Genomic DNA, 71,670 nt, shown 5'->3' on the forward strand with positions numbered 1-71,670 from the left:
CTAAAAATGGGGTTGCTTCCAGTTTTTAAAAATCGAGCCTTTTTGATGCCAGGAGAAGAAAACGCTTTACTCCGCGGTCAGGAAAAATGCCGCCCAGGAACCAAAAATGTTTTTTAAATAGAATTTTTTTTTTTTGAAACCAAATGCAAAAACGGACACCAGGATGAGTTTCACGATGAAATTCCATGTCTAAAAATGGTGTTGCTTCTACTTTTTAAAAATCAAGCCTTTTTGGTGCCAGGAGAAGAAAACGCTTTACTCCGCGGTCAGGAAAAATCCTGCCCAGGAACCAAAATGTTTTTTGAAGCCAAATTTTTTTTTTTGAAACCAAATGCAAAAACGGACACCAGGATGAGTTTCACGATGAAATTCCATGTATAAAATGGTGTTGTTTCCACTTTTTAAAAAGCGAGCCTTTTTGGTGCCAGGAGAAGAAAACGCTTTACTCCGCGGTCAGGAAAAATGCTGCCCAGGAACCAAAATGTTTTTTGAAGCCAATTTTTTTTTTTTAAACCAAATGCAAAAACGGACGCCAGGATGAGTTTCACGATGAAATTCCATGTCTAAAAATGGTGTTGCGTCTACTTTTTAAAAATCGAGCCTTTTTGGTGCCAGGAGAAGAAAACGCTTTACTCCGCGGTCAGGAAAAATCCTGCCCAGGAACCAAAATGTTTTTTGAAGCCAAATTTTTTTTTTTGAAACCAAATGCAAAAACGGACACCAGGATGAGTTTCACGATGAAATTCCATGTCTAAAAATGGTGTTGCTTCCACTTTTTAAAAATCGAGCCTTTTTGGTGCCAGGAGAAGAAAACGCTTTACTCCGCGGTCAGGAAAAATCCTGCCCAGGAACCAAAATGTTTTTTGAAGCCAAAATTTGTTTCTTTAAACCAAATGCAAAAACGGACACCAGGATGAGTTTCACGATGAAATTCCATGTGTAAAAATGGTGTTGCTTCAACTTTTTAAAAATCAAGCCTTTTTGGTGCCAGGAGAAGAAAACGCTTTACTCCGCGGTCAGGAAAAATCCTGCCCAGGAACCAAAATGTTTTTTGAAGCCAAAATTTTTTTTTGAAACCAAATGCAAAAACGTACACCAGGATGAGTTTCACGATGAAATTCCATGTCTAAAAATGGTGTTGCTTCCACTTTTTATAAATCAAGCCTTTTTGGTGCCAGGTTAAGAAAACGCTTTATTCCGCGGTCAGGAAAAATCCTGCCCAGGAACCAAAATGTTTTTTGAAGCCAAAATTTGTTTCTTTAAACCAAATGCAAAAACGGACACCAGGATGTGTTTCACGATGAAATTCCATGTCTAAAAATGGTTTTGCTTCTACTTTTTAAAAATCAAGCCTTTTTGGTGCCAGGAGAAGAAAACGCTTTACTCCGCGGTCAGGAAAAATGCCGCCCAGGAACCAAAAATGTTTTTTAAAGAGAATTTTCTTTTTAAACCAAATGCAAAAACGGACTCCAGGATGAGTTTCAGGATGAAATTCCATGTCTAAAAATGGTGTTGCTTCCACTTTTTAAAAATCGAGCCTTTTTGGTGCCAGGAGAAGAAAAGGCTTTACTCCGCGGTCAGGAAAAATGCTGCCCAGGAACCAAAATGTTTTTTGAAGCCAAATTTTTTTTTTGAAACCAGATGCAAAAACGGACACCAGGATGAGTTTCACGATGAAATTCCATGTCTACAAATGGTGTTGCTTCCACTTTTTAAAAGTCAAGCCTTTTTGGTGCCAGGAGAAGAAAACGCTTTACTCCGCGGTCAGGAAAAATCCTGTCCAGGAACCAAAATGTTTTTTGAAGCCAAATTTTTTTTTTTGAAACCAAATGCAAAAACGGACACCAGGATGAGTTTCACGATGAAATTCCATGTCTAAAAATGGTTTGTTGCTTCCACTTTTTAAAAATTAAGCCTTTTTGGTGCCAGGTTAAGAAAACGCTTTATTCCGCGGTCAGGAAAAATCCTGCCCAGGAACCAAAATGTTTTTTGAAGCCAAAATTTGTTTCTTTAAACCAAATGCAAAAACGGACACCAGGATGTGTTTCACGATGAAATTCCATGTCTAAAAATGGTTTTGCTTCCACTTTTTAAAAATCGAGCCTTTTTGGTGCCAGGAGAAGAAAACGCTTTACTCCGCGGTCAGGAAAAATCCTGCCCAGGAACCAAAATGTTTTTTGAAGCCAAATTTTTTTTTTTGAAACCAAATGCAAAAACGGACAGCAGGATGAGTTTCACGATGAAATTCCATGTCTAAAAATGGTGTTGCTTCCACTTTTTAAAAATCGAGCCTTTTTGGTGCCAGGAGAAGAAAACGCTTTACTCCGCGGTCAGGAAAAATCCTGCCCAGGAACCAAAATGTTTTTTGAAGCCAAAATTTGTTTCTTTAAACCAAATGCAAAAACGGACACCAGGATGTGTTTCACGATGAAATTCCATGTCTAAAAATGGTTTTGCTTCCACTTTTTAAAAATCGAGCCTTTTTGGTGCCAGGAGAAGAAAACGCTTTACTCCGCGGTCAGGAAAAATCCTGCCCAGGAACCAAAATGTTTTTTGAAGCCAAATTTTTTTTTTGAAACCAAATGCAAAAACGGACACCAGGATGAGTTTCACGATGAAATTCCATGTCTAAAAATGGTGTTGCTTCCACTTTTTAAAAATCGAGCCTTTTTGGTGCCAGGAGAAGAAAACGCTTTACTCCGCGGTCAGGAAAAATCCTGCCCAGGAACCAAAATGTTTTTTGAAGCCAAAATTTGTTTCTTTAAACCAAATGCAAAAACGGACACCAGGATGAGTTTCAGGATGAAATTCCATGTGTAAAAATGGTGTTGCTTCAACTTTTTAAAAATCAAGCCTTTTTGGTGCCAGGAGAAGAAAACGCTTTACTCCGCGGTCAGGAAAAATCCTGCCCAGGAACCAAAATGTTTTTTGAAGCCAAATTTTTTTTTTTGAAACCAAATGCAAAAACGGACACCAGGATGAGTTTCACGATGAAATTCCATGTCTAAAAATGGTGTTGCTTCCACTTTTTAAAAATCAAGCCTTTTTGGTGCGAGGTTAAGAAAACGCTTTATTCCGCGGTCAGGAAAAATCCTGCCCAGGAACCAAAATGTTTTTTGAAGCCAAAATTTGTTTCTTTAAACCAAATGCAAAAACGGACACCAGGATGTGTTTCACGATGAAATTCCATGTCTAAAAATGGTTTTGCTTCTACTTTTTAAAAATCAAGCCTTTTTGGTGCCAGGAGAAGAAAACGCTTTACTCCGCGGTCAGGAAAAATGCCGCCCAGGAACCAAAAATGTTTTTTAAAGAGAATTTTCTTTTTAAACCAAATGCAAAAACGGACTCCAGGATGAGTTTCAGGATGAAATTCCATGTCTAAAAATGGTGTTGCTTCAACTTTTTAAAAATCGAGCCTTTTTGGTGCCAGGAGAAGAAAAGGCTTTACTCCGCGGTCAGGAAAAATGCTGCCCAGGAACCAAAATGTTTTTTGAAGCCAAATTTTTTTTTTTGAAACCAGATGCAAAAACGGACACCAGGATGAGTTTCACGATGAAATTCCATGTCTAAAAATGGTGTTGCTTCCACTTTTTAAAAGTCAAGCCTTTTTGGTGCCAGGAGAAGAAAACGCTTTACTCCGCGGTCAGGAAAAATCCTGCCCAGGAACCAAAATGTTTTTTGAAGCCAATTTTTTTTTTTAAACCAAATGCAAAAACGGACACCAGGATGAGTTTCAGGATGAAATTCCTTGTCTAAAAATGGGGTTGCTTCCACTTTTTAAAAATCAAGCCTTTTTGGTGCCAGGAGAAGAAAACGCTTTACTCGGCGGTCAGGAAAAATGCAGCCCAGGAACCCATAATGTTTTTTAAAGAGAATTTTTTTTTGAAACCAAATGCAAAAACGGACACCAGGATGAGTTTCAGGATGAAATTCCATGTGTAAAAATGGTGTTGCTTCAACTTTTTAAAAATCAAGCCTTTTTGGTGCCAGGAGAAGAAAACGCTTTACTCCGCGGTCAGGAAAAATCCTGCCCAGGAACCAAAATGTTTTTTGAAGCCAAATTTTTTTTTTTGAAACCAAATGCAAAAACGGAAACCAGGATGAGTTTCACGATGAAATTCCATGTCTAAAAATGGTTTGTTGCTTCCACTTTTTAAAAATTAAGCCTTTTTGGTGCCAGGTTAAGAAAACGCTTTATTCCGCGGTCAGGAAAAATCCTGCCCAGGAACCAAAATGTTTTTTGAAGCCAAAATTTGTTTCTTTAAACCAAATGCAAAAACGGACACCAGGATGTGTTTCACGATGAAATTCCATGTCTAAAAATGGTTTTGCTTCCACTTTTTAAAAATCGAGCCTTTTTGGTGCCAGGAGAAGAAAACGCTTTACTCCGCGGTCAGGAAAAATCCTGCCCAGGAACCAAAATGTTTTTTGAAGCCAAATTTTTTTTTTTGAAACCAAATGCAAAAACAGACAGCAGGATGAGTTTCACGATGAAATTCCATGTCTAAAAATGGTGTTGCTTCCACTTTTTAAAAATCGAGCCTTTTTGGTGCCAGGAGAAGAAAACGCTTTACTCCGCGGTCAGGAAAAATCCTGCCCAGGAACCAAAATGTTTTTTGAAGCCAAAATTTGTTTCTTTAAACCAAATGCAAAAACGGACACCAGGATGTGTTTCACGATGAAATTCCATGTCTAAAAATGGTTTTGCTTCCACTTTTTAAAAATCGACCCTTTTTGGTGCCAGGAGAAGAAAACGCTTTACTCCGCGGTCAGGAAAAATCCTGCCCAGGAACCAAAATGTTTTTTGAAGCCAAATTTTTTTTTTGAAACCAAATGCAAAAACGGACACCAGGATGAGTTTCACGATGAAATTCCATGTCTAAAAATGGTGTTGCTTCCACTTTTTAAAAATCGAGCCTTTTTGGTGCCAGGAGAAGAAAACGCTTTACTCCGCGGTCAGGAAAAATCCTGCCCAGGAACCAAAATGTTTTTTGAAGCCAAATTTTTTTTTTTGAAACCAAATGCAAAAACAGACAGCAGGATGAGTTTCACGATGAAATTCCATGTCTAAAAATGGTGTTGCTTCCACTTTTTAAAAATCGAGCCTTTTTGGTGCCAGGAGAAGAAAACGCTTTACTCCGCGGTCAGGAAAAATCCTGCCCAGGAACCAAAATGTTTTTTGAAGCCAAAATTTGTTTCTTTAAACCAAATGCAAAAACGGACACCAGGATGTGTTTCACGATGAAATTCCATGTCTAAAAATGGTTTTGCTTCCACTTTTTAAAAATCGACCCTTTTTGGTGCCAGGAGAAGAAAACGCTTTACTCCGCGGTCAGGAAAAATCCTGCCCAGGAACCAAAATGTTTTTTGAAGCCAAATTTTTTTTTTGAAACCAAATGCAAAAACGGACACCAGGATGAGTTTCACGATGAAATTCCATGTCTAAAAATGGTGTTGCTTCCACTTTTTAAAAATCGAGCCTTTTTGGTGCCAGGAGAAGAAAACGCTTTACTCCGCGGTCAGGAAAAATCCTGCCCAGGAACCAAAATGTTTTTTGAAGCCAAAATTTGTTTCTTTAAACCAAATGCAAAAACGGACACCAGGATGAGTTTCAGGATGAAATTCCATGTGTAAAAATGGTGTTGCTTCAACTTTTTAAAAATCAAGCCTTTTTGGTGCCAGGAGAAGAAAACGCTTTACTCCGCGGTCAGGAAAAATCCTGCCCAGGAACCAAAATGTTTTTTGAAGCCAAATTTTTTTTTTTGAAACCAAATGCAAAAACGGACACCAGGATGAGTTTCACGATGAAATTCCATGTCTAAAAATGGTGTTGCTTCCACTTTTTAAAAATCAAGCCTTTTTGGTGCCAGGTTAAGAAAACGCTTTATTCCGCGGTCAGGAAAAATCCTGCCCAGGAACCAAAATGTTTTTTGAAGCCAAAATTTGTTTCTTTAAACCAAATGCAAAAACGGACACCAGGATGTGTTTCACGATGAAATTCCATGTCTAAAAATGGTTTTGCTTCTACTTTTTAAAAATCAAGACTTTTTGGTGCCAGGAGAAGAAAACGCTTTACTCCGCGGTCAGGAAAAATCCTGCCCAGGAACCAAAATGTTTTTTGAAGCCAAATTTTTTTTTTTGAAACCAAATGCAAAAACGGACACCAGGATGAGTTTCACGATGAAATTCCATGTCTAAAAATGGTGTTGCTTCCACTTTTTAAAAATCAAGCCTTTTTGGTGCCAGGTTAAGAAAACGCTTTATTCCGCGGTCAGGAAAAATCCTGCCCAGGAACCAAAATGTTTTTTGAAGCCAAAATTTGTTTCTTTAAACCAAATGCAAAAACGGACACCAGGATGTGTTTCACGATGAAATTCCATGTCTAAAAATGGTTTTGCTTCTACTTTTTAAAAATCAAGACTTTTTGGTGCCAGGAGAAGAAAACGCTTTACTCCGCGGTCAGGAAAAATGCCGGCCAGGAACCAAAAATGTTTTTTAAAGAGAATTTTCTTTTTAAACCAAATGCAAAAACGGACTCCAGGATGAGTTTCAGGATGAAATTCCATGTCTAAAAATGGTGTTGCTTCAACTTTTTAAAAATCGAGCCTTTTTGGTGCCAGGAGAAGAAAACGCTTTACTCCGCGGTCAGGAAAAATGCTGCCCAGGAACCAAAATGTTTTTTGAAGCCAAAATTTGTTTCTTTAAACCAAATGCAAAAACGGACACCAGGATGTGTTTCACGATGAAATTCCATGTCTAAAAATGGTGTTGCTTCCACTTTTTAAAAATCAAGCCTTTTTGGTGCCAGGTTAAGAAAACGGTTTATTCCGCGGTCAGGAAAAATCCTGCCCAGGAACCAAAATGTTTTTTGAAGCCAAATTTTTTTTTTTGAAACCAAATGCAAAAACGGACACCAGGATGAGTTTCACGATGAAATTCCATGTCTAAAAATGGTGTTGCTTCCACTTTTTAAAAATCAAGCCTTTTTGGTGCCAGGTTAAGAAAACGCTTTACTCCGCGGTCAGGAAAAATCCTGCCCAGGAACCAAAATGTTTTTTGAAGCCAATTTTTTTTTTAAAACCAAATGCAAAAACGGACACCAGGATGAGTTTCAGGATGAAATTCCTTGTCTAAAAATGGGGTTGCTTCCACTTTTTAAAAATCAAGCCTTTTTGGTGCCAGGAGAAGAAAACGCTTTACTCGGCGGTCAGGAAAAATGCAGCCCAGGAACCCATAATGTTTTTTAAAGAGAATTTTTTTTTGAAACCAAATGCAAAAACGGACACCAGGATGAGTTTCAGGATGAAATTCCATGTGTAAAAATGGTGTTGCTTCAACTTTTTAAAAATCAAGCCTTTTTGGTGCCAGGAGAAGAAAACGCTTTACTCCGCGGTCAGGAAAAATCCTGCCCAGGAACCAAAATGTTTTTTGAAGCCAAATTTTTTTTTTTGAAACGAAATGCAAAAACGGACACCAGGATGAGTTTCACGATGAAATTCCATGTCTAAAAATGGTTTGTTGCTTCCACTTTTTAAAAATTAACCCTTTTTGGTGCCAGGTTAAGAAAACGCTTTATTCCGCGGTCAGGAAAAATCCTGCCCAGGAACCAAAATGTTTTTTGAAGCCAAAATTTGTTTCTTTAAACCAAATGCAAAAACGGACACCAGGATGTGTTTCACGATGAAAATCCATGTCTAAAAATGGTTTTGCTTCCACTTTTTAAAAATCGAGCCTTTTTGGTGCCAGGAGAAGAAAACGCTTTACTCCGCGGTCAGGAAAAATCCTGCCCAGGAACCAAAATGTTTTTTGAAGCCAAATTTTTTTTTTGAAACCAAATGCAAAAACGGACACCAGGATGAGTTTCACGATGAAATTCCATGTGTAAAAATGGTGTTGCTTCCACTTTTTAAAAATCAAGCCTTTTTGGTGCCAGGAGAAGAAAACGCTTTACTCCGCGGTCAGGAAAAATCCTGCCCAGGAACCAAAATGTTTTTTGAAGCCAAAATTTGTTTCTTTAAACCAAATGCAAAAACGGACACCAGGATGTGTTTCACGATGAAATTCCATGTCTAAAAATGGTTTTGCTTCTACTTTTTAAAAATCAAGCCTTTTTGGTGCCAGGAGAAGAAAACGCTTTACTCCGCGGTCAGGAAAAATGCCGCCCAGGAACCAAAAATGTTTTTTAAAGAGAATTTTCTTTTTAAACCAAATGCAAAAACGGACTCCAGGATGAGTTTCAGGATGAAATTCCATGTCTAAAAATGGTGTTGCTTCAACTTTTTAAAAATCGAGCCTTTTTGGTGCCAGGAGAAGAAAACGCTTTACTCCGCGGTCAGGAAAAATCCTGCCCAGGAACCAAAATGTTTTTTGAAGCCAAAATTTGTTTCTTTAAACCAAATGCAAAAACGGACACCAGGATGTGTTTCACGATGAAATTCCATGTCTAAAAATGGTTTTGCTTCTACTTTTTAAAAATCAAGCCTTTTTGGTGCCAGGAGAAGAAAACGCTTTACTCCGCGGTCAGGAAAAATGCCGCCCAGGAACCAAAAATGTTTTTTAAAGAGAATTTTCTTTTTAAACCAAATGCAAAAACGGACTCCAGGATGAGTTTCAGGATGAAATTCCATGTCTAAAAATGGTGTTGCTTCAACTTTTTAAAAATCGAGCCTTTTTGGTGCCAGGAGAAGAAAAGGCTTTACTCCGCGGTCAGGAAAAATGCTGCCCAGGAACCAAAATGTTTTTTGAAGCCAAATTTTTTTTTTTGAAACCAAATGCAAAAACGGACACCAGGATGAGTTTCACGATGAAATTCCATGTCTAAAAATGGTGTTGCTTCCACTTTTTAAAAATCAAGCCTTTTTGGTGCCAGGTTAAGAAAACGCTTTATTCCGCGGTCAGGAAAAATCCTGCCCAGGAACCAAAATGTTTTTTGAAGCCAAAATTTGTTTCTTTAAACCAAATGCAAAAACGGACACCAGGATGTGTTTCACGATGAAATTCCATGTCTAAAAATGGTTTTGCTTCTACTTTTTAAAAATCAAGCCTTTTTGGTGCCAGGAGAAGAAAACGCTTTACTCCGCGGTCAGGAAAAATGCCGCCCAGGAACCAAAAATGTTTTTTAAAGAGAATTTTCTTTTTAAACCAAATGCAAAAACGGACACCAGGATGAGTTTCACGATGAAATTCCATGTCTAAAAATGGTGTTGCTTCAACTTTTTAAAAATCGAGCCTTTTTGGTGCCAGGAGAAGAAAACGCTTTACTCCGCGGTCAGGAAAAATGCTGCCCAGGAACCAAAATGTTTTTTGAAGCCAAATTTTTTTTTTGAAACCAGATGCAAAAACGGACACCAGGATGAGTTTCACGATGAAATTCCATGTCTACAAATGGTGTTGCTTCCACTTTTTAAAAGTCAAGCCTTTTTGGTGCCAGGAGAAGAAAACGCTTTACTCCGCGGTCAGGAAAAATGCCGCCCAGGAACCAAAAATGTTTTTTAAAGAGAATTTTTTTTTTTTAAACCAAATGCAAAAACGGACACCAGGATGAGTTTCAGGATGAAATTCCATGTCTAAAAATGGTGTTGCTTCCACTTTTTAAAAGTCAAGCCTTTTTGGTGCCAGGAGAAGAAAACGCTTTACTCCGCGGTCAGGAAAAATCCTGCCCAGGAACCAAAATGTTTTTTGAAGCCAAAATTTGTTTCTTTAAACCAAATGCAAAAACGGACACCAGGATGAGTTTCACGATGAAATTCCATGTCTAAAAATGGTTTTGCTTCTACTTTTTAAAAATCGAGCCTTTTTGGTGCCAGGAGAAGAAAACGCTTTACTCCGCGGTCAGGAAAAATGCCGCCCAGGAACCAAAAATGTTTTTTAAAGAGAATTTTCTTTTTAAACCAAATGCAAAAACGGACACCAGGATGAGTTTCACGATGAAATTCCATGTCTAAAAATGGTGTTGCTTCCACTTTTTAAAAATCAAGCCTTTTTGGTGCCAGGTTAAGAAAACGCTTTATTCCGCGGTCAGGAAAAATCCTGCCCAGGAACCAAAATGTTTTTTGAAGCCAAAATTTGTTTCTTTAAACCAAATGCAAAAACGGACACCAGGATGTGTTTCACGATGAAATTCCATGTCTAAAAATGGTTTTGCTTCTACTTTTTAAAAATCAAGACTTTTTGGTGCCAGGAGAAGAAAACGCTTTACTCCGCGGTCAGGAAAAATGCCGGCCAGGAACCAAAAATGTTTTTTAAAGAGAATTTTCTTTTTAAACCAAATGCAAAAACGGACTCCAGGATGAGTTTCAGGATGAAATTCCATGTCTAAAAATGGTGTTGCTTCAACTTTTTAAAAATCGAGCCTTTTTGGTGCCAGGAGAAGAAAACGCTTTACTCCGCGGTCAGGAAAAATGCTGCCCAGGAACCAAAATGTTTTTTGAAGCCAAAATTTGTTTCTTTAAACCAAATGCAAAAACGGACACCAGGATGTGTTTCACGATGAAATTCCATGTCTAAAAATGGTGTTGCTTCCACTTTTTAAAAATCAAGCCTTTTTGGTGCCAGGTTAAGAAAACGCTTTATTCCGCGGTCAGGAAAAATCCTGCCCAGGAACCAAAATGTTTTTTGAAGCCAAATTTTTTTTTTTGAAACCAAATGCAAAAACGGACACCAGGATGAGTTTCACGATGAAATTCCATGTCTAAAAATGGTGTTGCTTCCACTTTTTAAAAATCAAGCCTTTTTGGTGCCAGGTTAAGAAAACGCTTTACTCCGCGGTCAGGAAAAATCCTGCCCAGGAACCAAAATGTTTTTTGAAGCCAATTTTTTTTTTAAAACCAAATGCAAAAACGGACACCAGGATGAGTTTCAGGATGAAATTCCTTGTCTAAAAATGGGGTTGCTTCCACTTTTTAAAAATCAAGCCTTTTTGGTGCCAGGAGAAGAAAACGCTTTACTCGGCGGTCAGGAAAAATGCAGCCCAGGAACCCATAATGTTTTTTAAAGAGAATTTTTTTTTGAAACCAAATGCAAAAACGGACACCAGGATGAGTTTCAGGATGAAATTCCATGTGTAAAAATGGTGTTGCTTCAACTTTTTAAAAATCAAGCCTTTTTGGTGCCAGGAGAAGAAAACGCTTTACTCCGCGGTCAGGAAAAATCCTGCCCAGGAACCAAAATGTTTTTTGAAGCCAAATTTTTTTTTTTGAAACCAAATGCAAAAACGGACACCAGGATGAGTTTCACGATGAAATTCCATGTCTAAAAATGGTTTGTTGCTTCCACTTTTTAAAAATTAACCCTTTTTGGTGCCAGGTTAAGAAAACGCTTTATTCCGCGGTCAGGAAAAATCCTGCCCAGGAACCAAAATGTTTTTTGAAGCCAAAATTTGTTTCTTTAAACCAAATGCAAAAACGGACACCAGGATGTGTTTCACGATGAAAATCCATGTCTAAAAATGGTTTTGCTTCCACTTTTTAAAAATCGAGCCTTTTTGGTGCCAGGAGAAGAAAACGCTTTACTCCGCGGTCAGGAAAAATCCTGCCCAGGAACCAAAATGTTTTTTGAAGCCAAATTTTTTTTTTGAAACCAAATGCAAAAACGGACACCAGGATGAGTTTCACGATGAAATTCCATGTGTAAAAATGGTGTTGCTTCCACTTTTTAAAAATCAAGCCTTTTTGGTGCCAGGAGAAGAAAACGCTTTACTCCGCGGTCAGGAAAAATCCTGCCCAGGAACCAAAATGTTTTTTGAAGCCAAAATTTGTTTCTTTAAACCAAATGCAAAAACGGACACCAGGATGTGTTTCACGATGAAATTCCATGTCTAAAAATGGTTTTGCTTCTACTTTTTAAAAATCAAGCCTTTTTGGTGCCAGGAGAAGAAAACGCTTTACTCCGCGGTCAGGAAAAATCCTGCCCAGGAACCAAAATGTTTTTTGAAGCCAAAATTTGTTTCTTTAAACCAAATGCAAAAACGGACACCAGGATGTGTTTCACGATGAAATTCCATGTCTAAAAATGGTTTTGCTTCTACTTTTTAAAAATCAAGCCTTTTTGGTGCCAGGAGAAGAAAACGCTTTACTCCGCGGTCAGGAAAAATGCCGCCCAGGAACCAAAAATGTTTTTTAAAGAGAATTTTCTTTTTAAACCAAATGCAAAAACGGACTCCAGGATGAGTTTCAGGATGAAATTCCATGTCTAAAAATGGTGTTGCTTCAACTTTTTAAAAATCGAGCCTTTTTGGTGCCAGGAGAAGAAAAGGCTTTACTCCGCGGTCAGGAAAAATGCTGCCCAGGAACCAAAATGTTTTTTGAAGCCAAATTTTTTTTTTTGAAACCAAATGCAAAAACGGACACCAGGATGAGTTTCACGATGAAATTCCATGTCTAAAAATGGTGTTGCTTCCACTTTTTAAAAATCAAGCCTTTTTGGTGCCAGGTTAAGAAAACGCTTTATTCCGCGGTCAGGAAAAATCCTGCCCAGGAACCAAAATGTTTTTTGAAGCCAAAATTTGTTTCTTTAAACCAAATGCAAAAACGGACACCAGGATGTGTTTCACGATGAAATTCCATGTCTAAAAATGGTTTTGCTTCTACTTTTTAAAAATCAAGCCTTTTTGGTGCCAGGAGAAGAAAACGCTTTACTCCGCGGTCAGGAAAAATGCCGCCCAGGAACCAAAAATGTTTTTTAAAGAGAATTTTCTTTTTAAACCAAATGCAAAAACGGACACCAGGATGAGTTTCACGATGAAATTCCATGTCTAAAAATGGTGTTGCTTCAACTTTTTAAAAATCGAGCCTTTTTGGTGCCAGGAGAAGAAAACGCTTTACTCCGCGGTCAGGAAAAATGCTGCCCAGGAACCAAAATGTTTTTTGAAGCCAAATTTTTTTTTTGAAACCAGATGCAAAAACGGACACCAGGATGAGTTTCACGATGAAATTCCATGTCTACAAATGGTGTTGCTTCCACTTTTTAAAAGTCAAGCCTTTTTGGTGCCAGGAGAAGAAAACGCTTTACTCCGCGGTCAGGAAAAATGCCGCCCAGGAACCAAAAATGTTTTTTAAAGAGAATTTTTTTTTTTTAAACCAAATGCAAAAACGGACACCAGGATGAGTTTCAGGATGAAATTCCATGTCTAAAAATGGTGTTGCTTCCACTTTTTAAAAGTCAAGCCTTTTTGGTGCCAGGAGAAGAAAACGCTTTACTCCGCGGTCAGGAAAAATCCTGCCCAGGAACCAATAATGTTTTTTGAAGCCAAAATTTGTTTCTTTAAACCAAATGCAAAAACGGACACCAGGATGAGTTTCACGATGAAATTCCATGTCTAAAAATGGTTTTGCTTCTACTTTTTAAAAATCGAGCCTTTTTGGTGCCAGGAGAAGAAAACGCTTTACTCCGCGGTCAGGAAAAATGCCGCCCAGGAACCAAAAATGTTTTTTAAAGAGAATTTTCTTTTTAAACCAAATGCAAAAACGGACACCAGGATGAGTTTCACGATGAAATTCCATGTCTAAAAATGGTGTTGCTTCAACTTTTTAAAAATCGAGCCTTTTTGGTGCCAGGAGAAGAAAACGCTTTACTCCGCGGTCAGGAAAAATCCTGCCCAGGAACCAAAATGTTTTTTGAAGCCAAAATTTGTTTCTTTAAACCAAATGCAAAAACGGACACCAGGATGAGTTTCACGATGAAATTCCATGTCTAAAAATGGTTTTGCTTCTACTTTTTAAAAATCGAGCCTTTTTGGTGCCAGGAGAAGAAAACGCTTTACTCCGCGGTCAGGAAAAATGCCGCCCAGGAACCAAAAATGTTTTTTAAAGAGAATTTTCTTTTTAAACCAAATGCAAAAACGGACACCAGGATGAGTTTCACGATGAAATTCCATGTCTAAAAATGGTGTTGCTTCAACTTTTTAAAAATCGAGCCTTTTTGGTGCCAGGAGAAGAAAACGCTTTATTCCGCGGTCAGGAAAAATCCTGCCCAGGAACCAAAATGTTTTTTGAAGCCAAATTTTTTTTTTTAAACCAAATGCAAAAACGGACACCAGGATGAGTTTCACGATGAAATTCCATGTCTAAAAATGGTGTTGCTTCCACTTTTTAAAAATCAAGCCTTTTTGGTGCCAGGTTAAGAAAACGCTTTACTCCGCGGCCAGGAAAAATGCCGCCCAGGAACCAAAAATGTTTTTTAAAGAGAATTTTCTTTTTAAACCAAATTCAAAAACGGACACCAGGATGTGTTTCACGATGAAATTCCATGTCTAAAAATGGTTTTGCTTCTACTTTTTAAAAATCGAGCCTTTTTGGTGCCAGGAGAAGAAAACGCTTTACTCCGCGGTCAGGAAAAATGCAGCCCAGGAACCCATAATATTTTTTAAAGAGAATTTTTTTTTTAAACCAAATGCAAAAACAGACACCAGAATGTGTTTCACGATGAAATTCCATGTCTAAAAATGGTTTTGCTTCTACTTTTTAAAAATCGAGCCTTTTTGGTGCCAGGAGAAGAAAACGCTTTACTCCGCGGTCAGGAAAAATGCAGCCCAGGAACCCATAATGTTTTTTAAAGAGAATTTTTTTTTTGAAACCAAATGCAAAAACGGACACCAGGATGAGTTTCAGGATGAAATTCCATGTGTAAAAATGGTGTTGCTTCCACTTTTTAAAAATCGAGCCTTTTTGGTGCCAGGAGAAGAAAACGCTTTACTCCGCGGTTAGGAAAAATCCTGCCCAGGAACCAAAATGTTTTTTGAAGCCAAATTTTTTTTTTTGAAACCAAATGCAAAAACGGACACCAGGATGAGTTTCACGATGAAATTCCATGTCTAAAAATGGTTTGTTGCTTCCACTTTTTAAAAATTAAGCCTTTTTGGTGCCAGGTTAAGAAAACGCTTTATTCCGCGGTCAGGAAAAATGCTGCCCAGGAACCAAAATGTTTTTTGAAGCCAAAATTTGTTTCTTTAAACCAAATGCAAAAACGGACACCAGGATGAGTTTCACGATGAAATTCCATGTCTAAAAATGGTGTTGCTTCCACTTTTTAAAAATCGAGCCTTTTTGGTGCCAGGTTAAGAAAACGCTTTTTGAAGCGTTTTTTGAAGCCAAAATTTGTTTCTTTAAACCAAATGCAAAAACGTACACCAGGATGTGTTTCACAATGAAATTCCATGTCTAAAAATGGTTTTGCTTCTACTTTTTAAAAATCAAGCCTTTTTGGTGCCAGGAGAAGAAAACGCTTTACTCCGCGGTCAGGAAAAATGCCGCCCAGGAACCAAAAATGTTTTTTAAAGAGAATTTTCTTTTTAAACCAAATGCAAAAACAGACTCCAGGATGAGTTTCAGGATGAAATTCCATGTCTAAAAATGGTGTTGCTTCAACTTTTTAAAATCGAGCCTTTTTGGTGCCAGGAGAAGAAAACGCTTTACTCCGCAGTCAGGAAAAATGCTGCCCAGGAACCAAAATGTTTTTTGAAGCCAAAATTTGTTTCTTTAAACCAAATGCAAAAACGGACACCAGGATGAGTTTCACGATGAAATTCCATGTCTAATAATGGTGTTGCTTCTACTTTTTAAAAATCAAGCCTTTTTGGTGCCAGGAGAAGAAAACGCTTTACTCCGCGGTCAGGAAAAATCCTGCCCAGGAACCAAAATGTTTTTTGAAGCCAAATTTTTTTTTTGAAACCAAATGCAAAAACGGACACCAGGATGAGTTTCACGATGAAATTCCATGTCTAAAAATGGTGTTGTTTCCACTTTTTAAAAATCGAGCCTTTTTGGTGCCAGGAGAAGAAAAGGCTTTACTCCGCGGTCAGGAAAAATGCTGCCAGGAACCAAAATGTTTTTTGAATCCAAATTTTTTTTTTTTAAACCAAATGCAAAAACGGACGCCAGGTTGAGTTTCACGATGAAATTCCATGTCTAAAAATGGTGTTGTTTCCACTTTTTAAAAATCGAGCCTTTTTGGTGCCAGGAGAAGAAAAGGCTTTACTCCGCGGTCAGGAAAAATGCTGCCCAGGAACCAAAATGTTTTTTGAAGCCAAATTTTTTTTTTAAAACCAAATGCAAAAACGGACGCCAGGATGAGTTTCACGATGAAATTCCATGTCTAAAAATGGTGTTGCTTCCACTTTTTAAAAATCGAGCCTTTTTGGTGCCAGGAGAAGAAAACGCTTTACTCCGCGGTCAGGAAAAATCCTGCCCAGGAACCAAAATGTTTTTTGAAGCCAATTTTTTTTTTTTGAAACCAAATGCAAAAACGGACACCAGGATGAGTTTCACGATGAAATTCAATGTCTAAAAATGGTGTTGTTTCCACTTTTTAAAAATCGAGCCTTTTTGGTGCCAGGAGAAAAAAAGGCTTTACTCCGCGGTCAGGAAAAATCCTGCCCAGGAACCAAAATGTTTTTTGAAGCCAAATTTTTTTTTTTAAACCAAATGCAAAAACGGACGCCAGGATGAGTTTCACGATGAAATTCCATGTCTAAAAATGGTGTTGCTTCCACTTTTTAAAAATCGAGCCTTTTTGGTGCCAGGAGAAGAAAACGCTTTACTCCGCGGTCAGGAAAAATGCTGCCCAGGAACCAAAATGTTTTTTGAAGGCAAATTTTTTTTTTTAAACCAAATGCATAAACGGACGCCAGGATGAGTTTCACGATGAAATTCCATGTCTAAAAATGGTGTTGCTTCCACTTTTTAAAAATCGAGCCTTTTTGGTGCCAGGAGAAGAAAACGCTTTACTCCGCGGTCAGGAAAAATGCTGCCCAGGAACCAAAAATGTTTTTTAAAGAGATTTTTTTTTTTAAACCAAATGCAAAAACGGACACCAGGATGAGTTTCAGATTGAAATTCCATGTCTAAAAATGGTGTTGCTTCCACTTTTTAAAAATCGAGCCTTTTTGGTGCCAGGAGAAGAAAACGCTTTACTCCGCGGTCAGGAAAAATCCTGCCCAGGAACCAAAATGTTTTTTGAAGCCAAAATTTGTTTCTTTAAACCAAATGCAAAAACGGACACCAGGATGAGTTTCACGATGAAATTCCATGTCTAAAAATGGTGTTGCGTCTACTTTTTAAAAATCAAGCCTTTTTGGTGCCAGGAGAAGAAAACGCTTTACTCCGCGGTCAGGAAAATGCCGCCCAGGAACCCATAATGTTTTTTAAAGAGATTTTTTTTTTAAACCAAATGCAAAAATGGACACCAGGATGAGTTTCACGATGAAATTCCATGTCTAAAAATGGTGTTGCTTCTACTTTTTAAAAATCAAGCCTTTTTGGTGCCAGGAGAAGAAAACGCTTTACTCCGCGGTCAGGAAAAATCCTGCCCAGGAACCAAAATGTTTTTTGAAGCCAAATTTTTTTTTTAAACCAAATGCAAAAATGGACACCAGGATGAGTTTCACGATGAAATTCCATGTCTAAAAATGGGGTTGCTTCCACTTTTTAAAAATCAAGCCTTTTTGGTGCCAGGAGAAGAAAACGCTTTACTCCGCGGTCAGGAAAAATGCCGCCCAGGAACCAAAATGTTTTTTGAAGCCAAATTTTTTTTTTTTGAAACCAAATGCAAAAACGGACACCAGGATGAGTTTCACGATGAAATTCCATGTCTAAAAATGGGGTTGCTTCCACTTTTTAAAAATCAAGCCTTTTTGGTGCCAGGAGAAGAAAACGCTTTACTCCGCGGTCAGGAAAAATGCCGCCCAGGAACCCATAATGTTTTTTAAAGAGTTTTTTTTTTTAAACCAAATGCAAAAACGGACACCAGGATGAGTTTCACGATGAAATTCCATGTCTAAAAATGGTGTTGCTTCTACTTTTTAAAAATCAAGCCTTTTTGGTGCCAGGAGAAGAAAACGCTTTACTCCGCGGTCAGGAAAAATCCTGCCCAGGAACCAAAATGTTTTTTGAAGCCAAATTTTTTTTTTTGAAACCAAATGCAAAAACGGACACCAGGATGAGTTTCACGATGAAATTCCATGTCTAAAAATGGTGTTGTTTCCACTTTTTAAAAATCGAGCCTTTTTGGTGCCAGGAGAAGAAAACGCTTTACTCCGCGGTCAGGAAAAATGCTGCCCAGGAACCAAAATGTTTTTTGAAGCCAATTTTTTTTTTTTAAACCAAATGCAAAAACGGACGCCAGGATGAGTTTCACGATGAAATTCCATGTCTAAAAATGGTGTTGCTTCCACTTTTTAAAAATCGAGCGTTTTTGGTGCCAGGAGAAGAAAACGCTTTACTCCGCGGTCAGGAAAAATGCTGCCCAGGAACCAAAAATGTTTTTTAAAGAGAATTTTTTTTTTAAACCAAATGCAAAAACGGACACCAGGATGAGTTTCAGATTGAAATTCCATGTCTAAAAATGGTGTTGCTTCCACTTTTTAAAAATCAAGCCTTTTTGGTGCCAGGAGAAGAAAACGCTTTACTCTGCGGTCAGGAAAAATGCCGCCCAGGAACCCATAATGTTTTTTAAAGAGATTTTTTTTTTTAACCAAATGCAAAAACGGACACCAGGATGAGTTTCACGATGAAATTCCATGTCTAAAAATGGTGTTGCTTCTACTTTTTAAAAATCAAGCCTTTTTGGTGCCAGGAGAAGAAAACGCTTTACTCCGCGGTCAGGAAAAATCCTGCCCAGGAACCAAAATGTTTTTTGAAGCCAAATTTTTTTTTTTGAAACCAAATGCAAAAACGGACACCAGGATGAGTTTCACGATGAAATTCCATGTCTAAAAATGGTGTTGCTTCCACTTTTTAAAAATCGAGCCTTTTTGGTGCCAGGAGAAGAAAAGGCTTCTTTACTCCTCGGTCAGGAAAAATGCTGCCCAGGAACCAAAATGTTTTTTGAAGGCAAATTTTTTTTTTTAAACCAAATGCAAAAACGGACGCCAGGATGAGTTTCACGATGAAATTCCATGTCTAAAAATGGTGTTGCTTCCACTTTTTAAAAATCGAGCCTTTTTGGTGCCAGGAGAAGAAAACGCTTTACTCCGCGGTCAGGAAAAATCCTGCCCAGGAACCAAAATGTTTTTTGAAGCCAAAATTTGTTTCTTTAAACCAAATGCAAAAACGGACACCAGGATGAGTTTCACGATGAAATTCCATGTCTAAAAATGGTGTTGCTTCTACTTTTTAAAAATCAAGCCTTTTTGGTGCCAGGAGAAGAAAACGCTTTACTCCGCGGTCAGGAAAAATGCCGCCCAGGAACCCATAATGTTTTTTAAAGAGATTTTTTTTTTAAAACCAAATGCAAAAACGGACACCAGGATGAGTTTCACGATGAAATTCCATGTCTAAAAATGGTGTTGCTTCCACTTTTTAAAAGTCAAGCCTTTTTGGTGCCAGGAGAAGAAAACGCTTTACTCCGCGGTCAGGAAAAATCCTGCCCAGGAACCAAAATGTTTTTTGAAGCCAAATTTTTTTTTTAAACCAAATGCAAAAACGGACACCAGGATGAGTTTCACGATGAAATTCCATGTCTAAAAATGGGGTTGCTTCCAGTTTTTAAAAATCGAGCCTTTTTGATGCCAGGAGAAGAAAACGCTTTACTCCGCGGTCAGGAAAAATGCCGCCCAGGAACCAAAAATGTTTTTTAAATAGAATTTTTTTTTTTTGAAACCAAATGCAAAAACGGACACCAGGATGAGTTTCACGATGAAATTCCATGTCTAAAAATGGTGTTGCTTCTACTTTTTAAAAATCAAGCCTTTTTGGTGCCAGGAGAAGAAAACGCTTTACTCCGCGGTCAGGAAAAATCCTGCCCAGGAACCAAAATGTTTTTTGAAGCCAAATTTTTTTTTTTGAAACCAAATGCAAAAACGGACACCAGGATGAGTTTCACGATGAAATTCCATGTATAAAATGGTGTTGTTTCCACTTTTTAAAAAGCGAGCCTTTTTGGTGCCAGGAGAAGAAAACGCTTTACTCCGCGGTCAGGAAAAATGCTGCCCAGGAACCAAAATGTTTTTTGAAGCCAATTTTTTTTTTTTAAACCAAATGCAAAAACGGACGCCAGGATGAGTTTCACGATGAAATTCCATGTCTAAAAATGGTGTTGCGTCTACTTTTTAAAAATCGAGCCTTTTTGGTGCCAGGAGAAGAAAACGCTTTACTCCGCGGTCAGGAAAAATGCTGCCCAGGAACCAAAAATGTTTTTTAAAGAGAATTTTTTTTTTAAACCAAATGCAAAAACGGACACCAGGATGAGTTTCAGATTGAAATTCCATGTCTAAAAATGGTGTTGCTTCCACTTTTTAAAAATCAAGCCTTTTTGGTGCCAGGAGAAGAAAACGCTTTACTCCGCGGTCAGGAAAAATGCCGCCCAGGAACCCATAATGTTTTTTAAAGAGATTTTTTTTTTTAACCAAATGCAAAAACGGACACCAGGATGAGTTTCACGATGAAATTCCATGTCTAAAAATGGTGTTGCTTCTACTTTTTAAAAATCAAGCCTTTTTGGTGCCAGGAGAAGAAAACGCTTTACTCCGCGGTCAGGAAAAATCGTGCCCAGGAACCAAAATGTTTTTTGAAGCCAAATTTTTTTTTTTGAAACCAAATGCAAAAACGGACACCAGGATGAGTTTCACGATGAAATTCCATGTCTAAAAATGGTGTTGCTTCCACTTTTTAAAAATTGAGCCTTTTTGGTGCCAGGAGAAGAAAAGGCTTCTTTACTCCTCGGTCAGGAAAAATGCTGCCCAGGAACCAAAATGTTTTTTGAAGGCAAATTTTTTTTTTTAAACCAAATGCAAAAACGGACGCCAGGATGAGTTTCACGATGAAATTCCATGTCTAAAAATGGTGTTGCTTCCACTTTTTAAAAATCGAGCCTTTTTGGTGCCAGGAGAAGAAAACGCTTTACTCCGCGGTCAGGAAAAATCCTGCCCAGGAACCAAAATGTTTTTTGAAGCCAAAATTTGTTTCTTTAAACCAAATGCAAAAACGGACACCAGGATGAGTTTCACGATGAAATTCCATGTCTAAAAATGGTGTTGCTTCTACTTTTTAAAAATCAAGCCTTTTTGGTGCCAGGAGAAGAAAACGCTTTACTCCGCGGTCAGGAAAAATCCTGCCCAGGAACCAAAATGTTTTTTGAAGCCAAATTTTTTTTTTTGAAACCAAATGCAAAAACGGACACCAGGATGAGTTTCACGATGAAATTCCATGTCTAAAAATGGTGTTGCTTCCACTTTTTAAAAATTGAGCCTTTTTGGTGCCAGGAGAAGAAAAGGCTTCTTTACTCCTCGGTCAGGAAAAATGCTGCCCAGGAACCAAAATGTTTTTTGAAGGCAAATTTTTTTTTTTAAACCAAATGCAAAAACGGACGCCAGGATGAGTTTCACGATGAAATTCCATGTCTAAAAATGGTGTTGCTTCCACTTTTTAAAAATCGAGCCTTTTTGGTGCCAGGAGAAGAAAACGCTTTACTCCGCGGTCAGGAAAAATCCTGCCCAGGAACCAAAATGTTTTTTGAAGCCAAAATTTGTTTCTTTAAACCAAATGCAAAAACGGACACCAGGATGAGTTTCACGATGAAATTCCATGTCTAAAAATGGTGTTGCTTCTACTTTTTAAAAATCGAGCCTTTTTGGTGCCAGGAGAAGAAAACGCTTTACTCCGCGGTCAGGAAAAATCCTGCCCAGGAACCAAAATGTTTTTTGAAGCCAAAATTTGTTTCTTTAAACCAAATGCAAAAACGGACACCAGGATGAGTTTCACGATGAAATTCCATGTCTAAAAATGGTGTTGCTTCTACTTTTTAAAAATCAAGCCTTTTTGGTGCCAGGAGAAGAAAACGCTTTACTCCGCGGTCAGGAAAAATGCCGCCCAGGAACCCATAATGTTTTTTAAAGAGATTTTTTTTTTTAAACCAAATGCAAAAACGGACACCAGGATGAGTTTCACGATGAAATTCCATGTCTAAAAATGGTGTTGCTTCCACTTTTTAAAAGTCAAGCCTTTTTGGTGCCAGGAGAAGAAAACGCTTTACTCCGCGGTCAGGAAAAATGCTGCCCAGAGACCAAAATGTTTTTTGAAGCCAAAATTTGTTTCTTTAAACCAAATGCAAAAACAGACACCAGGATGAGTTTCACGATGAAATTCCATGTCTAAAAATGGTGTTGCTTCCACTTTTTAAAAATCGAGCGTTTTTGGTGCCAGGAGAAGAAAACGCTTTACTCCGCGGTCAGGAAAAATGCCGCCCAGGAACCAAAAATGTTTTTTAAAAGAATTTTTTTTTTGAAACCAAATGCAAAAACGGACACCAGGATGAGTTTCGCGATGAAATTCCATGTCTAAAAATGGTGTTGCTTCCACTTTTTAAAAGTCAAGCCTTTTTGGTGCCAGGAGAAGAAAACGCTTTACTCCGCGGTCAGGAAAAATGCTGCCCAGGGACCAAAATGTTTTTTGAAGCCAAAATTTGTTTCTTTAAACCAAATGGAAAAACGGACACCAGGATGAGTTTCACGATGAAATTCCATGTCTAAAAATGGTGTTGCTTCCACTTTTTAAAAATCGAGCGTTTTTGGTGCCAGGAGAAGAAAACGATTTACTCCGCGGTCAGGAAAAATGCCGCCCAGGAACCAAAAATGTTTTTTAAAGAGAATTTTTTTTTTGAAACCAAATGCAAAAACGGACACCAGGATGAGTTTCACGATGAAATTCCATGTCTAAAAATGGTGTTGCTTCCACTTTTTAAAAATCAAGCCTTTTTGGTGCCAGGTTAAGAAAACGCTTTTTGAAGCGTTTTTTGAAGCCAAAATTTGTTTCTTTAAACCAAATGCAAAAACGTACACCAGGATGTGTTTCACGATGAAATTCCATGTCTAAAAATGGTTTTGCTTCCACTTTTTAAAAATCAAGCCTTTTTGGTGCCAGGAGAAGAAAACGCTTTACTCCGCGGTCAGGAAAAATGCCGCCCAGGAACCAAAAATGTTTTTTAAAGAGAATTTTCTTTTTAAACCAAATGCAAAAATGGACTCCAGGATGAGTTTCAGGATGAAATTCCATGTCTAAAAATGGTGTTGCTTCCACTTTTTAAAAATCGAGCCTTTTTGGTGCCAGGAGAAGAAAACGCTTTACTCCGCGGTCAGGAAAAATGCTGCCCAGGAACCAAAATGTTTTTGAAGCCAAATTTTTTTTTTTGAAACCAAATGCAAAAACGGACACCAGGATGAGTTTCACGATGACATTCCATGTCTAAAAATGGTGTTGCTTCCACTTTTTAAAAATCGAGCCTTTTTGGTGCCAGGAGAAGACAACGCTTTACTCCGCGGTCAGGAAAAATGCTGCCCAGGAACCAAAATGTTTTTTGAAGCCAAAATTTGTTTCTTTAAACCAAATGCAAAAACGGACACCAGGATGAGTTTCACGATGAAATTCCATGTCTAAAAATGGTGTTGCTTCCACTTTTTAAAAATCAAGCCTTTTTGGTGCCAGGAGAAGGAAACGCTTTACTCCGCGGTCAGGAAAAATCCTGCCCAGGAACCAAAATGTTTTTTGAAGCCAAATTTTTTTTTTTGAAACCAAATGCAAAAACGGACACCAGGATGAGTTTCATGATGAAATTCCATGTCTAAAAATGGTGTTGCTTCCACTTTTTAAAAATCTAGCTTTTTTGGTGCCAGGAGAAGAAAACGCTTTACTCCGCGATCAGGAAAAATCCTGCCCAGGAACCAAAATGTTTTTTGAAGCCAAAATTTGTTTCTTTAAACCAAATGCAAAAACGGACACCAGGATGAGTTTCACGATGAAATTCCATGTCTAAAAATGGTGTTGCGTCTACTTTTTAAAAATCAAGCCTTTTTGGTGCCAGGAGAAGAAAACGCTTTACTCCGCGGTCAGGAAAATGCCGCCCAGGAACCCATAATGTTTTTTAAAGAGATTTTTTTTTTTAAACCAAATGCAAAAACGGACACCAGGATGAGTTTCACGATGAAATTCCATGTCTAAAAATGGTGTTGCTTCTACTTTTTAAAAATCAAGCCTTTTTGGTGCCAGGAGAAGAAAACGCTTTACTCCGCGGTCAGGAAAAATGCCGCCCAGGAACCAAAAATGTTTTTTAAAGAGAATTTTCTTTTTAAACCAAATGCAAAAATGGACTCCAGGATGAGTTTCAGGATGAAATTCCATGTCTAAAAATGGTGTTGCTTCCACTTTTTAAAAATCGAGCCTTTTTGGTGCCAGGAGAAGAAAACGCTTTACTCCGCGGTCAGGAAAAATGCTGCCCAGGAACCAAAATGTTTTTGAAGCCAAATTTTTTTTTTTGAAACCAAATGCAAAAACGGACACCAGGATGAGTTTCACGATGAAATTCCATGTCTAAAAATGGTGTTGCTTCCACTTTTTAAAAATCGAGCCTTTTTGGTGCCAGGAGAAGAAAACGCTTTACTCCGCGGTCAGGAAAAATGCTGCCCAGGAACCAAAATGTTTTTTGAAGCCAAAATTTGTTTCTTTAAACCAAATGCAAAAACGGACACCAGGATGAGTTTCACGATGAAATTCCATGTCTAAAAATGGTGTTGCTTCTACTTTTTAAAAATCAAGCCTTTTTGGTGCCAGGAGAAGAAAACGCTTTACTCCGCGGTCAGGAAAAATGCCGCCCAGGAACCCATAATGTTTTTTAAAGAGATTTTTTTTTTAAACCAAATGCAAAAACGGACACCAGGATGAGTTTCACGATGAAATTCCATGTCTAAAAATGGTGTTGCTTCCACTTTTTAAAAGTCAAGCCTTTTTGGTGCCAGGAGAAGAAAACGCTTTACTCCGCGGTCAGGAAAAATGCTGCCCAGGGACCAAAATGTTTTTTGAAGCCAAAATTTGTTTCTTTAAACCAAATGCAAAAACAGACACCAGGATGAGTTTCACGATGAAATTCCATGTCTAAAAATGGTGTTGCTTCCACTTTTTAAAAATCGAGCGTTTTTGGTGCCAGGAGAAGAAAACGCTTTACTCCGCGGTCAGGAAAAATGCCGCCCAGGAACCAAAAATGTTTTTTAAAAGAATTTTTTTTTTGAAACCAAATGCAAAAACGGACACCAGGATGAGTTTCGCGATGAAATTCCATGTCTAAAAATGGTGTTGCTTCCACTTTTTAAAAGTCAAGCCTTTTTGGTGCCAGGAGAAGAAAACGCTTTACTCCGCGGTCAGGAAAAATGCTGCCCAGGGACCAAAATGTTTTTTGAAGCCAAAATTTGTTTCTTTAAACCAAATGGAAAAACGGACACCAGGATGAGTTTCACGATGAAATTCCATGTCTAAAAATGGTGTTGCTTCCACTTTTTAAAACTCGAGCGTTTTTGGTGCCAGGAGAAGAAAACGCTTTACTCCGCGGTCAGGAAAAATGCCGCCCAGGAACCAAAAATGTTTTTTAAAGAGAATTTTTTTTTTGAAACCAAATGCAAAAACGGACACCAGGATGAGTTTCACGATGAAATTCCATGTCTAAAAATGGTGTTGCTTCCACTTTTTAAAAATCAAGCCTTTTTGGTGCCAGGTTAAGAAAACGCTTTTTGAAGCGTTTTTTGAAGCCAAAATTTGTTTCTTTAAACCAAATGCAAAAACGTACACCAGGATGTGTTTCACGATGAAATTCCATGTCTAAAAATGGTGTTGCTTCTACTTTTTAAAAATCAAGCCTTTTTGGTGCCAGGAGAAGAAAACGCTTTACTCCGCGGTCAGGAAAAATCCTGCCCAGGAACCAAAATGTTTTTTGAAGCCAAATTTTTTTTTTTGAAACCAAATGCAAAAACGGACACCAGGATGAGTTTCACGATGAAATTCCATGTCTAAAAATGGTGTTGCTTCCACTTTTTAAAAATCGAGCCTTTTTGGTGCCAGGAGAAGAAAACGCTTTACTCCGCGGTCAGGAAAAATCCTGCCCAGGAACCAAAATGTTTTTTGAAGCCAAAATTTGTTTCTTTAAACCAAATGCAAAAACGGACACCAGGATGAGTTTCACGATGAAATTCCATGTCTAAAAATGGTGTTGCTTCTACTTTTTAAAAATCAAGCCTTTTTGGTGCCAGGAGAAGAAAACGCTTTACTCCGCGGTCAGGAAAAATGCCGCCCAGGAACCCATAATGTTTTTTAAAGAGATTTTTTTTTTTAAACCAAATGCAAAAACGGACACCAGGATGAGTTTCACGATGAAATTCCATGTCTAAAAATGGGGTTGCTTCCACTTTTTAAAAATCAAGCCTTTTTGGTGCCAGGAGAAGAAAACGCTTTACTCCGCGGTCAGGAAAAATGCTGCCCAGGAAACAAAATGTTTTTTGAAGCCAATTTTTTTTTTTTAAACCAAATGCAAAAACGGACGCCAGGATGAGTTTCACGATGAAATTCCATGTCTAAAAATGGTGTTGCTTCCACTTTTTAAAAATCGAGCCTTTTTGGTGCCAGGAGAAGAAAACGCTTTACTCCGCGGTCAGGAAAAATGCTGCCCAGGGACCAAAATGTTTTTTGAAGCCAAAATTTGTTTCTTTAAACCAAATGCAAAAACGGACACCAGGATGAGTTTCACGATGAAATTCCATGTCTAAAAATGGTGTTGTTTCCACTTTTTAAAAATCGAGCGTTTTTGGTGCCAGGAGAAGAAAACGCTTTACTCCGCGGTCAGGAAAAATGCCGCCCAGGAACCAAAAATGTTTTTTAAAGAGAATTTTTTTTTTGAAACCAAATCCAAAAACGGACACCAGGATGAGTTTCGCGATGAAATTCCATGTCTAAAAATGGTGTTGCTTCCACTTTTTAAAAGTCAAGCCTTTTTGGTGCCAGGAGAAGAAAACGCTTTACTCCGCGGTCAGGAAAAATGCTGCCCAGGGACCAAAATGTTTTTTGAAGCCAAAATTTGTTTCTTTAAACCAAATGGAAAAACGGACACCAGGATGAGTTTCACGATGAAATTCCATGTCTAAAAATGGTGTTGCTTCCACTTTTTAAAAATCGAGCGTTTTTGGTGCCAGGAGAAGAAAACGCTTTACTCCGCGGTCAGGAAAAATGCCGCCCAGGAACCAAAAATGTTTTTTAAAGAGAATTTTTTTTTTAAACCAAATGCAAAAACGGACACCAGGATGAGTTTCAGATTGAAATTCCATGTCTAAAAATGGTGTTGCTTCCACTTTTTAAAAATCGAGCCTTTTTGGTGCCAGGAGAAGAAAACGCTTTACTCCGCGGTCAGGAAAATGCCGCCCAGGAACCCATAATGTTTTTTAAAGAGATTTTTTTTTTTAAACCAAATGCAAAAACGGACACCAGGATGAGTTTCACGATGAAATTCCATGTCTAAAAATGGTGTTGCTTCTACTTTTTAAAAATCAAGCCTTTTTGGTGCCAGGAGAAGAAAACGCTTTACTCCGCGGTCAGGAAAAATCCTGCCCAGGAACCAAAATGTTTTTTGAAGCCAAATTTTTTTTTTAAACCAAATGCAAAAATGGACACCAGGATGAGTTTCACGACGAAATTCCATGTCTAAAAATGGGGTTGCTTCCACTTTTTAAAAATCAAGCCTTTTTGGTGCCAGGAGAAGAAAACGCTTTACTCCGCGGTCAGGAAAAATCCTGCCCAGGAACCAAAATGTTTTTTGAAGCCAAATTTTTTTTTTTGAAACCAAATGCAAAAACGGACACCAGGATGAGTTTCACGATGAAATTCCATGTCTAAAAATGGTGTTGCTTCTACTTTTTAAAAATCAAGCCTTTTTGGTGCCAGGAGAAGAAAACGCTTTACTCCGTGGTCAGGAAAAATCCTGCCCAGGAACCAAAATGTTTTTTGAAACCAAAATTTGTTTCTTTAAACCAAATACAAAAACGGACACCAGGATGAGTTTCACGATGAAATTCCATGTCTAAAAATGGTGTTGCTTCCACTTTTTAAAAATCGAGCCTTTTTGGTGCCAGGAGAAGAAAACGCTTTACTCCGCGGTCAGGAAAAATCCTGCCCAGGAACCAAAATGTTTTTTGAAGCCAAATTTTTTTTTTAAACCAAATGCAAAAACGGACACCAGGATGAGTTTCACGATGAAATTCCATGTCTAAAAATGGTGTTGCTTCCACTTTTTAAAAATCGAGCCTTTTTGGTGCCAGGAGAAGAAAACGCTTTACTCCGCGGTCAGGAAAAATGCTGCCCAGGAACCAAAATGTTTTTTGAAGCCAAAATTTGTTTCTTTAAACCAAATGCAAAAACGGACACCAGGATGAGTTTCACGAAGAAATTCCATGTCTAAATATGGTGTTGCTTCCACTTTTTAAAAATCGAGCGTTTTTGGTGCCAGGAGAAGAAAACGCTTTACTCCGCGGTCAGGAAAAATCCTGCCCAGGAACCAAAATGTTTTTTGAAGCCAAAATTTGTTTCTTTAAACCAAATGCAAAAACGGACACCAGGATGAGTTTCACGATGAAATTCCATGTCTAAAAATGGTGTTGCTTCCACTTTTTAAAAATCAAGCCTTTTTGGTGCCAGGAGAAGAAAACGCTTTACTCCGCGGTCAGGAAAAATGCCGCCCAGGAACCCATAATGTTTTTTAAAGAGATTTTTTTTTTTAACCAAATGCAAAAACGGACACCAGGATGAGTTTCACGATGAAATTCCATGTCTAAAAATGGTGTTGCTTCTACTTTTTAAAAATCAAGCCTTTTTGGTGCCAGGAGAAGAAAACGCTTTACTCCGCGGTAAGGAAAAATCCTGCCCAGGAACCGAAATGTTTTTTGAAGCCAAATTTTTTTTTTTGAAACCAAATGCAAAAACGGACACCAGGATGAGTTTCACGATGAAATTCCATGTCTAAAAATGGTGTTGCTTCCACTTTTTAAAAATCGAGCCTTTTTGGTGCCAGGAGAAGAAAAGGCTTTACTCCTCGGTCAGGAAAAATGCTGCCCAGGAACCAAAATGTTTTTTGAAGGCAAATTTTTTTTTTTAAACCAAATGCAAAAACGGACGCCAGGATGAGTTTCACGATGAAATTCCATGTCTAAAAATGGTGTTGCTTCCACTTTTTAAAAATCGAGCCTTTTTGGTGCCAGGAGAAGAAACGGCTTTACTCCGCGGTCAGGAAAAATGCTGCCCAGGAACCAAAAATGTTTTTTAAAGAGAATTTTTTTTTTAAACCAAATGCAAAAACGGACACCAGGATGAGTTTCAGATTGAAATTCCATGTCTAAAAATGGTGTTGCTTCCACTTTTTAAAAATCGAGCCTTTTTGGTGCCAGGAGAAGAAAACGCTTTACTCCGCGGTCAGGAAAAATCCTGCCCAGGAACCAAAATGTTTTTTGAAGCCAAAATTTGTTTCTTTAAATCAAATGCAAAAACGGACACCAGGATGAGTTTCACGATGAAATTCCATGTCTAAAAATGGTGTTGCTTCTACTTTTTAAAAATCAAGCCTTTTTGGTGCCAGGAGAAGAAAACGCTTTACTCCGCGGTCAGGAAAAATGCCGCCCAGGAACCCATAATGTTTTTTAAAGAGATTTTTTTTTTTAAACCAAATGCAAAAACGGACACCAGGATGAGTTTCACGATGAAATTCCATGTCTAAAAATGGTGTTGCTTCCACTTTTTAAAAATCGAGCCTTTTTGGTGCCAGGAGAAGAAAACGCTTTACTCCGCGGTCAGGAAAAATGCTGCCCAGGAACCAAAATGTTTTTTGAAGCCAAAATTTGTTTCTTTAAACCAAATGCAAAAACGGACACCAGGATGAGTTTCACGAAGAAATTCCATGTCTAAATATGGTGTTGCTTCCACTTTTTAAAAATCGAGCCTTTTTGGTGCCAGGAGAAGAAAACGCTTTACTCCGCGGTCAGGAAAAATCCTGCCCAGGAACCAAAATGTTTTTTGAAGCCAAAATTTGTTTCTTTAAACCAAATGCAAAAACGGACACCAGGATGAGTTTCACGATGAAATTCCATGTCTAAAAATGGTGTTGCTTCCACTTTTTAAAAATCAAGCCTTTTTGGTGCCAGGAGAAGAAAACGCTTTACTCCGCGGTCAGGAAAAATGCCGCCCAGGAACCCATAATGTTTTTTAAAGAGATTTTTTTTTTTAACCAAATGCAAAAACGGACACCAGGATGAGTTTCACGATGAAATTCCATGTCTAAAAATGGTGTTGCTTCTACTTTTTAAAAATCAAGCCTTTTTGGTGCCAGGAGAAGAAAACGCTTTACTCCGCGGTAAGGAAAAATCCTGCCCAGGAACCGAAATGTTTTTTGAAGCCAAATTTTTTTTTTTGAAACCAAATGCAAAAACGGACACCAGGATGAGTTTCACGATGAAATTCCATGTCTAAAAATGGTGTTGCTTCCACTTTTTAAAAATCGAGCCTTTTTGGTGCCAGGAGAAGAAACGGCTTTACTCCGCGGTCAGGAAAAATGCTGCCCAGGAACCAAAAATGTTTTTTAAAGAGAATTTTTTTTTTAAACCAAATGCAAAAACGGACACCAGGATGAGTTTCAGATTGAAATTCCATGTCTAAAAATGGTGTTGCTTCCACTTTTTAAAAATCGAGCCTTTTTGGTGCCAGGAGAAGAAAACGCTTTACTCCGCGGTCAGGAAAAATCCTGCCCAGGAACCAAAATGTTTTTTGAAGCCAAAATTTGTTTCTTTAAATCAAATGCAAAAACGGACACCAGGATGAGTTTCACGATGAAATTCCATGTCTAAAAATGGTGTTGCTTCTACTTTTTAAAAATCAAGCCTTTTTGGTGCCAGGAGAAGAAAACGCTTTACTCCGCGGTCAGGAAAAATGCCGCCCAGGAACCCATAATGTTTTTTAAAGAGATTTTTTTTTTTAAACCAAATGCAAAAACGGACACCAGGATGAGTTTCACGATGAAATTCCATGTCTAAAAATGGTGTTGCTTCCACTTTTTAAAAATCGAGCCTTTTTGGTGCCAGGAGAAGAAAACGCTTTACTCCGCGGTCAGGAAAAATGCTGCCCAGGAACCAAAATGTTTTTTGAAGCCAAAATTTGTTTCTTTAAACCAAATGCAAAAACGGACACCAGGATGAGTTTCACGAAGAAATTCCATGTCTAAATATGGTGTTGCTTCCACTTTTTAAAAATCGAGCCTTTTTGGTGCCAGGAGAAGAAAACGCTTTACTCCGCGGTCAGGAAAAATCCTGCCCAGGAACCAAAATGTTTTTTGAAGCCAAAATTTGTTTCTTTAAACCAAATGCAAAAACGGACACCAGGATGAGTTTCACGATGAAATTCCATGTCTAAAAATGGTGTTGCTTCCACTTTTTAAAAATCAAGCCTTTTTGGTGCCAGGAGAAGAAAACGCTTTACTCCGCGGTCAGGAAAAATGCCGCCCAGGAACCCATAATGTTTTTTAAAGAGATTTTTTTTTTTAACCAAATGCAAAAACGGACACCAGGATGAGTTTCACGATGAAATTCCATGTCTAAAAATGGTGTTGCTTCTACTTTTTAAAAATCAAGCCTTTTTGGTGCCAGGAGAAGAAAACGCTTTACTCCGCGGTAAGGAAAAATCCTGCCCAGGAACCGAAATGTTTTTTGAAGCCAAATTTTTTTTTTTGAAACCAAATGCAAAAACGGACACCAGGATGAGTTTCACGATGAAATTCCATGTCTAAAAATGGTGTTGCTTCCACTTTTTAAAAATCGAGCCTTTTTGGTGCCAGGAGAAGAAAAGGCTTTACTCCTCGGTCAGGAAAAATGCTGCCCAGGAACCAAAATGTTTTTTGAAGGCAAATTTTTTTTTTTAAACCAAATGCAAAAACGGACGCCAGGATGAGTTTCACGATGAAATTCCATGTCTAAAAATGGTGTTGCTTCCACTTTTTAAAAATCGAGCCTTTTTGGTGCCAGGAGAAGAAACGGCTTTACTCCGCGGTCAGGAAAAATGCTGCCCAGGAACCAAAAATGTTTTTTAAAGAGAATTTTTTTTTTAAACCAAATGCAAAAACGGACACCAGGATGAGTTTCAGATTGAAATTCCATGTCTAAAAATGGTGTTGCTTCCACTTTTTAAAAATCGAGCCTTTTTGGTGCCAGGAGAAGAAAACGCTTTACTCCGCGGTCAGGAAAAATCCTGCCCAGGAACCAAAATGTTTTTTGAAGCCAAAATTTGTTTCTTTAAATCAAATGCAAAAACGGACACCAGGATGAGTTTCACGATGAAATTCCATGTCTAAAAATGGTGTTGCTTCTACTTTTTAAAAATCAAGCCTTTTTGGTGCCAGGAGAAGAAAACGCTTTACTCCGCGGTCAGGAAAAATGCCGCCCAGGAACCCATAATGTTTTTTAAAGAGATTTTTTTTTTTAAACCAAATGCAAAAACGGACACCAGGATGAGTTTCACGATGAAATTCCATGTCTAAAAATGGTGTTGCTTCCACTTTTTAAAAGTCAAGCCTTTTTGGTGCCAGGAGAAGAAAACGCTTTACTCCGCGGTCAGGAAAAATGCTGCCCAGGGACCAAAATGTTTTTTGAAGCCAAAATTTGTTTCTTTAAACCAAATGCAAAAACGGACACCAGGATGAGTTTCACGATGAAATTCCATGTCTAAAAATGGTGTTGCTTCCACTTTTTAAAAATCGAGCGTTTTTGGTGCCAGGAGAAGAAAACGCTTTACTCCGCGGTCAGGAAAAATGCCGCCCAGGAACCAAAAATGTTTTTTAAAGAGAATTTTTTTTTTGAAACCAAATCCAAAAACGGACACCAGGATGAGTTTCGCGATGAAATTCCATGTCTAAAAATGGTGTTGCTTCCACTTTTTAAAAGTCAAGCCTTTTTGGTGCCAGGAGAAGAAAACGCTTTACTCCGCGGTCAGGAAAAATCCTGCCCAGGGACCAAAATGTTTTTTGAAGCCAAAATTTGTTTCTTTAAACCAAATGGAAAAACGGACACCAGGATGAGATTCACGATGAAATTCCATGTCTAAAAATGGTGTTGCTTCCACTTTTTAAAAATCGAGCGTTTTTGGTGCCAGGAGAAGAAAACGCTTTACTCCGCGGTCAGGAAAAATGCCGCCCAGGAACCAAAAATGTTTTTTAAAGAGAATTTTTTTTTTAAACCAAATGCAAAAACGGACACCAGGATGAGTTTCAGATTGAAATTCCATGTCTAAAAATGGTGTTGCTTCCACTTTTTAAAAATCGAGCCTTTTTGGTGCCAGGAGAAGAAAACGCTTTACTCCGCGGTCAGGAAAAATCCTGCCCAGGAACCAAAATGTTTTTTGAAGCCAAAATTTGTTTCTTTAAACCAAATGCAAAAACGGACAACAGGATGAGTTTCACGATGAAATTCCATGTCTAAAAATGGTGTTGCGTCTACTTTTTAAAAATCAAGCCTTTTTGGTGCCAGGAGAAGAAAACGCTTTACTCCGCGGTCAGGAAAATGCCGCCCAGGAACCCATAATGTTTTTTAAAGAGATTTTTTTTTTAAACCAAATGCAAAAACGGACACCAGGATGAGTTTCACGATGAAATTCCATGTCTAAAAATGGTGTTGCTTCCACTTTTTAAAAGTCAAGCCTTTTTGGTGCCAGGAGAAGAAAACGCTTTACTCCGCGGTCAGGAAAAATGCTGCCCAGGGACCAAAATGTTTTTTGAAGCCAAAATTTGTTTCTTTAAACCAAATGCAAAAACGGACACCAGGATGAGTTTCACGATGAAATTCCATGTCTAAAAATGGTGTTGCTTCCACTTTTTAAAAATCGAGCGTTTTTGGTGCCAGGAGAAGAAAACGCTTTACTCCGCGGTCAGGAAAAATGCCGCCCAGGAACCAAAAATGTTTTTTAAAGAGAATTTTTTTTTGAAACCAAATCCAAAAACGGACACCAGGATGAGTTTCGCGATGAAATTCCATGTCTAAAAATGGTGTTGCTTCCACTTTTTAAAAGTCAAGCCTTTTTGGTGCCAGGAGAAGAAAACGCTTTACTCCGCGGTCAGGAAAAATGCTGCCCAGGGACCAAAATGTTTTTTGAAGCCAAAATTTGTTTCTTTAAACCAAATGGAAAAACGGACACCAGGATGAGTTTCACGATGAAATTCCATGTCTAAAAATGGTGTTGCTTCCACTTTTTAAAAAAAGAAGCGTTTTTGGTGCCAGGAGAAGAAAACGCTTTACTCCGCGGTCAGGAAAAATGCCGCCCAGGAACCAAAAATGTTTTTTAAAGAGAATTTTTTTTTTAAACCAAATGCAAAAACGGACACCAGGATGAGTTTCAGATTGAAATTCCATGTCTAAAAATGGTGTTGCTTCCACTTTTTAAAAATCGAGCCTTTTTGGTGCCAGGAGAAGAAAACGCTTTACTCCGCGGTCAGGAAAAATCCTGCCCAGGAACCAAAATGTTTTTTGAAGCCAAAATTTGTTTCTTTAAACCAAATGCAAAAACGGACACCAGGATGAGTTTCACGATGAAATTCCATGTCTAAAAATGGTGTTGCGTCTACTTTTTAAAAATCAAGCCTTTTTGGTGCCAGGAGAAGAAAACGCTTTACTCCGCTGTCAGGAAAATGCCGCCCAGGAACCCATAATGTTTTTTAAAGAGATTTTTTTTTTTAAACCAAATGCAAAAACGGACACCAGGATGAGTTTCACGATGAAATTCCATGTCTAAAAATGGTGTTGCTTCTACTTTTTAAAAATCAAGCCTTTTTGGTGCCAGGAGAAGAAAACGCTTTACTCCGCGGTCAGGAAAAATCCTGCCCAGGAACCAAAATGTTTTTTGAAGCCAAATTTTTTTTTTAAACCAAATGCAAAAATGGACACCAGGATGAGTTTCACGATGAAATTCCATGTCTAAAAATGGGGTTGCTTCCACTTTTTAAAAATCAAGCCTTTTTGGTGCCAGGAGAAGAAAACGCTTTACTCCGCGGTCAGGAAAAATCCTGCCCAGGAACCAAAATGTTTTTTGAAGCCAAATTTTTTTTTTTGAAACCAAATGCAAAACGGACACCAGGATGAGTTTCACGATGAAATTCCATGTCTAAAAATGGTGTTGCTTCTACTTTTTAAAAATCAAGCCTTTTTGGTGCCAGGAGAAGAAAACGCTTTACTCCGCGGTCAGGAAAAATCCTGCCCAGGAACCAAAATGTTTTTTGAAGCCAAAATTTGTTTCTTTAAACCAAATGCAAAAACGGACACCAGGATGAGTTTCACGATGAAATTCCATGTCTAAAAATGGTGTTGCTTCCACTTTTTAAAAATCGAGCCTTTTTGGTGCCAGGAGAAGAAAACGCTTTACTCCGCGGTCAGGAAAAATCCTGCCCAGGAACCGAAATGTTTTTTGAAGCCAAATTTTTTTTTTAAACCAAATGCAAAAACGGACACCAGGATGAGTTTCACGATGAAATTCCATGTCTAAAAATGGGGTTGCTTCCAGTTTTTAAAAATCGAGCCTTTTTGATGCCAGGAGAAGAAAACGCTTTACTCCGCGGTCAGGAAAAATGCCGCCCAGGAACCAAAAATGTTTTTTAAATAGAATTTTTTTTTTTGAAACCAAATGCAAAAACGGACACCAGGATGAGTTTCACGATGAAATTCCATGTCTAAAAATGGTGTTGCTTCCGCTTTTTAAAAGTCAAGCCTTTTTGGTGCTAGGAGAAGAAAACGCTTTACTCCGCGGTCAGGAAAAATGCTGCCCAGGAACCAAAATGTTTTTTGAAGCCAAAATTTGTTTCTTTAAACCAAATGCAAAAACGGACACCAGGATGAGTTTCACGAAAAAATTCCATGTCTAAATATGGTGTTGCTTCCACTTTTTAAAAATCGAGCGTTTTTGGTGCCAGGAGAAGAAAACGCTTTACTCCGCGGTCAGGAAAAATGCCGCCCAGGAACCAAAAATGTTTTTTAAAAGAATTTTTTTTTTGAAACCAAATGCAAAAACGGACACCAGGATGAGTTTCGCGATGAAATTCCATGTCTAAAAATGGTGTTGCTTCCACTTTTTAAAAGTCAAGCCTTTTTGGTGCCAGGAGAAGAAAACGCTTTTTGAAGCGTTTTTTGAAGCCAAAATTTGTTTCTTTAAACCAAATGCAAAAACGTACACCAGGATGTGTTTCACGATGAAATTCCATGTCTAAAAATGGTTTTGCTTCTACTTTTTAAAAATCAAGCCTTTTTGGTGCCAGGAGAAGAAAACGCTTTACTCCGCGGTCAGGAAAAATGCCGCCCAGGAACCAAAAATGTTTTTTAAAGAGAATTTTCTTTTTAAACCAAATGCAAAAATGGACTCCAGGATGAGTTTCAGGATGAAATTCCATGTCTAAAAATGGTGTTGCTTCCACTTTTTAAAAATCGAGCCTTTTTGGTGCCAGGAGAAGAAAACGCTTTACTCCGCGGTCAGGAAAAATGCTGCCCAGGAACCAAAATGTTTTTGAAGCCAAATTTTTTTTTTTGAAACCAAATGCAAAAACGGACACCAGGATGAGTTTCACGATGACATTCCATGTCTAAAAATGGTGTTGCTTCCACTTTTTAAAAATCGAGCCTTTTTGGTGCCAGGAGAAGAAAACGCTTTACTCCGCGGTCAGGAAAAATGCTGCCCAGGAACCAAAATGTTTTTTGAAGCCAAAATTTGTTTCTTTAAACCAAATGCAAAAACGGACACCAGGATGAGTTTCACGATGAAATTCCATGTCTAAAAATGGTGTTGCTTCTACTTTTTAAAAATCAAGCCTTTTTGGTGCCAGGAGAAGGAAACGCTTTACTCCGCGGTCAGGAAAAATCCTGCCCAGGAACCAAAATGATTTTTGAAGCCAAAATTTGTTTCTTTAAACCAAATGCAAAAACGGACACCAGGATGAGTTTCACGAAGAAATTCCATGTCTAAATATGGTGTTGCTTCCACTTTTTAAAAATCGAGCGTTTTTGGTGCCAGGAGAAGAAAACGCTTTACTCCGCGGTCAGGAAAAATGCCGCCCAGGAACCAAAAATGTTTTTTAAAGAGAATTTTTTTTTTGAAACCAAATGCAAAAACGGACACCAGGATGAGTTTCACGATGAAATTCCATGTCTAAAAATGGGGTTGCTTCCACTTTTTAAAAATCAAGCCTTTTTGGTGCCAGGAGAAGAAAACGCTTTACTCCGCGGTCAGGAAAAATGCTGCCCAGGAACCAAAATGTTTTTTGAAGCCAAAATTTGTTTCTTTAAACCAAATGCAAAAACGGACACCAGGATGAGTTTCACGATGAAATTCCATGTCTAAAAATGGTGTTGCTTCCACTTTTTAAAAATCGAGCGTTTTTGGTGCCAGGAGAAGAAAACGCTTTACTCCGCGGTCAGGAAAAATGCCGCCCAGGAACCAAAAATGTTTTTTAAAGAGAATTTTTTTTTTGAAACCAAATCCAAAAACGGACACCAGGATGAGTTTCGCGATGAAATTCCATGTCTAAAAATGGTGTTGCTTCCACTTTTTAAAAGTCAAGCCTTTTTGGTGCCAGGAGAAGAAAACGCTTTACTCCGCGGTCAGGAAAAATGCCGCCCAGGAACCCATAATGTTTTTTAAAGAGATTTTTTTTTTTAAACCAAATGCAAAAACGGACACCAGGATGAGTTTCACGATGAAATTCCATGTCTAAAAATGGTGTTGCTTCCACTTTTTAAAAGTCAAGCCTTTTTGGTGCCAGGAGAAGAAAACGCTTTACTCCGCGGTCAGGAAAAATGCTGCCCAGGGACCAAAATGTTTTTTGAAGCCAAAATTTGTTTCTTTAAACCAAATGCAAAAACGGACACCAGGATGAGTTTCACGATGAAATTCCATGTCTAAAAATGGTGTTGCTTCCACTTTTTAAAAATCGAGCGTTTTTGGTGCCAGGAGAAGAAAACGGTTTACTCCGCGGTCAGGAAAAATGCCGCCCAGGAACCAAAAATGTTTTTTAAAGAGAATTTTTTTTTTGAAACCAAATCCAAAAACGGACACCAGGATGAGTTTCGCGATGAAATTCCATGTCTAAAAATGGTGTTGCTTCCACTTTTTAAAAGTCAAGCCTTTTTGGTGCCAGGAGAAGAAAACGCTTTACTCCGCGGTCAGGAAAAATGCTGCCCAGGGACCAAAATGTTTTTTGAAGCCAAAATTTGTTTCTTTAAACCAAATGGAAAAACGGACACCAGGATGAGTTTCACGATGAAATTCCATGTCTAAAAATGGTGTTGCTTCCACTTTTTAAAAATCGAGCGTTTTTGGTGCCAGGAGAAGAAAACGCTTTACTCCGCGGTCAGGAAAAATGCCGCCCAGGAACCAAAAATGTTTTTTAAAGAGAATTTTTTTTTTGAAACCAAATGCAAAAACGGACACCAGGATGAGTTTCACGATGAAATTCCATGTCTAAAAATGGTGTTGCTTCCACTTTTTAAAAATCAAGCCTTTTTGGTGCCAGGTTAAGAAAACGCTTTTTGAAGCATTTTTTGAAGCCAGAATTTGTTTCTTTAAACCAAATGCAAAAACGTACACCAGGATGTGTTTCACGATGAAATTCCATGTCTAAAAATGGTTTTGCTTATACTTTTTAAAAATCAAGCCTTTTTGGTGCCAGGAGAAGAAAACGCTTTACTCCGCGGTCAGGAAAAATGCCGCCCAGGAACCAAAAATGTTTTTTAAAGAGAATTTTCTTTTTAAACCAAATGCAAAAATGGACTCCAGGATGAGTTTCAGGATGAAATTCCATGGCTAAAAATGGTGTTGCTTCAACTTTTTAAAAATCGAGCCTTTTTGGTGCCAGGAGAAGAAAACGCTTTACTCCGCGGTCAGGAAAAATGCTGCCCAGGAACCCATAATGTTTTTTAAAGAGATTTTTTTTTTTGAAACCAAATGCAAAAACGGACACCAGGATGAGTTTCACGATGAAATTCCATGTCTAAAAATGGTGTTGCTTCCACTTTTTAAAAATCGAGCCTTTTTGGTGCCAGGAGAAGAAAACGCTTTACTCCGCGGTCAGGAAAAATCCTGCCCAGGAACCAAAATGTTTTTTGAAGCCAAAATTTGTTTCTTTAAACCAAATGCAAAAACGGACACCAGGATGAGTTTCACGATGAAATTCCATGTCTAAAAATGGTGTTGCTTCTACTTTTTAAAAATCAAGCCTTTTTGGTGCCAGGAGAAGGAAACGCTTTACTCCGCGGTCAGGAAAAATCCTGCCCAGGAACCAAAATGTTTTTTGAAGCCAAATTTTTTTTTTTGAAACCAAATGCAAAAACGGACACCAGGATGAGTTTCACGATGAAATTCCATGTCTAAAAATGGTGTTGTTTCCACTTTTTAAAAATCGAGCCTTTTTGGTGCCAGGAGAAGAAAAGGCTTTACTCCGCGGTCAGGAAAAATGCTGCCCAGGAACCCATAATGTTTTTTAAAGAGATTTTTTTTTTTGAAACCAAATGCAAAAACGGACACCAGGATGAGTTTCACGATGAAATTCCATGTCTAAAAATGGTGTTGCTTCCACTTTTTAAAAATCGAGCCTTTTTGGTGCCAGGAGAAGAAAACGCTTTACTCCGCGGTCAGGAAAAATGCTGCCCAGGAACCAAAATGTTTTTTGAAGCCAAAATTTGTTTCTTTAAACCAAATGCAAAAACGGACACCAGGATGAGTTTCACGATGAAATTCCATGTCTAAAAATGGTGTTGCTTCTACTTTTTAAAAATCAAGCCTTTTTGGTGCCAGGAGAAGGAAACGCTTTACTCCGCGGTCAGGAAAAATCCTGCCCAGGAACCAAAATGTTTTTTGAAGCCAAATTTTTTTTTTTGAAACCAAATGCAAAAACGGACACCAGGATGAGTTTCACGATGAAATTCCATGTCTAAAAATGGTGTTGTTTCCACTTTTTAAAAATCGAGCCTTTTTGGTGCCAGGAAAAGAAAAGGCTTTACTCCGCGGTCAGGAAAAATGCTGCCCAGGAACCAAAATGTTTTTTGAAGCCAAATTTTTTTTTTTAAACCAAATGCAAAAACGGACGCCAGGATGAGTTTCACGATGAAATTCCATGTCTAAAAATGGTGTTGCTTCCACTTTTTAAAAATCGAGCCTTTTTGCTGCCAGGAGAAGAAAACGCTTTACTCCGCGGTCAGGAAAAATGCTGCCCAGGAACCAAAATGTTTTTTGAAGCCAAAATTTGTTTCTTTAAACCAAATGCAAAAACGGACACCAGGATGAGTTTCACGATGAAATTCCATGTCTAAAAATGGTGTTGCTTCTACTTTTTAAAAATCAAGCCTTTTTGGTGCCAGGAGAAGGAAACGCTTTACTCCGCGGTCAGGAAAAATCCTGCCCAGGAACCAAAATGTTTTTTGAAGCCAAATTTTTTTTTTTGAAACCAAATGCAAAAACGGACACCAGGATGAGTTTCACGATGAAATTCCATGTCTAAAAATGGTGTTGTTTCCACTTTTTAAAAATCGAGCCTTTTTGGTGTCAGGAGAAGAAAAGGCTTTACTCCGCGGTCAGGAAAAATGCTGCCCAGGAACCAAAATGTTTTTTGAAGCCAAATTTTTTTTTTAAACCAAATGCAAAAACGGACGCCAGGATGAGTTTCACGATGAAATTCCATGTCTAAAAATGGTGTTGCTTCCACTTTTTAAAAATCGAGCCTTTTTGGTGCCAGGAGAAGAAAACGCTTTACTCCGCGGTCAGGAAAAATGCTGCCCAGGAACCAAAATGTTTTTTGAAGCCAATTTTTTTTTTTTTAAACCAAATGCAAAAACGGACACCAGGATGAGTTTCACGATGAAATTCCATGTCTAAAAATGGTGTTGTTTCCACTTTTTAAAAATCGAGCCTTTTTGGTGCCAGGAGAAGAAATCGCTTTACTCCGCGGTCAGGAAAAATGCTGCCCAGGAACCAAAAATGTTTTTTAAAGAGAATTTTTTTTTTAAACCAAATGCAAAAACGGACACCAGGATGAGTTTCAGATTGAAATTCCATGTCTAAAAATGGTGTTGCTTCCACTTTTTAAAAATCGAGCCTTTTTGGTGCCAGGAGAAGAAAACGCTTTACTCCGCGGTCAGGAAAAATGCTGCCCAGGAACCAAAATGTTTTTTGAAGCCAATTTTTTTTTTTTGAAACCAAATGCAAAAACGGACACCAGGATGAGTTTCACGATGAAATTCCATGTCTAAAAATGGTGTTGTTTCCACTTTTTAAAAATCGAGCCTTTTTGGTGCCAGGAGAAGAAATCGCTTTACTCCGCGGTCAGGAAAAATGCTGCCCAGGAGCCAAAAATGTTTTTTAAAGAGAATTTTTTTTTTAAACCAAATGCAAAAACGGACACCAGGATGAGTTTCAGATTGAAATTCCATGTCTAAAAATGGTGTTGCTTCCACTTTTTAAAAATCGAGCCTTTTTGGTGCCAGGAGAAGAAAACGCTTTACTCCGCGGTCAGGAAAAATCCTGCCCAGGAACCAAAATGTTTTTTTAAGCCAAAATTTGTTTCTTTAAACCAAATGCAAAAACGGACACCAGGATGAGTTTCACGATGAAATTCCATGTCTAAAAATGGTGTTGCTTCAACTTTTTAAAAATCGAGCCTTTTTGGTGCCAGGAGAAGAAAACGCTTTACTCCGCGGTCAGGAAAAATGCTGCCCAGGAACCAAAATGTTTTTGAAGCCAAATTTTTTTTTTTTGAAACCAAATGCAAAAACGGACACCAGGATGAGTTTCACGATGAAATTCCATGTCTAAAAATGGGGTTGCTTCCACTTTTTAAAAATCGAGCCTTTTTGGTGCCAGGAGAAGAAAACGCTTTACTCCGCGGTCAGGAAAAATCCTGCCCAGGAACCAAAATGTTTTTTGAAGCCAACATTTGTTTCTTTAAACCAAATGCAAAAACGGACACCAGGATGAGTTTCACGATGAAATTCAATGTCTAAAAATGGTGTTGTTTCCACTTTTTAAAAATCGAGCCTTTTTGGTGCCAGGAGAAGAAAACGCTTTACTCCGCGGTCAGGAAAAATGCTGCCCAGGAACCAAAATGTTTTTTGAAGCCAATTTTTTTTTTTTAAACCAAATGCAAAAACGGACGCCAGGATGAGTTTCACGATGAAATTCCATGTCTAAAAATGGTGTTGCTTCAACTTTTTAAAAATCGAGCCTTTTTGGTGCCAGGAGAAGAAAACGCTTTACTCCGCGGTCAGGAAAAATCCTGCCCAGGAACCAAAATGTTTTTTGAAGCCAAATTTTTTTTTTTGAAACCAAATGCAAAAACGGACGCCAGGATGAGTTTCACGATGAAATTCCATGTCTAAAAATGGTGTTGCTTCCACTTTTTAAAAATCGAGCCTTTTTGGTGCCAGGAGAAGAAAACGCTTTACTCCGCGGTCAGGAAAAATGCTGCCCAGGAACCAAAAATGTTTTTTAAAGAGAATTTTTTTTTTAAACCAAATGCAAAAACGGACACCAGGATGAGTTTCAGATTGAAATTCCATGTCTAAAAATGGTGTTGCTTCCACTTTTTAAAAATCGAGCCTTTTTGGTGCCAGGAGAAGAAAACGCTTTACTCCGCGGTCAGGAAAAATCCTGCCCAGGAACCAAAATGTTTTTTGAAGCCAAAATTTGTTTCTTTAAACCAAATGCAAAAACGGACACCAGGATGAGTTTCACGATGAAATTCCATGTCTAAAAATGGTGTTGCTTCTACTTTTTAAAAATCAAGCCTTTTTGGTGCCAGGAGAAGAAAACGCTTTACTCCGCGGTCAGGAAAAATCCTGCCCAGGAACCAAAATGTTTTTTGAAGCCAAATTTTTTTTTAAAACCAAATGCAAAAATGGACACCAGGATGAGTTTCACGATGAAATTCCATGTCTAAAAATGGGGTTGCTTCCACTTTTTAAAAATCAAGCCTTTTTGGTGCCAGGAGAAGAAAACGCTTTACTCCGCGGTCAGGAAAAATCCTGCCCAGGAACCAAAATGTTTTTTGAAGCCAAATTTTTTTTTTAAACCAAATGCAAAAATGGACAACAGGATGAGTTTCACGATGAAATTCCATGTCTAAAAATGGGGTTGCTTCCACTTTTTAAAAATCAAGCCTTTTTGGTGCCAGGAGAAGAAAACGCTTTACTCCGCGGTCAGGAAAAATCCTGCCCAGGAACCAAAATGTTTTTTGAAGCCAAATTTTTTTTTTTGAAACCAAATGCAAAAACGGACACCAGGATGAGTTTCACGATGAAATTCCATGTCTAAAAATGGTGTTGCTTCCACTTTTTAAAAATCGAGCCTTTTTGGTGCCAGGAGAAGAAATTTTTTTTTTAAACCAAATGCAAAAACGGACACCAGGATGAGTTTCACGATGAAATTCCATGTCTAAAAATGGTGTTGCTTCTACTTTTTAAAAATCAAACCTTTTTGGTGCCAGGATAAGAAAACGCTTTACTCCGCGGTCAGGAAAAATCCTGCCCAGGAACCAAAATGTTTTTTGAAGCCAAAATTTGTTTCTTTAAACCAAATGCAAAAACGGACACCAGGATGAGTTTCACGATGAAATTCCATGTCTAAAAATGGTGTTGCTTCTACTTTTTAAAAATCGAGCCTTTTTGGTGCCAGGAGAAGAAAACGCTTTACTCCGCGGTCAGGAAAAATCCTGCCCAGGAACCAAAATGTTTTTTGAAGCCAAATTTTTTTTTAAAACCAAATGCAAAAACGGACACCAGGATGAGTTTCACGATGAAATTCCATGTCTAAAAATGGGGTTGCTTCCAGTTTTTAAAAATCGAGCCTTTTTGGTGCCAGGAGAAGAAAACGCTTTACTCCGCGGTCAGGAAAAATGCTGCCCAGGAACCAAAATGTTTTTTGAAGCCAAAATTTGTTTCTTTAAACCAAATGCAAAAACGGACACCAGGATGAGTTTCACGAAGAAATTCCATGTCTAAAAATGGTGTTGCTTCCACTTTTTAAAAATCGAGCGTTTTTGGTGCCAGGAGAAGAAAACGCTTTACTCCGCGGTCAGGAAAAATGCCGCCCAGGAACCAAAAATGTTTTTTAAAGAGAATTTTTTTTTTGAAACCAAATGCAAAAACGGACACCAGGATGAGTTTCACGATGAAATTCCATGTCTAAAAATGGGGTTGCTTCCACTTTTTAAAAATCAAGCCTTTTTGGTGCCAGGAGAAGAAAACGCTTTACTCCGCGGTCAGGAAAAATGCCGCCCAGGAACCCATAATGTTTTTTAAAGAGATTTTTTTTTTTAAACCAAATGCAAAAACGGACACCAGGATGAGTTTCACGATGAAATTCCATGTCTAAAAATGGTGTTGCTTCTACTTTTTAAAAATCAAGCCTTTTTGGTACCAGGAGAAGAAAACGCTTTACTCCGCGGTCAGGAAAAATCCTGCCCAGGAACCAAAATGTTTTTTGAAGCCAAATTTTTTTTTTTTGAAACCAAATGCAAAAACGGACACCAGGATGAGTTTCAGATTGAAATTCCATGTCTAAAAATGGTGTTGCTTCCACTTTTTAAAAATCGAGCCTTTTTGGTGCCAGGAGAAGAAAACGCTTTACTCCGCGGTCAGGAAAAATCCTGCCCAGGAACCAAAATGTTTTTTGAAGCCAAAATTTGTTTCTTTAAACCAAATGCAAAAACGGACACCAGGATGAGTTTCACGATGAAATTCCATGTCTAAAAATGGTGTTGCTTCCACTTTTTAAAAATCGAGCCTTTTTGGTGCCAGGAGAAGAAAACGCTTTACTCCGCGGTCAGGAAAAATCCTGCCCAGGAACCAAAATGTTTTTTGAAGCCAAATTTTTTTTTTTGAAACCAAATGCAAAAACGGACACCAGGATGAGTTTCACGATGAAATTCCATGTCTAAAAATGGTGTTGCTTCCACTTTTTAAAAATCGAGCCTTTTTGGTGCCAGGAGAAGAAATTTTTTTTTTAAACCAAATGCAAAAACGGACACCAGGATGAGTTTCACGATGAAATTCCATGTCTAAAAATGGTGTTGCTTCTACTTTTTAAAAATCAAACCTTTTTGGTGCCAGGATAAGAAAACGCTTTACTCCGCGGTCAGGAAAAATCCTGCCCAGGAACCAAAATGTTTTTTGAAGCCAAAATTTGTTTCTTTAAACCAAATGCAAAAACGGACACCAGGATGAGTTTCACGATGAAATTCCATGTCTAAAAATGGTGTTGCTTCTACTTTTTAAAAATCGAGCCTTTTTGGTGCCAGGAGAAGAAAACGCTTTACTCCGCGGTCAGGAAAAATCCTGCCCAGGAACCAAAATGTTTTTTGAAGCCAAATTTTTTTTTAAAACCAAATGCAAAAACGGACACCAGGATGAGTTTCACGATGAAATTCCATGTCTAAAAATGGGGTTGCTTCCAGTTTTTAAAAATCGAGCCTTTTTGGTGCCAGGAGAAGAAAACGCTTTACTCCGCGGTCAGGAAAAATGCTGCCCAGGAACCAAAATGTTTTTTGAAGCCAAAATTTGTTTCTTTAAACCAAATGCAAAAACGGACACCAGGATGAGTTTCACGAAGAAATTCCATGTCTAAAAATGGTGTTGCTTCCACTTTTTAAAAATCGAGCGTTTTTGGTGCCAGGAGAAGAAAACGCTTTACTCCGCGGTCAGGAAAAATGCCGCCCAGGAACCAAAAATGTTTTTTAAAGAGAATTTTTTTTTTGAAACCAAATGCAAAAACGGACACCAGGATGAGTTTCACGATGAAATTCCATGTCTAAAAATGGGGTTGCTTCCACTTTTTAAAAATCAAGCCTTTTTGGTGCCAGGAGAAGAAAACGCTTTACTCCGCGGTCAGGAAAAATGCCGCCCAGGAACCCATAATGTTTTTTAAAGAGATTTTTTTTTTTAAACCAAATGCAAAAACGGACACCAGGATGAGTTTCACGATGAAATTCCATGTCTAAAAATGGTGTTGCTTCTACTTTTTAAAAATCAAGCCTTTTTGGTACCAGGAGAAGAAAACGCTTTACTCCGCGGTCAGGAAAAATCCTGCCCAGGAACCAAAATGTTTTTTGAAGCCAAATTTTTTTTTTTTGAAACCAAATGCAAAAACGGACACCAGGATGAGTTTCAGATTGAAATTCCATGTCTAAAAATGGTGTTGCTTCCACTTTTTAAAAATCGAGCCTTTTTGGTGCCAGGAGAAGAAAACGCTTTACTCCGCGGTCAGGAAAAATCCTGCCCAGGAACCAAAATGTTTTTTGAAGCCAAAATTTGTTTCTTTAAACCAAATGCAAAAACGGACACCAGGATGAGTTTCACGATGAAATTCCATGTCTAAAAATGGTGTTGCTTCCACTTTTTAAAAATCGAGCCTTTTTGGTGCCAGGAGAAGAAAACGCTTTACTCCGCGGTCAGGAAAAATGCTGCCCAGGAACCAAAAATGTTTTTTAAAGAGAATTTTTTTTTTAAACCAAATGCAAAAACGGACACCAGGATGAGTTTCAGATTGAAATTCCATGTCTAAAAATGGTGTTGCTTCCACTTTTTAAAAATCGAGCCTTTTTGGTGCCAGGAGAAGAAAACGCTTTACTCCGCGGTCAGGAAAAATCCTGCCCAGGAACCAAAATGTTTTTTGAAGCCAAAATTTGTTTCTTTAAACCAAATGCAAAAACGGACTCCAGGATGAGTTTCACGATGAAATTCCATGTCTAAAAATGGTGTTGCTTCTACTTTTTAAAAATCAAGCCTTTTTGGTGCCAGGAGAAGAAAACGCTTTACTCCGCGGTCAGGAAAAATGCCGCACAGGAACCCATAATGTTTTTTAAAGAGATTTTTTTTTTTAAACCAAATGCAAAAACGGACACCAGGATGAGTTTCACGATGAAATTCCATGTCTAAAAATGGTGTTGCTTCTACTTTTTAAAAATCAAGCCTTTTTGGTGCCAGGAGAAGAAAACGCTTTAGTCCGCGGTCAGGAAAAATCCTGCCCAGGAACCAAAATGTTTTTTGAAGCCAAATTTTTTTTTTAAACCAAATGCAAAAATGGACACCAGGATGAGTTTCACGATGAAATTCCATGTCTAAAAATGGGGTTGCTTCCACTTTTTAAAAATCAAGCCTTTTTGGTGCCAGGAGAAGAAAACGCTTTACTCCGCGGTCAGGAAAAATCCTGCCCAGGAACCAAAATGTTTTTTGAAGCCAAATTTTTTTTTTTGAAACCAAATGCAAAAACGGACACCAGGATGAGTTTCACGATGAAATTCCATGTCTAAAAATGGTGTTGCTTCTACTTTTTAAAAATCAAGCCTTTTTGGTGCCAGGAGAAGAAAACGCTTTACTCCGCGGTCAGGAAAAATCCTGCCCAGGAACCAAAATGTTTTTTGAAGCCAAAATTTGTTTCTTTAAACCAAATGCAAAAACGGACACCAGGATGAGTTTCACGATGAAATTCCATGTCTAAAAATGGTGTTGCTTCCACTTTTTAAAAATCGAGCCTTTTTGGTGCCAGGAGAAGAAAACGCTGTACTCCGCGGTCAGGAAAAATCCTGACCAGGAACCAAAATGTTTTTTGAAGCCAAATTTTTTTTTTAAACCAAATGCAAAAACGGACACCAGGATGAGTTTCACGATGAAATTCCATGTCTAAAAATGGTGTTGCTTCCACTTTTTAAAAGTCAAGCCTTTTTGGTGCCAGGAGAAGAAAACGCTTTACTCCGCGGTCAGGAAAAATGCTGCCCAGGAACCAAAATGTTTTTTGAAGCCAAAATTTGTTTCTTTAAACCAAATGCAAAAACGGACACCAGGATGAGTTTCACGATGAAATTCCATGTCTAAAAATGGTGTTGCTTCCACTTTTTAAAAATCGAGCGTTTTTGGTGCCAGGAGAAGAAAACGCTTTACTCCGCGGTCAGGAAAAATGCCGCCCAGGAACCAAAAATGTTTTTTAAAGAGAATTTTTTTTTTAAACCAAATGCAAAAACGGACACCAGGATGAGTTTCACGATGAAATTCCATGTCTAAAAATGGGGTTGCTTCCACTTTTTAAAAATCAAGCCTTTTTGGTGCCAGGAGAAGAAAACGCTTTACTCCGCGGTCAGGAAAAATGCCGCCCAGGAACCCATAATGTTTTTTAAAGAGATTTTTTTTTTTAAACCAAATGCAAAAACGGACACCAGGATGAGTTTCACGATGAAATTCCATGTCTAAAAATGGTGTTGCTTCTACTTTTTAAAAATCAAGCCTTTTTGGTGCCAGGAGAAGAAAACGCTTTACTCCGCGGTCAGGAAAAATCCTGCCCAGGAACCAAAATGTTTTTTTAAGCCAAATTTTTTTTTTTGAAACCAAATGCAAAAACGGACACCAGGATGAGTTTCACGATGAAATTCCATGTCTAAAAATGGTGTTGTTTCCACTTTTTAAAAATCGAGCCTTTTTGGTGCCAGGAGAAGAAAACGCTTTACTCCGCGGTCAGGAAAAATGCTGTCCAGGAACCAAAATGTTTTTTGAAGCCAATTTTTTTTTTTTTAAACCAAATGCAAAAACGGACGCCAGGATGAGTTTCACGATGAAATTCCATGTCTAAAAATGGTGTTGCTTCCACTTTTTAAAAATCGAGCCTTTTTGGTGCCAGGAGAAGAAAACGCTTTACTCCGCAGTCAGGAAAAATGCTGCCCAGGAACCAAAAATGTTTTTTAAAGAGAATTTTTTTTTTAAACCAAATGCAAAAACGGACACCAGGATGAGTTTCAGATTGAAATTCCATGTCTAAAAATGGTGTTGCTTCCACTTTTTAAAAATCAAGCCTTTTTGGTGCCAGGAGAAGAAAACGCTTTACTCCGCGGTCAGGAAAAATGCCGCCCAGGAACCCATAATGTTTTTTAAAGAGATTTTTTTTTTTAACCAAATGCAAAAACGGACACCAGGATGAGTTTCACGATGAAATTCCATGTCTAAAAATGGTGTTGTTTCCCCTTTTTAAAAATCGAGCCTTTTTGGTGCCAGGAGAAGAAAAGGCTTTACTCCTCGGTCAGGAAAAATCCTGCCCAGGAACCAAAATGTTTTTTGAAGGCAAATTTTTTTTTTTAAACCAAATGCAAAAACGGACGCCAGGATGAGTTTCACGATGAAATTCCATGTCTAAAAATGGTGTTGCTTCCACTTTTTAAAAATCGAGCCTTTTTGGTGCCAGGAGAAGAAAACGCTTTACTCCGCGGTCAGGAAAAATGCTGCCCAGGAACCAAAAATGTTTTTTAAAGAGAATTTTTTTTTTAAACCAAATGCAAAAACGGACACCAGGATGAGTTTCAGATTGAAATTCCATGTCTAAAAATGGTGTTGCTTCCACTTTTTAAAAATCGAGCCTTTTTGGTGCCAGGAGAAGAAAACGCTTTACTCCGCGGTCAGGAAAAATCCTGCCCAGGAACCAAAATGTTTTTTGAAGCCAAAATTTGTTTCTTTAAACCAAATGCAAAAACGGACTCCAGGATGAGTTTCACGATGAAATTCCATTTCTAAAAATGGTGTTGCTTCTACTTTTTAAAAATCAAGCCTTTTTGGTGCCAGGAGAAGAAAACGCTTTACTCCGCGGTCAGGAAAAATCCTGCCCAGGAACCAAAATGTTTTTTGAAGCCAAAATTTGTTTCTTTAAACCAAATGCAAAAACGGACACCAGGATGAGTTTCACGATGAAATTCCATGTCTAAAAATGGTGTTGCTTCCACTTTTTAAAAATCGAGCCTTTTTGGTGCCAGGAGAAGAAAACGCTTTACTCCGCGGTCAGGAAAAATCCTGACCAGGAACCAAAATGTTTTTTGAAGCCAAATTTTTTTTTTAAACCAAATGCAAAAACGGACACCAGGATGAGTTTCACGATGAAATTCCATGTCTAAAAATGGTGTTGCTTCCACTTTTTAAAAATAGAGCGTTTTTGGTGCCAGGAGAAGAAAACGCTTTACTCCGCGGTCAGGAAAAATGCCGCCCAGGAACCAAAAATGTTTTTTAAAGAGAATTTTTTTTTTGAAACCAAATGCAAAAACGGACACCAGGATGAGTTTCACGATGAAATTCCATGTCTAAAAATGGGGTTGCTTCCACTTTTTAAAAATCAAGCCTTTTTGGTGCCAGGAGAAGAAAACGCTTTACTCCGCGGTCAGGAAAAATGCCGCCCAGGAACCCATAATGTTTTTTAAAGAGATTTTTTTTTTTTAAACCAAATGCAAAAACGGACACCAGGATGAGTTTCACGATGAAATTCCATGTCTAAAAATGGTGTTGCTTCTACTTTTTAAAAATCAAGCCTTTTTGGTGCCAGGAGAAGAAAACGCTTTACTCCGCGGTCAGGAAAAATCCTGCCCAGGAACCAAAATGTTTTTTGAAGCCAAATTTTTTTTTTTGAAACCAAATGCAAAAACGGACACCAGGATGAGTTTCACGATGAAATTCCATGTCTAAAAATGGTGTTGTTTCCACTTTTTAAAAATCGAGCCTTTTTGGTGCCAGGAGAAGAAAACGCTTTACTCCGCGGTCAGGAAAAATGCTGCCCAGGAACCAAAATGTTTTTTGAAGCCAATTTTTTTTTTTAAAACCAAATGCAAAAACGGACGCCAGGATGAGTTTCACAATGAAATTCCATGTCTAAAAATGGTGTTGCTTCCACTTTTTAAAAATCGAGCCTTTTTGGTGCCAGGAGAAGAAAACGCTTTACTCCGCGGTCAGGAAAAATCCTGCCCAGGAACCAAAAATGTTTTTTAAAGAGAATTTTTTTTTTTAAACCAAATGCAAAAACGGACACCAGGATGAGTTTCAGATTGAAATTCCATGTCTAAAAATGGTTTTGCTTCCACTTTTTAAAAATCGAGCCTTTTTGGTGCCAGGAGAAGAAAACGCTTTACTCCGCGGTCAGGAAAAATCCTGCCCAGGAACCAAAATGTTTTTTGAAGCCAAAATTTGTTTCTTTAAACCAAATGCAAAAACGGACACCAGGATGAGTTTCACGATGAAATTCCATGTCTAAAAATGGTGTTGCTTCTACTTTTTAAAAATCGAGCCTTTTTGGTGCCAGGAGAAGAAAAGGCTTTACTCCGCGGTCAGGAAAAATGCTGCCCAGGAACCAAAATGTTTTTTGAAGGCAAATTTTTTTTTTAAACCAAATGCAAAAACGGACGCCAGGATGAGTTTCACGATGAAATTCCATGTCTAAAAATGGTGTTGCTTCCACTTTTTAAAAATCGAGCCTTTTTGGTGCCAGGAGAAGAAAACGCTTTACTCCGCGGTCAGGAAAAATGCTGCCCAGGAACCAAAAATGTTTTTTAAAGAAAATTTTTTTTTTAAACCAAATGCAAAAACGGACACCAGGATGATTTTCAGATTGAAATTCCATGTCTAAAAATGGTGTTGCTTCCACTTTTTAAAAATCGAGCCTTTTTGGTGCCAGGAGAAGAAAAGGCTTTACTCCGCGGTCAGGAAAAATCCTGCCCAGGAACCAAAATGTTTTTTGAAGCCAAAATTTGTTTCTTTAAACCAAATGCAAAAACGGACTCCAGGATGAGTTTCACGATGAAATTCCATTTCTAAAAATGGTGTTGCTTCTACTTTTTAAAAATCAAGCCTTTTTGGTGCCAGGAGAAGAAAACGCTTTACTCCGCGGTCAGGAAAAATCCTGCCCAGGAACCAAAATGTTTTTTGAAGCCAAAATTTGTTTCTTTAAACCAAATGCAAAAACGGACACCAGGATGAGTTTCACGATGAAATTCCATGTCTAAAAATGGTGTTGCTTCCACTTTTTAAAAATCGAGCCTTTTTGGTGCCAGGAGAAGAAAACGCTTTACTCCGCGGTCAGGAAAAATCCTGACCAGGAACCAAAATGTTTTTTGAAGCCAAATTTTTTTTTTAAACCAAATGCAAAAACGGACACCAGGATGAGTTTCACGATGAAATTCCATGTCTAAAAATGGTGTTGCTTCCACTTTTTAAAAATAGAGCGTTTTTGGTGCCAGGAGAAGAAAACGCTTTACTCCGCGGTCAGGAAAAATGCCGCCCAGGAACCAAAAATGTTTTTTAAAGAGAATTTTTTTTTTGAAACCAAATGCAAAAACGGACACCAGGATGAGTTTCACGATGAAATTCCATGTCTAAAAATGGTGTTGTTTCCACTTTTTAAAAATCGAGCCTTTTTGGTGCCAGGAGAAGAAAACGCTTTACTCCGCGGTCAGGAAAAATGCTGTCCAGGAACCAAAATGTTTTTTGAAGCCAATTTTTTTTTTTTTAAACCAAATGCAAAAACGGACGCCAGGATGAGTTTCACGATGAAATTCCATGTCTAAAAATGGTGTTGCTTCCACTTTTTAAAAATCGAGCCTTTTTGGTGCCAGGAGAAGAAAACGCTTTACTCCGCAGTCAGGAAAAATGCTGCCCAGGAACCAAAAATGTTTTTTAAAGAGAATTTTTTTTTTAAACCAAATGCAAAAACGGACACCAGGATGAGTTTCAGATTGAAATTCCATGTCTAAAAATGGTGTTGCTTCCACTTTTTAAAAATCAAGCCTTTTTGGTGCCAGGAGAAGAAAACGCTTTACTCCGCGGTCAGGAAAAATGCCGCCCAGGAACCCATAATGTTTTTTAAAGAGATTTTTTTTTTTAACCAAATGCAAAAACGGACACCAGGATGAGTTTCACGATGAAATTCCATGTCTAAAAATGGTGTTGTTTCCCCTTTTTAAAAATCGAGCCTTTTTGGTGCCAGGAGAAGAAAAGGCTTTACTCCTCGGTCAGGAAAAATCCTGCCCAGGAACCAAAATGTTTTTTGAAGGCAAATTTTTTTTTTTAAACCAAATGCAAAAACGGACGCCAGGATGAGTTTCACGATGAAATTCCATGTCTAAAAATGGTGTTGCTTCCACTTTTTAAAAATCGAGCCTTTTTGGTGCCAGGAGAAGAAAACGCTTTACTCCGCGGTCAGGAAAAATGCTGCCCAGGAACCAAAAATGTTTTTTAAAGAGAATTTTTTTTTTAAACCAAATGCAAAAACGGACACCAGGATGAGTTTCAGATTGAAATTCCATGTCTAAAAATGGTGTTGCTTCCACTTTTTAAAAATCGAGCCTTTTTGGTGCCAGGAGAAGAAAACGCTTTACTCCGCGGTCAGGAAAAATCCTGCCCAGGAACCAAAATGTTTTTTGAAGCCAAAATTTGTTTCTTTAAACCAAATGCAAAAACGGACTCCAGGATGAGTTTCACGATGAAATTCCATTTCTAAAAATGGTGTTGCTTCTACTTTTTAAAAATCAAGCCTTTTTGGTGCCAGGAGAAGAAAACGCTTTACTCCGCGGTCAGGAAAAATCCTGCCCAGGAACCAAAATGTTTTTTGAAGCCAAAATTTGTTTCTTTAAACCAAATGCAAAAACGGACACCAGGATGAGTTTCACGATGAAATTCCATGTCTAAAAATGGTGTTGCTTCCACTTTTTAAAAATCGAGCCTTTTTGGTGCCAGGAGAAGAAAACGCTTTACTCCGCGGTCAGGAAAAATCCTGACCAGGAACCAAAATGTTTTTTGAAGCCAAATTTTTTTTTTAAACCAAATGCAAAAACGGACACCAGGATGAGTTTCACGATGAAATTCCATGTCTAAAAATGGTGTTGCTTCCACTTTTTAAAAATAGAGCGTTTTTGGTGCCAGGAGAAGAAAACGCTTTACTCCGCGGTCAGGAAAAATGCCGCCCAGGAACCAAAAATGTTTTTTAAAGAGAATTTTTTTTTTGAAACCAAATGCAAAAACGGACACCAGGATGAGTTTCACGATGAAATTCCATGTCTAAAAATGGGGTTGCTTCCACTTTTTAAAAATCAAGCCTTTTTGGTGCCAGGAGAAGAAAACGCTTTACTCCGCGGTCAGGAAAAATGCCGCCCAGGAACCCATAATGTTTTTTAAAGAGATTTTTTTTTTTTAAACCAAATGCAAAAACGGACACCAGGATGAGTTTCACGATGAAATTCCATGTCTAAAAATGGTGTTGCTTCTACTTTTTAAAAATCAAGCCTTTTTGGTGCCAGGAGAAGAAAACGCTTTACTCCGCGGTCAGGAAAAATCCTGCCCAGGAACCAAAATGTTTTTTGAAGCCAATTTTTTTTTTTTGAAACCAAATGCAAAAACGGACACCAGGATGAGTTTCACGATGAAATTCCATGTCTAAAAATGGTGTTGTTTCCACTTTTTAAAAATCGAGCCTTTTTGGTGCCAGGAGAAGAAAACGCTTTACTCCGCGGTCAGGAAAAATGCTGCCCAGGAACCAAAATGTTTTTTGAAGCCAATTTTTTTTTTTAAAACCAAATGCAAAAACGGACGCCAGGATGAGTTTCACAATGAAATTCCATGTCTAAAAATGGTGTTGCTTCCACTTTTTAAAAATCGAGCCTTTTTGGTGCCAGGAGAAGAAAACGCTTTACTCCGCGGTCAGGAAAAATGCTGCCCAGGAACCAAAAATGTTTTTTAAAGAGAATTTTTTTTTTTAAACCAAATGCAAAAACGGACACCAGGATGAGTTTCAGATTGAAATTCCATGTCTAAAAATGGTTTTGCTTCCACTTTTTAAAAATCGAGCCTTTTTGGTGCCAGGAGAAGAAAACGCTTTACTCCGCGGTCAGGAAAAATCCTGCCCAGGAACCAAAATGTTTTTTGAAGCCAAAATTTGTTTCTTTAAACCAAATGCAAAAACGGACACCAGGATGAGTTTCACGATGAAATTCCATGTCTAAAAATGGTGTTGCTTCTACTTTTTAAAAATCGAGCCTTTTTGGTGCCAGGAGAAGAAAAGGCTTTACTCCGCGGTCAGGAAAAATGCTGCCCAGGAACCAAAATGTTTTTTGAAGGCAAATTTTTTTTTTAAACCAAATGCAAAAACGGACGCCAGGATGAGTTTCACGATGAAATTCCATGTCTAAAAATGGTGTTGCTTCCACTTTTTAAAAATCGAGCCTTTTTGGTGCCAGGAGAAGAAAACGCTTTACTCCGCGGTCAGGAAAAATGCTGCCCAGGAACCAAAAATGTTTTTTAAAGAAAATTTTTTTTTTAAACCAAATGCAAAAACGGACACCAGGATGATTTTCAGATTGAAATTCCATGTCTAAAAATGGTGTTGCTTCCACTTTTTAAAAATCGAGCCTTTTTGGTGCCAGGAGAAGAAAAGGCTTTACTCCGCGGTCAGGAAAAATCCTGCCCAGGAACCAAAATGTTTTTTGAAGCCAAAATTTGTTTCTTTAAACCAAATGCAAAAACGGACTCCAGGATGAGTTTCACGATGAAATTCCATTTCTAAAAATGGTGTTGCTTCTACTTTTTAAAAATCAAGCCTTTTTGGTGCCAGGAGAAGAAAACGCTTTACTCCGCGGTCAGGAAAAATCCTGCCCAGGAACCAAAATGTTTTTTGAAGCCAAAATTTGTTTCTTTAAACCAAATGCAAAAACGGACACCAGGATGAGTTTCACGATGAAATTCCATGTCTAAAAATGGTGTTGCTTCCACTTTTTAAAAATCGAGCCTTTTTGGTGCCAGGAGAAGAAAACGCTTTACTCCGCGGTCAGGAAAAATCCTGACCAGGAACCAAAATGTTTTTTGAAGCCAAATTTTTTTTTTAAACCAAATGCAAAAACGGACACCAGGATGAGTTTCACGATGAAATTCCATGTCTAAAAATGGTGTTGCTTCCACTTTTTAAAAATAGAGCGTTTTTGGTGCCAGGAGAAGAAAACGCTTTACTCCGCGGTCAGGAAAAATGCCGCCCAGGAACCAAAAATGTTTTTTAAAGAGAATTTTTTTTTTGAAACCAAATGCAAAAACGGACACCAGGATGAGTTTCACGATGAAATTCCATGTCTAAAAATGGGGTTGCTTCCACTTTTTAAAAATCAAGCCTTTTTGGTGCCAGGAGAAGAAAACGCTTTACTCCGCGGTCAGGAAAAATGCCGCCCAGGAACCCATAATGTTTTTTAAAGAGATTTTTTTTTTTAAACCAAATGCAAAAACGGACACCAGGATGAGTTTCACGATGAAATTCCATGTCTAAAAATGGTGTTGCTTCTACTTTTTAAAAATCAAGCCTTTTTGGTGCCAGGAGAAGAAAACGCTTTACTCCGCGGTCAGGAAAAATCCTGCCCAGGAACCAAAATGTTTTTTGAAGCCAAATTTTTTTTTTTGAAACCAAATGCAAAAACGGACACCAGGATGAGTTTCACGATGAAATTCCATGTCTAAAAATGGTGTTGTTTCCACTTTTTAAAAATCGAGCCTTTTTGGTGCCAGGAGAAGAAAACGCTTTACTCCGCGGTCAGGAAAAATGCTGCCCAGGAACCAAAATGTTTTTTGAAGCCAATTTTTTTTTTTAAAACCAAATGCAAAAACGGACGCCAGGATGAGTTTCACAATGAAATTCCATGTCTAAAAATGGTGTTGCTTCCACTTTTTAAAAATCGAGCCTTTTTGGTGCCAGGAGAAGAAAACGCTTTACTCCGCGGTCAGGAAAAATGCTGCCCAGGAACCAAAAATGTTTTTTAAAGAGAATTTTTTTTTTAAACCAAATGCAAAAACGGACACCAGGATGAGTTTCAGATTGAAATTCCATGTCTAAAAATGGTGTTGCTTCCACTTTTTAAAAATCAAGCCTTTTTGGTGCCAGGAGAAGAAAACGCTTTACTCCGCGGTCAGGAAAAATGCCGCCCAGGAACCCATAATGTTTTTTAAAGAGATTTTTTTTTTTTAACCAAATGCAAAAACGGACACCAGGATGAGTTTCACGATGAAATTCCATGTCTAAAAATGGTGTTGCTTCTACTTTTTAAAAATCAAGCCTTTTTGGTGCTAGGAGAAGAAAACGCTTTACTCCGCGGTCAGGAAAAATCCTGCCCAGGAACCAAAATGTTTTTTGAAGCCAAATTTTTTTTTTTTGAAACCAAATGCAAAAACGGACACCAGGATGAGTTTCACGATGAAATTCCATGTCTAAAAATGGTGTTGCTTCCACTTTTTAAAAATCGAGCCTTTTTGGTGCCAGGAGAAGAAAAGGCTTTACTCCGCGGTCAGGAAAAATGCTGCCCAGGAACCAAAATGTTTTTTGAAGCCAAATTTTTTTTTTTAAACCAAATGCAAAAACGGACGTCAGGATGAGTTTCACGATGAAATTCCATGTCTAAAAATGGTGTTGCTTCCACTTTTTAAAAATCGAGCCTTTTTGGTGCCAGGAGAAGAAAACGCTTTACTCCGCGGTCAGGAAAAATGCTGCCCAGGAACCAAAAATGTTTTTTAAAGAGAATTTTTTTTTTTAAACCAAATGCAAAAACGGACACCAGGATGAGTTTGAGATTGAAATTCCATGTTTAAAAATGGTGTTGCTTCCACTTTTTAAAAATCGAGCCTTTTTGGTGCCAGGAGAAGAAAACGCTTTACTCCGCGGTCAGGAAAAATCCTGCCCAGGAACCAAAATGTTTTTTTAAGCCAAATTTTTTTTTTTGAAACCAAATGCAAAAACGGACACCAGGATGAGTTTCACGATGAAATTCCATGTCTAAAAATGGTGTTGCTTCCACTTTTTAAAAATCAAGCCTTTTTGGTGCCAGGAGAAGAAAAGGCTTTACTCCGCGATCAGGAAAAATGCTGCCCAGGAACCAAAATGTTTTTTGAAGCCAAAATTTGTTTCTTTAAACCAAATGCAAAAACGGACACCAGGATGAGTTTCACGATGAAATTCCATGTCTAAAAATGGTGTTGCTTCTACTTTTTAAAAGTCAAGCCTTTTTGGTGCCAGGAGAAGAAAACGCTTTACTCCGCGGTCAGGAAAAATGCCGCCCAGGAACCAAAATGTTTTTTGAAGCCAAATTTTTTTTTTTGAAACCAAATGCAAAAACGGACGCCAGGATGAGTTTCACGATGAAATTCCATGTCTAAAAATGGTGTTGCTTCCACTTTTTAAAAATCGAGCCTTTTTGGTGCCAGGAGAAGAAAACGCTTTACTCCGCGGTCAGGAAAAATGCTGCCCAGGAACCAAAAATGTTTTTTAAAGAGAATTTTTTTTTAAACCAAATGCAAAAACGGACACCAGGATGAGTTTCAGATTGAAATTCCATGTCTAAAAATGGTGTTGCTTCCACTTTTTAAAAATCGAGCCTTTTTGGTGCCAGGAGAAGAAAACGCTTTACTCCGCGGTCAGGAAAAATCCTGCCCAGGAACCAAAATGTTTTTTGAAGCCAAAATTTGTTTCTTTAAACCAAATGCAAAAACGGACACCAGGATGAGTTTCACGATGAAATTCCATGTCTAAAAATGGTGTTGCTTCTACTTTTTAAAAATCAAGCCTTTTTGGTGCCAGGAGAAGAAAACGCTTTACTCCGCGGTCAGGAAAAATGCCGCCCAGGAACCCATAATGTTTTTTAAAGAGATTTTTTTTTTTAAACCAAATGCAAAAACGGACACCAGGATGAGTTTCACGATGAAATTCCATGTCTAAAAATGGTGTTGCTTCTACTTTTTAAAAATCAAGCCTTTTTGGTGCCAGGAGAAGAAAACGATTTACTCCGCGGTCAGGAAAAATCCTGCCCAGGAACCAAAATGTTTTTTGAAGCCAAATTTTTTTTTTAAACCAAATGCAAAAATGGACACCAGGATGAGTTTCACGATGAAATTCCATGTCTAAAAATGGGGTTGCTTCCACTTTTTAAAAATCAAGCCTTTTTGATGCCAGGAGAAGAAAACGCTTTACTCCGCGGTCAGGAAAAATGCTGCCCAGGAACCAAAATGTTTTTTGAAGCCAAAATTTGTTTCTTTAAACCAAATGCAAAAACAGACACCAGGATGAGTTTCACGATGAAATTCCATGTCTAAAAATGGTGTTGCTTCCACTTTTTAAAAATCGAGCGTTTTTGGTGCCAGGAGAAGAAAACGCTTTACTCCGCAGTCAGGAAAAATGCTGCCCAGGAACCAAAAATGTTTTTTAAAGAGAATTTTTTTTTTAAACCAAATGCAAAAACGGACACCAGGATGAGTTTCAGATTGAAATTCCATGTCTAAAAATGGTGTTGCTTCCACTTTTTAAAAATCAAGCCTTTTTGGTGCCAGGAGAAGAAAACGCTTTACTCCGCGGTCAGGAAAAATGCCGCCCAGGAACCCATAATGTTTTTTAAAGAGATTTTTTTTTTTTAACCAAATGCAAAAACGGACACCAGGATGAGTTTCACGATGAAATTCCATGTCTAAAAATGGTGTTGCTTCTACTTTTTAAAAATCAAGCCTTTTTGGTGCCAGGAGAAGAAAACGCTTTACTCCGCGGTCAGGAAAAATCCTGCCCAGGAACCAAAATGTTTTTTGAAGCCAAATTTTTTTTTTTGAAACCAAATGCAAAAACGGACACCAGGATGAGTTTCACGATGAAATTCCATGTCTAAAAATGGTGTTGCTTCCGCTTTTTAAAAATCGAGCCTTTTTGGTGCCAGGAGAAGAAAAGGCTTTACTCCGCGGTCAGGAAAAATGCTGCCCAGGAACCAAAATGTTTTTTGAAGCCAAATTTTTTTTTTAAACCAAATGCAAAAACGGACGCCAGGATGAGTTTCACGATGAAATTCCATGTCTAAAAATGGTGTTGCTTCCACTTTTTAAAAATCGAGCCTTTTTGGTGCCAGGAGAAGAAAACGCTTTACTCCGCGGTCAGGAAAAATGCTGCCCAGGAACCAAAAATGTTTTTTAAAGAGAATTTTTTTTTTTAAACCAAATGCAAAAACGGACACCAGGATGAGTTTGAGATTGAAATTCCATGTCTAAAAATGGTGTTGCTTCCACTTTTTAAAAATCGAGCCTTTTTGGTGCCAGGAGAAGAAAACGCTTTACTCCGCGGTCAGGAAAAATCCTGCCCAGGAACCAAAATGTTTTTTGAAGCCAAAATTTGTTTCTTTAAACCAAATGCAAAAACGGACACCAGGATGAGTTTCACGATGAAATTCCATGTCTAAAAATGGTGTTGCTTCCACTTTTTAAAAATCAAGCCTTTTTGGTGCCAGGAGAAGAAAACGCTTTACTCCGCGGTCAGGAAAAATGCCGCCCAGGAACCCATAATGTTTTTTAAAGAGATTTTTTTTTTTAAACCAAATGCAAAAACGGACACCAGGATGAGTTTCACGATGAAATTCCATGTCTAAAAATGGTGTTGCTTCCACTTTTTAAAAGTCAAGCCTTTTTGGTGCCAGGAGAAGAAAACGCTTTACTCCGCGGTCAGGAAAAATGCTGCCCAGGAACCAAAATGTTTTTTGAAGCCAAAATTTGTTTCTTTAAACCAAATGCAAAAACGGACACCAGGATGAGTTTCACGATGAAATTCCATGTCTAAAAATGGTGTTGCTTCCACTTTTTAAAAATCGAGCGTTTTTGGTGCCAGGAGAAGAAAACCCTTTACTCCGCGGTCAGGAAAAATGCCGCCCAGGAACCCATAATGTTTTTTAAAGAGAATTTTTTTTTTGAAACCAAATGCAAAAACGGACACCAGGATGAGTTTCACGATGAAATTCCATGTCTAAAAATGGGGTTGCTTCCACTTTTTAAAAATCGAGCCTTTTTGGTGCCAGGAGAAGAAAACGCTTTACTCCGCGGTCAGGAAAAATCCTGCCCAGGAACCAAAATGTTTTTTGAAGCCAAAATTTGTTCTTTAAACCAAATGCAAAAACGGACACCAGGATGAGTTTCACGATGAAATTCCATGTCTAAAAATGGTGTTGCTTCTACTTTTTAAAAATCAAGCCTTTTTGGTGCCAGGAGAAGAAAACGCTTTACTCCGCGGTTAGGAAAAATGCCGCCCAGGAACCCATAATGTTTTTTAAAGAGATTTTTTTTTTTAAACCAAATGCAAAAACGGACACCAGGATGAGTTTCACGATGAAATTCCATGTCTAAAAATGGTGTTGCTTCAACTTTTTAAAAATCAAGCCTTTTTGGTGCCAGGAGAAGAAAACGCTTTACTCCGCAGTCAGGAAAAATGCTGCCCAGGAACCAAAATGTTTTTTGAAGCCAAATATTTTTTTTTTGAAACCAAATGCAAAAACGGACACCAGGATGAGTTTCACGATGAAATTCCATGTCTAAAAATGGTGTTGCTTCCACTTTTTAAAAGTCAAGCCTTTTTGGTGCCAGGAGAAGAAAACGCTTTACTCCGCGGTCAGGAAAAATGCTGCCCAGGAACCAAAATGTTTTTTGAAGCCAAAATTTGTTTCTTTAAACCAAATGCAAAAACGGACACCAGGATGAGTTTCACGATGAAATTCCATGTCTAAAAATGGTGTTGCTTCCACTTTTTAAAAATCGAGCGTTTTTGGTGCCAGGAGAAGAAAACGCTTTACTCCGCAGTCAGGAAAAATGCTGCCCAGGAACCAAAAATGTTTTTTAAAGAGAATTTTTTTTTTAAACCAAATGCAAAAACGGACACCAGGATGAGTTTCAGATTGAAATTCCATGTCTAAAAATGGTGTTGCTTCCACTTTTTAAAAATCAAGCCTTTTTGGTGCCAGGAGAAGAAAACGCTTTACTCCGCGTTCAGGAAAAATGCCGCCCAGGAACCCATAATGTTTTTTAAAGAGATTTTTTTTTTTTAAACCAAATGCAAAAACGGACACCAGGATGAGTTTCACGATGAAATTCCATGTCTAAAAATGGTGTTGCTTCCACTTTTTAAAAATCGAGCCTTTTTGGTGCCAGGAGAAGAAAACGCTTTACTCCGCAGTCAGGAAAAATGCTGCCCAGGAACCAAAATGTTTTTTGAAGCCAAATTTTTTTTTTTGAAACCAAATGCAAAAACGGACACCAGGATGAGTTTCACGATGAAATTCCATGTCTAAAAATGGTGTTGCTTCCACTTTTTAAAAGTCAAGCCTTTTTGGTGCCAGGAGAAGAAAACGCTTTACTCCGCGTTCAGGAAAAATGCCGCCCAGGAACCCATAATGTTTTTTAAAGAGATTTTTTTTTTTAAACCAAATGCAAAAACGGATGCCAGGATGAGTTTCACGATGAAATTCCATGTCTAAAAATGGTGTTGCTTCCACTTTTTAAAAATCGAGCCTTTTTGGTGCCAGGAGAAGAAAACGCTTTACTCCGCAGTCAGGAAAAATGCTGCCCAGGAACCAAAATGTTTTTTGAAGCCAAATTTTTTTTTTTGAAACCAAATGCAAAAACAGACACCAGGATGAGTTTCACGATGAAATTCCATGTCTAAAAATGGTGTTGCTTCCACTTTTTAAAAGTCAAGCCTTTTTGGTGCCAGGAGAAGAAAACGCTTTACTCCGCGGTCAGGAAAAATGCTGCCCAGGAACCAAAATGTTTTTTGAAGCCAAAATTTGTTTCTTTAAACCAAATGCAAAAACGGACACCAGGATGAGTTTCACGATGAAATTCCATGTCTAAAAATGGTGTTGCTTCCACTTTTTAAAAATCGAACGTTTTTGGTGCCAGGAGAAGAAAACGCTTTACTCCGCAGTCAGGAAAAATGCTGCCCAGGAACCAAAAATGTTTTTTAAAGAGAATTTTTTTTTTAAACCAAATGCAAAAACGGACACCAGGATGAGTTTCAGATTGATATTCCATGTCTAAAAATGGTGTTGCTTCCACTTTTTAAAAATCAAGCCTTTTTGGTGCCAGGAGAAGAAAACGCTTTACTCCGCGTTCAGGAAAAATGCCGCCCAGGAACCCATAATGTTTTTTAAAGAGATTTTTTTTTTTTAAACCAAATGCAAAAACGGACACCAGGATGAGTTTCACGATGAAATTCCATGTCTAAAAATGGTGTTGCTTCCACTTTTTAAAAATCGAGCCTTTTTGGTGCCAGGAGAAGAAAACGCTTTACTCCGCAGTCAGGAAAAATGCTGCCCAGGAACCAAAATGTTTTTTGAAGCCAAATTTTTTTTTTTGAAACCAAATGCAAAAACGGACACCAGGATGAGTTTCACGATGAAATTCCATGTCTAAAAATGGTGTTGCTTCCACTTTTTAAAAGTCAAGCCTTTTTGGTGCCAGGAGAAGAAAACGCTTTACTCCGCGTTCAGGAAAAATGCCGCCCAGGAACCCATAATGTTTTTTAAAGAGATTTTTTTTTTTAAACCAAATGCAAAAACGGATGCCAGGATGAGTTTCACGATGAAATTCCATGTCTAAAAATGGTGTTGCTTCCACTTTTTAAAAATCGAGCCTTTTTGGTGCCAGGAGAAGAAAACGCTTTACTCCGCGGTCAGGAAAAATGCTGCCCAGGAACCAAAATGTTTTTTGAAGCCAAAATTTGTTTCTTTAAACCAAATGCAAAAACGGACACCAGGATGAGTTTCACGATGAAATTCCATGTCTAAAAATGGTGTTGCTTCCACTTTTTAAAAATCGAGCGTTTTTGGTGCCAGGAGAAGAAAACGCTTTACTCCGCAGTCAGGAAAAATGCTGCCCAGGAACCAAAAATGTTTTTTAAAGAGAATTTTTTTTTTAAACCAAATGCAAAAACGGACACCAGGATGAGTTTCAGATTGAAATTCCATGTCTAAAAATGGTGTTGCTTCCACTTTTTAAAAATCAAGCCTTTTTGGTGCCAGGAGAAGAAAACGCTTTACTCCGCGTTCAGGAAAAATGCCGCCCAGGAACCCATAATGTTTTTTAAAGAGATTTTTTTTTTTTAAACCAAATGCAAAAACGGACACCAGGATGAGTTTCACGATGAAATTCCATGTCTAAAAATGGTGTTGCTTCCACTTTTTAAAAATCGAGCCTTTTTGGTGCCAGGAGAAGAAAACGCTTTACTCCGCAGTCAGGAAAAATGCTGCCCAGGAACCAAAATGTTTTTTGAAGCCAAATTTTTTTTTTTGAAACCAAATGCAAAAACGGACACCAGGATGAGTTTCACGATGAAATTCCATGTCTAAAAATGGTGTTGCTTCCACTTTTTAAAAGTCAAGCCTTTTTGGTGCCAGGAGAAGAAAACGCTTTACTCCGCGGTCAGGAAAAATGCTGCCCAGGAACCAAAATGTTTTTTGAAGCCAAAATTTGTTTCTTTAAACCAAATGCAAAAACGGACACCAGGATGAGTTTCACGATGAAATTCCATGTCTAAAAATGGTGTTGCTTCCACTTTTTAAAAATCGAGCGTTTTTGGTGCCAGGAGAAGAAAACCCTTTACTCCGCGGTCAGGAAAAATGCCGCCCAGGAACCCATAATGTTTTTTAAAGAGAATTTTTTTTTTGAAACCAAATGCAAAAACGGACACCAGGATGAGTTTCACGATGAAATTCCATGTCTAAAAATGGGGTTGCTTCCACTTTTTAAAAATCAAGCCTTTTTGGTGCCAGGAGAAGAAAACGCTTTACTCCGCGGTCAGGAAAAATGCCGCCCAGGAACCCATAATGTTTTTTAAAGAGATTTTTTTTTTTTAAACCAAATGCAAAAACGGACACCAGGATGAGTTTCACGATGAAATTCCATGTCTAAAAATGGTGTTGCTTCCACTTTTTAAAAATCGAGCGTTTTTGGTGCCAGGAGAAGAAAACCCTTTACTCCGCGGTCAGGAAAAATGCCGCCCAGGAACCCATAATGTTTTTTAAAGAGAATTTTTTTTTTGAAACCAAATGCAAAAACGGACACCAGGATGAGTTTCACGATGAAATTCCATGTCTAAAAATGGGGTTGCTTCCACTTTTTAAAAATCAAGCCTTTTTGGTGCCAGGAGAAGAAAACGCTTTACTCCGCGGTCAGGAAAAATGCCGCCCAGGAACCCATAATGTTTTTTAAAGAGATTTTTTTTTTTTAAACCAAATGCAAAAACGGACGCCAGGATGAGTTTCACAATGAAATTCCATGTCTAAAAATGGTGTTGCTTCCACTTTTTAAAAATCGAGCCTTTTTGGTGCCAGGAGAAGAAAACGCTTTACTCCGCGGTCAGGAAAAATGCCGCCCAGGAACCCATAATGTTTTTTAAAGAGATTTTTTTTTTTTAAACCAAATGCAAATACGGACACCAGGATGAGTTTCACGATGAAATTCCATGTCTAAAAATGGTGTTGCTTCTACTTTTTAAAAATCAAGCCTTTTTGGTGCCAGGAGAAGAAAACGCTTTACTCCGCGTTCAGGAAAAATGCCGCCCAGGAACCAAAATGTTTTTTGAAGCCAAATTTTTTTTTTTGAAACCAAATGCAAAAACGGACACCAGGATGAGTTTCACGATGAAATTCCATGTCTAAAAATGGTGTTGCTTCCACTTTTTAAAAGTCAAGCCTTTTTGGTGCCAGGAGAAGAAAACGCTTTACTCCGCGGTCAGGAAAAATGCTGCCCAGGAACCAAAATGTTTTTTGAAGCCAAAATTTGTTTCTTTAAACCAAATGCAAAAACGGACACCAGGATGAGTTTCACGATGAAATTCCATGTCTAAAAATGGTGTTGCTTCCACTTTTTAAAAATCGAGCGTTTTTGGTGCCAGGAGAAGAAAACCCTTTACTCCGCGGTCAGGAAAAATGCCGCCCAGGAACCCATAATGTTTTTTAAAGAGAATTTTTTTTTTGAAACCAAATGCAAAAACGGACACCAGGATGAGTTTCACGATGACATTCCATGTCTAAAAATGGGGTTGCTTCCACTTTTTAAAAATCAAGCCTTTTTGGTGCCAGGAGAAGAAAACGCTTTACTCCGCGGTCAGGAAAAATGCCGCCCAGGAACCCATAATGTTTTTTAAAGAGATTTTTTTTTTTTAAACCAAATCCAAAAACGGACACCAGGATGAGTTTCACGATGAAATTCCATGTCTAAAAATGGTGTTGCTTCTACTTTTTAAAAATCAAGCCTTTTTGGTGCCAGGAGAAGAAAACGCTTTACTCCGCGGTCAGGAAAAATCCTGCCCAGGAACCAAAATGTTTTTTGAAGCCAAATTTTTTTTTTTGAAACCATATGCAAAAACGGACGCCAGGATGAGTTTAACGATGAAATTCCATGTCTAAAAATGGTGTTGTTTCCACTTTTTAAAAATCGAGCCTTTTTGGTGCCAGGAGAAGAAAACGCTTTACTCCGCGGTCAGGAAAAATGCTGCCCAGGAACCAAAATGTTTTTTGAAGCCAATTTTTTTTTTTTAAACCAAATGCAAAAACGGACGCCAGGATGAGTTTAACGATGAAATTCCATGTCTAAAAATGGTGTTGCTTCCACTTTTTAAAAATCGAGCCTTTTTGGTGCCAGGAGAAGAAAACGCTTTACTCCGCGGTCAGGAAAAATGCCGCCCAGGAACCCATAATGTTTTTTAAAGAGATTTTTTTTTTTAACCAAATGCAAAAACGGACACCAGGATGAGTTTCACGATGAAATTCCATGTCTAAAAATGGTGTTGCTTCTACTTTTTAAAAATCAAGCCTTTTTGGTGCCAGGAGAAGAAAACGCTTTACTCCGCGGTCAGGAAAAATCCTGCCCAGGAACCAAAAATGTTTTTTAAAGAGAATTTTTTTTTTTAAACCAAATGCAAAAACGGACACCAGGATGAGTTTCAGATTGAAATTCCATGTCTAAAAATGGTGTTGCTTCCACTTTTTAAAAATCGAGCCTTTTTGGTGCCAGGAGAAGAAAACGCTTTACTCCGCGGTCAGGAAAAATGCTGCCCAGGAACCAAAATGTTTTTTGAAGCCAAATTTTTTTTTTTAAACCAAATGCAAAAACGGACGCCAGGATGAGTTTCACAATGAAATTCCATGTCTAAAAATGGTGTTGCTTCCACTTTTTAAAAATCGAGCCTTTTTGGTGCCAGGAGAAGAAAACGCTTTACTCCGCGGTCAGGAAAAATGCTGCCCAGGAACCAAAAATGTTTTTTAAAGAGAATTTTTTTTTTTAAACCAAATGCAAAAACGGACACCAGGATGAGTTTGAGATTGAAATTCCATGTCTAAAAATGGTGTTGCTTCCACTTTTTAAAAATCGAGCCTTTTTGGTGCCAGGAGAAGAAAACGCTTTACTCCGCGGTCAGGAAAAATGCCGCCCAGGAACCCATAATGTTTTTTAAAGAGATTTTTTTTTTTTAAACCAAATGCAAAAACGGACCCCAGGATGAGTTTTAGGATGAAATTCCATGTCTAAAAATGGTGGTGCTTCCTCTTTTTAAAAATCGAGCCTTTTTGGTGCCTAGGGAACAAATCGCGTGACTCTGCGGTCAGGAAAAATGTTGCCCAGGAACCAAAATGTTTTTTGAAGCGAAATTTGATTTTTTAAACCAAATGCAAAAACGGACCCCAGGATGAGTTTCGGGATGAAATTCCATGTCTAAAAATCGTGTTGCTTCCACTTTTTAAAAATCGAGCCCAGGAAAAAAATGTTTTTTGAAGCCAAATTTGATTTTTAAAACCAAGTGCAAAAACGGACCCCAGGATGAGTTTTGGGATGAAATTCCATGTCTAAAAATGTTGTTGCTTCCACTTTTTAAAAATCGAGGCTTTTTGGTGCCTGGGGAACCAAACGCGTGACTCCGCGGTCAGGAAAAATGCTGCCCAGGAAAGAAATGCTTTTTGAAGCCAAATTTGTTTTTAAAACCAAATGCAAAAACGGACCCAAGGAAGAGTTTTGGGATGAAATTCCATGTCTAAAAATGGTGTTGCTTCCACTTTTTAAAAATCAAGCCTTTTTGGTGCCTGCTAAGTTGGCAAATGCTGAGACAAGTAATGGGAGATCACTCCGTTTTATGGCACTCCGGATTCGAACCGCTGAACTTCCAATCTTTCGATCGACAATCTCAGCATCTTAGCCGCTGAGCCACCTCGTCCCTTATTGTGTATACCCTTGAATAAATCTTCTCTGCTGCAGCTTAACATACTTTCCTGATTCTTTGGGTACTGACAGCGATCTCTTTGGTTCCATCCAGAGGTGGGTTTCAGCAAGTTCTGACCAGTTCTGAAGAACCGGTAGCAGAAATTTTGAGTAGTTCAAAGAAGCGGTAGTAAAAATTCTGACTGGCCCCGCCCCCATCTATTCTCTGCCTGCCAAGTCCCAGCTGATCGGGAGGAAATGGGGATTTTGCAGTATCCTTCTCCTGGAGTGGGGTGGGAATGGAGATTTTACAGTTTCCTTCCCCTGCCATGTCCACCAAGCCACGCCCACAGAACCGGTAGTAAAAAATTTTAAAACCCACTTCTGGTTCCATCCAAAACTGGAGAAATTAGTCCTTTGTTTCTCATAGTACCATGATGTAGGTGCATGGAGCACTGGGGAAATTATTTCAGGAGAGCAGAGCTATGAGAACATCTCTCAAAAAAAAAAAAGAAAGAAATTCAGAATAGATTGTGCTTCAAATGGAATTAGCAGAGGGATTACTGTGTAAGCAGTGGAAAGCTGTATTTTTGTGCTGTCTTGTTTTTTAAAGAGGGAATTGATTTGGAGAAGGGTCTCTGGATAACAAAAAAACCACACACACACCTAAAAAAGCCACGCAACTGTGAAGATGAATTAATGTTAGCCAAAGGGGACCGTTGAATTTAGAGCAAATCTTAAACAGCAGGAACTGAAGGAGCTGCACAACAGGGGAATTGAATAATTGACAAATATGGGCATAAACTGCAATGGGAGCTAAGGGCGACGTGGCCTTCCCCCCATCCTTCTACAAAAGTGGCTTCTCCCAAGTTAAAAAACCGTAACTTCAATTAAGTGTATTAAAGTGTAATTAATTCAAGCTCAGGGGAAGAGTTCCAGCATCAAATATAAAGGAAAGGAAGGATAAGGAAGCATATCTGAGCATGTCAAGAGCGTGCATTTGTCTTTGGAAGCACCTTGCTGTTATGATCCAGATGGTCACGGCAAGGCAGATCTCTAAGGTAAAGGTAAAGGTTCCCCTCGCACATACGTGCTAGTTGTTCCCGACTCATGGGGCGGTGCTCATCTCCGTTTCAAAGCCGAAGAGCCAGCGCTGTCCAAAGACATCTCCGTGGTCACACCACCTCCGTGGTCATGTGGCCAGCATGACTCAACACCAAAGGCGCACGGAACGCTGTTACCTTCCCACCAAAGGTGGTCCCTATTTTTCTACTTGCATTTTTTACATACTTTCAAATTGCTAGATTGGTAGAAGCTGGGACAAGGAACAGGAACTCACCCATTACGCAGCATTAGGGATTCAAACCGCTGAACTGCCAACCTTTCGATCGACAGGCTCAGCATCTTAGCCACTGAGAATAGTGCTAGAATAGTGTTCGGTAGCAGAAATTTTGAGTAGTTCGGAGAACCGGTAAATACCACCTCTGACTGGCCCCGCTCCCATCTCTTCTCTGCCTCCTGAGTCCCAGCTGATCGGGAGGAAATGGAGATTTTGCTGTAACCTTCCCCTGGAGTGGGGAGGGAATGGAGATTTTACAGTATCCTTCCCCTGCCTCACCCACCAAGCCACGCCCACAGAACCAGTAGTAAAAAAATTTGAATCCCACCACTGGGGCAGAAGGCAAGCTATTGCCCTCACTGAATTTCTAGCCTCTTTATTCTGACACACACTCTTGACCCGAGCCAAAGTGAACTGGGTTGCAGAAATTTCCGATTTCTCTCCTCCTGGAACAACGCACATTTTTCCAGATACAAAACCATTTCCAGACCCACCATTTCCTTGAGATTAACTGTCAGGTGTGCTTCCTTCAAAATCCAGGAAATTCTTTGCTCTCTCTTTTTTTCCCCTCTCTCCAAAGGTTAAAACTGTAATTCTTTGCATTCCTATCGTTTTTATCCTTCCTTTTAGACCGGATGGTTTTATTGTGTTAAGCGTTTTGTGTCCAACTGCTTCTACTGAAAATTCTTTTTATTGTTCCTTTTATTATGCTTATCAGGGTCCCTTGGGGAGGAAGACGGGAGGTGGTGTAATCTGTACAGAAATGATGCACAAAACACACTCCTTCTCTCATCTTGGATTAGGGACCCAGTAAATGGCAAAGTTGCCCATTACACATCTCAAATCAAACTCACTTTCAGATGAAGGGCAAGGAGGTTGCCATTGTTTGGAACTGTGTGTCTTATCGTGACTCCAAAGACACAATACAGTCCCCACGTTTCTTTCTACTTGCAAGTTTATTGTCTTTATTCTCAAAACCTACAAAATTATTTGTTTCCTCCAACTTCCTTCATTTCCAGTTCGTGCAAACTGAGTGCCACGTTTTGGAACCTGTCCATCAGAAAGGGTCTTCTCTCCCCTACTGAAGGTTTCAAACTGTCATTTTTTAAAAATGCATCTCTTTTAAAACAAGATCCAGAGAGATTTCCTTTCTCCTCTACCCTCTCTCCTGCTGATACGTTAGCCACCCAGGGGCTCCGAAGCTGAGCAAGATGGGAACATGGTTGGAATTTGAATGCGAAATACATAGATGCCAGTCTGAGGAACTGAGAAACTCTATGCAATGATGGCAAATACCTGTAGCTCAGGTGTAGGATGAGGGTGGAGGTTTTTTCTCCAAGTGTCAGGGTTCCAAGTAACACCCCCAATGAAAGAAAACTCCAAGGCTTGAGTTTCCTCAAAGTTCCATTTTATTGTCATTGTTGTTAGTTGAGAAGTCGTGTCTGACCCATCATGACCCCATGGACAATGTTCCTCCAGGCCTTCCTGTCCTCTACCATCCTCTGGAGTCCATTTAAGCTCACACCGACTGCTTCAGTGACTCCATCCAGCTACCTCATTCTCTGCCGTCCCCTTCTTCTTTTGCCCTCAATCTTTCCCAGCGTTAGGCTCTTCTCCATTTTATTAGAGATGTCATATTGGCACATCTGGGAAAACCCAAATCTGAAAGCTTCCAGGTTTGCCTCACCCAAAAGAAAGTTCAAGTCCCTGCCCAACACCCACATGTCCACCACATGGTCCAACCACTGTACCATCCCAACTGGAAATGCCTCCCAGTCACACCCCTCCAGGTGCAAGGCAAGATGTCCTTGACTTTCTGAGAAAGGAATGTTATTATGACTATATATCACCCTGGCTCCATACAATCCCCCCGCCCAGTTTCCCACAGTAGTAAATGTGGCAGGCCTGAAGATTCAATGAAAAAGATGGTTTCCAGGCCTGACACCGAGCTTGGTTTCCAAATGTTTCATTACCAGGGTAGGTAACATCTTCAGTGGAGTTTAGGGGATGTCCATGTTCTTTTGCTTATAAAGGCTTCACAAGGTCAGTAGGTCTTGTGATGGGTCAGGGGTGGGCAGGGGTGGGTTCTACTTATCTTTACTATCAGTTCGCAGTGGGATCGCGGGCATGCGCTTGTTTGGCTTGCAGGCGTGCCTTGCTTCTGCGCATGTGCAGAAACTGGAGCATGCGCAGATCGCTGATGATGACATCCGGGACGGTGGGCAGGGCCTCCTGCCAGTTATACTACCAGTTCTTGCGAACCGGTCTGAACCGGGGGCAACCCACCACTGGGTGTGGGTTATATCAGGTGAGGGTCTTGTAATAGGTTTTGTGATGGGGAGGTCATGTCAGATGAGGGTCACATCAAGTGAGGGTCTTGTGATGGGTCTTGTGCCGGTGTGTCAAGTGAGGGTCTTGTGATGGATCAGGTGTGGGTTACATCAGGTGAAGGTCTTGTAATAGGTCTTGTGATGGGGAGGTTGGTCAGATGAGGATCGCTGGAAAAGTATCTCAGAAGAAAGCGATGGCAAACCATTGGAAAGAAAACTGGAGCAGGGTGACTCACATGGGTTGGAGGTCAGCAAGCCCATGTTCAAGACCCAAGTGCAGCTGTGTGGCAGGGTGAGCTCCAGTCACTCACTCCAGCTCCTTGATAATGAAATGAAAGAAGCCTTCACAGTCATCTCCTGGGCAACGGTGATATCACCAGCTAATCCTTTCAACCTGGAAGCACCTTCGACTGTTCCTC

The sequence above is a fragment of the Pituophis catenifer genome, unplaced genomic scaffold (assembly GCF_029215685.1).
Source record: "Pituophis catenifer annectens isolate HBS135680 unplaced genomic scaffold, rPitCat1.0.hap2 SCAF_14, whole genome shotgun sequence".
Classification (NCBI taxonomy): domain Eukaryota; kingdom Metazoa; phylum Chordata; class Lepidosauria; order Squamata; family Colubridae; genus Pituophis; species Pituophis catenifer.